The sequence below is a fragment of the Octopus sinensis genome, linkage group LG7 (assembly GCF_006345805.1).
Source record: "Octopus sinensis linkage group LG7, ASM634580v1, whole genome shotgun sequence".
NCBI lineage: Eukaryota > Metazoa > Mollusca > Cephalopoda > Octopoda > Octopodidae > Octopus > Octopus sinensis.
In genome coordinates, this window is record NC_043003.1 from 89,691,646 (window position 1) to 89,763,734 (window position 72,089).

Sequence of the window (72,089 nt, forward strand, 5' to 3'; positions counted from 1 at the left end):
CCAGGAAACCATGATGGTCCTCTGGAAGACACTTGTCCTAAGCCACTTTGACTATTGCTTTCAGCTATGGTCACCAACCAGTGTCAAGTTAATCACAGAACTTGAGGCGATCCAACAAAGCTACACAAAGAAGATAGCCTCTATGCAGCATATAAGCTATTGGGAAAGACTCAAGAAATTAAGACTCTATTCCTTAGAGCGTAGGTGAGAAAGATATGCCATAATATACATCTGGAAGATCCTGGAAGGACTTGTCCCAAACTTTGGCATCGAGAGTTTCACAAATACTAGAACTGGACACCACTGCACAGTGCCAAGGACTCCAAATTTGCCATCAAGATGTAGGACAAGATACTGTGATAGCCTGGGCTTCAGAGGTCCACAGCTCTTCAATATCCTCCCGAAGGACCTGAGAGGCCTGCATGGGGTGGATGCAGATGTCTTTAAAATAAAACTGGATCTCTTTCTGTCAGGTGTCCCAGATAAACCAACTTCACGACAGGAGGTGCAGATGAGGGCAGCTGCATCAAACTCTCTCATGCACCAAATGTCAATTGCTAAAAAGCATTCGTGATGTAAAATCCTGTAGCAACACCGAATGGCGGTGCCCCAGCATGGCCACAGCTCGTGAGCTGAAACTAGATGAAATGAAAAAAAAAAAAATTAAATATATATATATATATAATATATATATATATTATATATATATCATCATCGTCATCATCATTTAGCATCTGCTTTCCATGCTGGTATGGGTTAGACAGTTTGACTGGAACTGGTAAGCTGATGAGTTGCACCAGGTTCTAGTCTGATTTGATATGGTTTCTACAGCTAGATGCCTTTCCTAATGCCAAGCACTCCAAGAGTGTAATGGGTGCTTTTTACATGCCAGCAGTTTTGAATGTTTTTATGTGCCAATGCCAGTTATGTGACATAATAATAATAATAATAATAATAATAATAATAATAATATTTCTACTATAGACACAAAACCTGAAATTTTGGTGAAGGGACATTGACCCCATTGCTTGACTGATACTTATTTTATCAGCCCCAAAAGGATGAAAGGCAAAGTTGACCTCAGTGACATTTGGACTCAGATGAATGAAATACGGCTAACCATTTTGTCCAGTGTGCTTATGATTCTGACAACTTACCATCCTAATAATAATGATGACGACGACGACAATGACAACAACAACAACAACCTCATCATCGTCATCATCATTTAGCATCTGCTTTCCATGCTGGTATGGGTTAGATGGTTTGACTGGAACTGGTAAGCTGATGAGTTGCACCAGGTTCTAGTCTGATTTGACATGGTTTCTACAGCTAGATGCCTTTCCTAATGCCAAGCACTCCAAGAGTGTAGTGGATGCTTTTTATGTGTCACTGGCACAGGTGCCATATACATGGCACTGGCAACAGCCACAACTATGATTTCATGGGTGCCATTTATATGACACTGGTAACAACCACCACTATGATTTCACTTAGCTTGACGAGTCTTCTCAAGCACAGCATATTGCCAAAGATTTTGCTCCCTTGTCATCCCCTCTGTTAGGTCCAACATTTGAAGATCCTGCTTCACCACCTCAACCCATGTCTTCCTGGGTCTACCTCTTGCAAATTAATTTTGAACTCAGTTTCTCTTCTACTATCCACAATTCTATAGTCCCCCTAAAGCAGAATAATATTTCAATACACTGGCTTGAGCATGGCTATGCAATCAAGAAGTTCATTTATGAACCATGTAATTTCAGATTCAGTCCCATTGTGCAGCTGCTTAGTCAAGTGTCTTCTGCTATAGTTCTGGGCCAACCCAAAGCATTGTGAGTGGATTGCATGCATGTGTGCATGCTTTGAGGTTTTATCATGGTACTCTGTCCAAAAATGATTTCATCTTTGCATAATACTCTTGGTACTTCCAATGTTTTACTTCCTCCTTTCATCAATGCTTTCTTTCTGTGCTAGTATATCAGAAGTTGATAAAACTTTCTTATTCAGATTTATCCCTCATCTCTATAAAATGAGTGAAGAAATGATTTACTAAAATGGTTTATGTTTGCCTTCTTCAGAACTTCAGATAAAAAATTGCAAACTAATAAATCACTTCAACAATATATAATGCTACTATTTGCAGTGGCAAGCAGTACATCTTCATGGGGCCTGTTTACAGCTTTTTCTTACCCCTATCTCAGCCCTGATTTGGCTGATCAGAGGCATTCTAGCCATGATTGTCCTATCTTTTATTCAGTCATACTATTCAATATGTTTTCTTATTTTAAAATGGTATGATCTGAGGAAGATTTGGCTGTTATTTTTTGCAGTTTGAGCAGTCATGCTGTGGCCCTCTTATTGGCTCCTATTTCTCAGCCCTGATTGTGAGAATAGAGGTATTCCAGCTATGATCATCTTGTTCTTTTAGCAGTATGTAGGATGATATCTTCCAGTATATCTTTTCTTTTAATAGGATGCTATTTCTTACAGGTCAAGAGACCATATAAAATTCTGTTTGCAACTCATATAGGCTGATTGAGTGCTGTCCTTCCTATGAGCTCCATACATTATTATTATTGATGAATGTACTTTGTTTCATTTCATTTACTAATCCATTCCAATTTTTGTATTTCCAGTGGCAATTGCTGCAATCAGAATGAATTCTGCATTAAATAATGTTACAGTAAACACAGATAATAGAAACTTGTTTCATGAAAAGACATTGTCTACAAATGTTGTGCTTCTTGGGGACATGCTTTATGACATCGGTCTTACAGTAAATGTAGCTAGGTGGATGAAGAATTTACCAAATAACACTTTGGTTTTAATTGGAGATCCAGGCCGTTCAGAATCTCATCTATATCTCAGTAAAATGAACTTCAAAAAAGTTGTAGAATATGAATTAACCCCCACTGCTAAAATGGAGAATAATGGTATCCACTCTAGTTCAGTATGGATTTGGGAGAGATGGAGAGCAAGTCCTTTTGTAGAGAAGATATAAAAATTATAGATATGTTTTATTCTAATATTTAAATTTATGAAATAAAGTTTCTCAAATGTTTCTTATTTCACTTTGATGATGAAGTTCACCCATTCCACTTTTTCATCACACCATCTAAATACTGGAAAATACTGTAGTATACAAAATAGTTTATCCTAGTTTTCATAGAAATGAGCTGACAAGTTAATATTAGGAATTGCAATTCCTACTAATTCCTATTAAAGGAATTTGAACATCACTGTAATAGAGTGATCAATTTGATGTTCACATATCTCTTAATAGATACAATACAGAAACTATAGTTCTTTACTGCAGTATATTGGATATTAAGATAGTGACTATTTCCAGTAAAGAGCCATAGCTTCAGAATGGTACCTAGGCAAACACCAAATTGACTACATAAACTACAGCCCTGAATCATATCTTTGAAGCAAGCTATGAAATTTCACTGGTGATAGCAAAAAATGGGAAAAATCATACAAATGGAGAAGGATCTGATATACCTGCAATATCTGTTTTTCTCAAAACAGTTCTTCAAAAAGGCACCAAAGACATCCAAAATAAGCCATTGAGGCAGCAACAGAATAAATGACATGGGGCAATATGCTGAAAAACAACTTGTTGGAGAAGTTGAAATCATAAAAGTTCTGAAAACAAATAAATGAATCTACTTTTTGAGAGATTGAAACTCTGTTATCGATGCATCGTGTTGACATGGAAAATTTTCAAGGACAGAGTTTAGCAAAACGTGGTATTTATACTCCTTACTCACACACAGGCCATTAATATGTTGTTCTAAATAGATTTGGAGATCCATTGCACATACAGATTTTTACCCATCAAAATCAATTTGCTGGATTGGAGGTGGGGCGCAGGTGAACTAATTACAAAATTGTTAAATTCACTAATTAAATGTTGCCTACACAAACATTGATTGTCAAAATTTCCTGTTTAGGAATTTTGTATATAGAAATAAAAGAAAAGATAAGAACTAATCAGGATGTTTTTTGTTTTTTTATTTAAACACTATTTTACTGTCTTCTACATATCTCCCTCTTGAATATATATGTTGGATCTTGCAGGCATGAAGTGGATTCGATCCACCATAGCCAAATTTAAATTAACAGTTCAACAGAACTTTTCTCACAGTCGAACAATGGTTTTTCTCTGATAGCAGTTTTACATTTGCCAGATTGCCTTTAGCTAGGCCGAAATAATGTCTTTGCCACTTGGCCCTTATAACCTCTTCTACTTCACCAAATGCTAGAATAGAGTTATCACAGTACCACCAACGAAGCCCATTGTTCTCAACAATATGTCTATCCTTCTGGATAGTCATAAAAGCAAGAGCACCAAGCAAAAACGAGTAGTCACTTGGTGACAATTGAATGAGTCGGCTCATGACAACTCAATCAGTTAGGGAATGGACTACTAGAAGCATGATCATAAGCAAGGCAGCTACTAAAGACAACAGTCAGACAGAGAAATGAAATTTACTGTCAGCAACTGTGAGACAATGTCCCACGACCCTACAACTTTCACTAGCTCTAATTCTGTTCTCTTACAACATCATTCTATCAATATCTGTGGATTACTACTAACAGCGTGTACACAAAACTATACAAAGAAAAATTCTCCCACATCTAACTTTCTTTCGCATGCTCTCAGATTTTACAATCTGCCTGACGAGGCAAGGTATTTTCAATGTAACGGTAAATAAATACTTTCTTAAAGTTTCATGCATTGTCCATCTTTCACATCCTACAACATGCCATTATAACAACAAATTTTTATTGTTACAATTGTTGACTTCAACATTTCATATTATTGTGTACCTAATCAATCTTAACCATTACATATACAGGTCAAAATAATGGAAACACCTTAGCATCATAATTTTGAAATATCTATAAAACCATCAAAAGCTTGTTTATTTTTATATTTTTTGATTTATTATTAGTGTTACTTAATATGTTTTGCTGAAATTGCTGTCAGATATCATCTAAAAAATATAATTAAAATTCATTAACATGATAGATCTATCGGACTTTCAAAGAGGTTAAATTGCTGGTCCTCGTATTGCAGGCACTAGTTTAACAAAAACAGCCAAAATGTTTGGTGTATCAAAGAAGTACTGTCTCGAAAGTAATGACAACCTTTGAGAAAGAGGAAAAAACCTCCTTGTTGAAACAAAACTCCGGAAGAAATTACATGAATTGTTTGAAAGGATCACTAAAGTACAGCTCCCAAAATTACTGCAGAGCTTAATGACCACCTTGAGAACCCAGTTTCCACAAAAAACTGTTTGTCAGGAGCTGCACAAAGCTGGATTTCTCAAGAGAGCTGCAATCAGAAAACCACTACTTTCAAAAACAAACATTGCAAAGCGTTTAGAGTGGAGTAAAACCCTACAGAATTGGTCCCTGGAGCATGTTGATATGTTCAATGTTTGATATATCCCACATTATAACAACGTATTTTGTCATCTGCTTGACTAGCCCATATGGCGTACCTTGCCAACTGACCCTGTTTACTGTGTCTGTCTACTATTTATCAGTAGTGGAACAGCCCACTTTTTACTTGGGAGTGTCTGCCACAACACCTCCCCACTTTGAGATTTTTTTCTCTTCTTTTACACAGCATTATTTACACAGAATGCCGCAGGTAGTACCAGTATACATTGTTAACTGGTATTGCTACTAACACATAGCAATCTGACTTAAATCCTTCATACAGATTTATATTATATTTCACTGTGTGTAGTTCAGTTCTGTGTTAGAGTTCCAGTTTTATCAGACATTTTTTCAGTAGAATTTATATATTTTTCACTGCATGTATATTATTTTTTATTGTGTGTATTTCTTCCATTTTGACACTCCTATGAGTGTTCATAAACTCGTATGCTGCTGTTCTAATGACACCATTATGCAGTGGAAGGTATTCTCATTGCCACAGATATGTCCCACATTATGATGACGTATTTTGTTGTCTGCATGACTGGCCTGTATGGTGTACCTTGCCAACCGTATTTCCTTTATTTGGCATGCAGGCCGTAACACAGAGGGGACATCACAAGGACAGACAAAACACCACAGTGGGAACAAGAAACACAGAACGAACGAATGAAGGATGGATAACAACAATGAGGATGAAATGGCTTACCTGCTCCCCACTCACAGGCAGTATCATTGAAATGCTTTTCATTTAACGTTTATAAATCAGTTCTTTTTTTCCCCTTTTTGCATCTATTTTTACAGTCATTTTAATTTTTTTAATATTTACTTACTTTTTAAAATTTTTTTTATTTTTACCATTTTATCTACGGCAACAGGCTGTCGTACTCTACTACTGGCAGCAAGTTGTCAAACTCGACGAGCACTCCCGTTGGGTCTATCTTATTTCCAAACAGTTCTCATAGTTTTTCACATCTCTTATCATCAATAACAATTGCTTTGGTGCTTTCTGGATAGTATTCCATCGTTATTTTCACTATTACTGTTTTCATTTTTGTGATTTTCTTCTCTATCTCTGTACTTTACGTATATGTTACCATATGCCATTTTTACGTTTTGGTTCTTTTTTATTTGTTTGTTTCTGTAGTCCCACTTGTTTTTCTGCATTGGCTTCCTTTGATGTTGTTCGTATCTCATGTTGTGCTTCTTGTTTACTCTCCTTTCTTTTCTTTAGTGGTCTCTTTGGCGGTGAGTCCATGTCTTCTTTCCTTTTCTTCTTCCTATTCATTCCTCCTCCATTTTCTCTGGACACTTCTCATATACTGGGTTTGTCACTTTGGCATTTTGCTCCTGCTCGTTACCCTGCTGCTGTTGTTCTTTTTCACCTTTATCATTGTTCTAGGGACACCTTGCTCTCATGTGTACCCTTATGCCACACTTGTAACAGGTTGGAGGTCTTCCCTCCACCACTACTCCCAATTTCACATCCTCTGGTAGTATTACCTCCTCCGCTATCTTATGCAAGTCTTGTAAACTGACTTGGATGGCCACTTTGAGGCCATAGCCCCATTCTTGTCACTTTCAACACCTTCACATCCTCCTCCATATTATACAGGATCGCTGCCACCAGCCACACCTCCTCAATCTCCGGGGGTACTATGCCAATCCTTACCCTGGCCACTCATTTGCCTCAGTAAGTCAGCAGAAGTACCCACTCCGGTGTCCTTAGCACCACAATGGAGTGGTTTATCATTTCTTGTTCACTAGCGAACCTCATCTCCACTGTGCCATGTTTCCTCCTTCTTGTGTAAAATGTTGTGGGGCTTTTAACCTCCTTTAAGTATTCCTCTGTAGCCTCTACTGTAGCTATTTCTATTTTTTCGATGTCGTGGACAGTGTTCTATACACTACTGTCTACTTCATCACACTCACTGTTAAATTTTCTGGCAGTGTCAACCTCAAACTGGTTCCATCTTTCTCTATGAGTCTGTTGAACTCCTTCAACTTCCTCTGCTCCATCTTTATCTCTCGTACCTGCAACATATCAGCTGTCAAACTTCTTCCAGTGGCTGAAGCATAGCTGCCGGCTGGAACTGGTTTGCACTTATCCTCTGCTTTTTGTCTACTTCACCCATGAATGGGGAAGAAAACAATTGTAATTTCACAGAAAAAAACAGCAACAATTCAGCAGTTTAACAATGATATTCAACAAGTAAGTAGGTTCACCCTTATGGAAGACCTTCAACAAGTATATAACAATTTAACTCACAGGGATTAAAAATGATTAAGAAAACACCAAAAATAGCTCACTGACTGACCCTGCTTGCTGTGTCTATTCACTATTTATCAGTAGTGGAACAGCCCACTTCTCACTTGGGGCTGTCCACCACAACAATGTTGTAACAGGGCTGGTTGTTGCATGTTTGAATGTAACAATGTCCCAATATAACATGGAAATAAGTGAATGCAGAAATAAATGTCAGAAGGCTTGTTTTGCTTTTAAAGCATAGTAATTTATTTGGGATTGTTGACAAGTGCTGAAAAAAGTGAGCATAGATATGTAGGAGTCAGGGAGATCCATGAAAACTTACATAAGTAGGTTAGAAGTTTGCAGTGCTAAGAATGTAAGAAAAACGATCAGGCAGTTGCTGATGTGAAATGTCAAGATCTGTGCGCTGTTGGTTGTGGAGATCTGTTCACCAGTCAACGAGATCTGTTCACTGATGGTTATAGCATCAAGATCTGCTGACTGACTGCAAAAAGGCACACTCTTTTTCTTTTGTAGAGCTAGCAAATCAGGCATCTATGCATGAGGCAATACAACTGGCTGTACACTAGCTACATCATGCATAGATGGAAGACCACTATGCCAGAAGTAGTTCGACTACACTACAAAATTCAACATTGCCTTTCATTCCAAATTGGGTTGATGAACCAAAGTGTCAGTAAGTAAAGGATCATCTAACCTCACCCTTGAAAATGTGCCTTGAACCAAAATTATAAACAATTATTTCTATTTTAGGGTGTCTAATGGACAGAAAAATAAGAGTATTGGACAAAATGCCAAACAAGATTTCTTCTAGGTTTTTTACATTCTCAATTCAAATACTGCCAAGGTCAACTTTGCTTTTCATCTTTGTGGAGCTGAAAAAATAAGTACCAGTTAAATACCTTTCCTCGTCTCACGCAAACTTATCTTATTTTACAAATTTTAATTAGAAAAAATAGTTTCTAATTGAATGAAATGGAATATAATGCAAATGTGTTTTAGCTGAACAATATATATAGCCACAAGCATAACTATGTGGATAAGAAGCCTGCTTCCCAACCATGTGATCCCTGGTTCAGTTCCACTGAGCAGTACCTAGGGCAAGTGTCTTCTATTATAGCTCCAGGCAAACCTAACCTTTTTAAGTGGATTTGGTAGATAAAAACTAAAATAAGTCTGTCACAAACACACACATATCTATCTATCTATCTGTCTGTCTGTCTGTCTGTCTATCTCTCTCTATATATATATATCTATATATAATAATCTATCTATATCTTTTATATAGATATACTCCTTAGGCATTCCAAAACAGAGTTGCCGATTTTAACGTATGGGGTATCAAAAGATTCAGTAGGCTTTTGGCTACCAACTAAACTATATTTCCATTCACATATTTGCATTACAAAAATTTAACATTGTCATTTTTCTTTTAGTCACCTATTGTAAACAACATTTTATATCACCACCACAATGATGATGACATCACATTTTCTATATGAGTGTGTTCGCGTGTTCGTTACCTACGTTAGGCCGATGACTGACAAGTATATGTGTATGACGGTGTATGTGTCTGCCAGTATACATACATTTTTGTGACGACCGACACACACAGGGACAGTGATAGGCTTCAGGTGTGCGTTAATGTATGTGCGTGTATGTCTGTCTCTTAGTTTATGTATGTGACTTTCTCCCATCCGACAGTGAAACATGCCGATATTGAAAGTTTACTTGTGGTCTTGACTTTAAACAAACAACAGCGTAAACTTTGAAGTACTACCAACATGAAGATTTGGCTGATTTAACACCACTCACAATACTCACAAATATATCTGAAAAAAATGTTGTTTTGGTTATTATAACAAATTCGGAAACTTGGCCAAGTAGAAAGCCTCAGCAGCTCTTTCAATATAATTACAGAAACCAGTCCTCCTAAGCTTCATCACTGTGAGTATCAACGTTGCACAACCTTTTTACTGCGTTATTATTTATTCTACAGCCTGTAACATTACACAATTAAAAAAATATGTAGTAATGTCAAATTAATTTATATCTTGCTACATTCATCCTTCAGCAAATATTTTTGATTAATGTTACAACAGCATCTTCCTTTCTATACACTTGGTTCAGCGTTCGTTTCAAAATTGTAAAATAAATTATTTTTGTATGAAAAATTGAATTAAGCCTTCTGAATTTTCTTGGACTTTCTCTTTCTTCACTGTGACGTTCAATCATGAATTTTATAACATTTAGTACATGTTCCAAATAAATGTTGACTTTCTGTACTTTCTTACATTGGTGACGCATAGTAACTTTTGCTAAATTGGTGACTTTCCATTTTTTTATAGCATAACTATGCTACAGAAAGTATATTTTTGCACCTATATTGACTACATTTCGTTTCGCTTGAACTTCCTTATGTGTATATTTTGCTGTTTTCAATATTATCAATTCAATGACTGTGTGTTTCTGCGTTCCTTACGGCTATAGTAAACTATAGTACAGAACATTTTATGCTGTTTTAACGTGCCTACATCTAATGAAGTAGCCATCCTTATGGTGATCCCCATGAAAATCATGATATTCCCATTTGTGTTTGAGATAAAAGCCTTAAATGTGTTTCTCAGACACATTCCTTTTATCATGCTTTCCGGTATACTCTTGTTCTGTGGAATAGACAAGATGGGTCTCATTTCAATATTCCATGGATTGAACCTGCAACAAGATAGCCAATTACAAACAAAAAGGTGTCGTCAAATGACTTCTATTCTCACCAACTGATGTTAAGACTAGAACAATCAAATTAATTACACATCTCAAATAAAATTTTTATTCTCATTTACATATTTTCTACGTTATCTCAACAACCAGCTATAGTTATTTTCAACTTCTCTACAACGACCACGTTTCATTAGGAAATGAAAATAGTTTCTCACTTTCAATTTGAACCAAAATTACAAAGTGTTGCATTATGAGAGTGACGATCTGTGAATAATAAAAGTAATGTTTCTCCGAATTAGTCACATGTGTATTATAATAAAGAAAGCTGCTTATTATATATCTACCAAATAATCTATGTTTTTAACTTGGCAACTCTTTTTTACAACTAAAATAACCTCAGCAACTAGGTTGGGTCGCACAATTTTCAGGTCATATTTGGGCAATATTCCGATTTGCTTCCAATGTTTCACTTTCGTCTGATGCGTAGATTTCTACTCAGACAAACATTTATGAAAATGTACACATAAATATTGTATTAAAATAAGTCACAACAAAAAAAGTGCATTAAAAGACATCCATTTCTCTATATGTTATCAGGAAATACAATCACACACTCTCTCTCTCTCACGCACAAAAAAAGATTATTTTTGGTAATCCATGGAGAAAAAACAGAGTACAAATTCTTAAGAATTTTACCCATCACCTCACCACTTTCAAAAAGCTACACACTCCCAATGTTTCACTTTCAGCTTTTTGGAAAACAGGGAAGTTTCTTCAGAAATAATGCCATTTACCTGTTGTTTCTAGCATGTCAGGTTTTCTGGTGGTGGTCTGGTATTTTTAAGTTTACTATTTCAGTAGAATTCTACGCATGCAGGAAACATCAGCCAAAAGTGAAAGATTGGGAGACTTTAACTTTTTGAAAGCTGGTAGGTGATGGGTGGGCGAGATGGAGGAAGGGGCATTGAATGCTTCATTAAGAAAAAGTAAACTATAAAAAATATACAAAAACACCCTACTAATATCCTTCAATGTAGTCAAGCTCTATTCTAATATCTCCCACAGCCTAGGAATAGAGGCAATTCAATTCTGGCTAGAGAATCACGCCAACAAACTCCCACATTGCATCAAAAAAGAATTCGTAATAGAAGGGCTAAAATTCAACTTGGAGAATAACTACTTTGTCTTCAAAGACAACTTCTATCAACAAAAATCAGGGACTATCTAGGATCAGTCTCTATCGTAAGGTACTAGAAAAATACGGCAATCCATTCTCCCTATACATAGAAAATAACTGGAAGAGGTATCTGGGTGACTGTTTCATTCGTTGGCATGAAAGTATAGAGAGACTTAAAGAATTTCAAGCACTTATAAACGGACTTGATGTAAACATTCAATTCACGATGGAATATAGCCAGCAACAACTTTCCTTCCTTGACATCCTCATTAAGAAATCTAACAACGTAATAGAAACAGATATATACTATAAGCTCACAGAATCCAAGCAATATCTACTGTTCACCTCATGCCACCTCAGACACACTAGAATGAATATCCCTTTCAACCTAGCAAAAAGGATTTGTACTATAGTTTCTAATACAAGCACCAGGGACACACGACTACATGAACTAAAGGATACAATCATTAACAGGAACTACCCACCATCACTAATTGACATGTGCTTTTTGCTAGGTTGAATACATACATCTCCACACACAACCCTCTTAACAATGAAGCCTTTGACACCATCCTCTTCGAGAACATTCCCCTACTAAAGAGGGATCACAGAATGAATTTAATCCTCCAAATGCACACCATCATAAAGAGCAAAAGACAGCCCAAATCTATGAAAAGTCTCTTAACACAAGCCCGAATGCATTGAACAACAATGTAAAAAAATGCAGAAGACAACTGTGGTATATGCGTCAACATAATTGAAGGATCAGAGTTCTCTTTCAAACAGGGTCAACGTTTTACAGTAAAAAGCAACTTCACATGCTTCAGAGAACCTGATATATGTATTAATTTGTTCTGGGTGTCGAGAGCAATACATAGGCCAAACCAAAAACAGTTTACATCAAAGGATCACATTCAGCAAATACATCGACATTTGCACCAATAACAAACAACCCAGCTTCAGAATGTTACCCCTCTATCAATTCAGGGACGATGCAACCTGTAGGTAGCGCATCAGTAAAGGGTCATACTTTATCACAAAATATAAACCCCTTTTGAATGCGTCCATCATAAATGACACTTGTACAAGGGCCTTAGAATAATACCCACGCAAATATTAAAAATGATATATTCAGAACAGTGACTTCTCATGAAGGATACATCGAAGGATACTATACAGAACAATTACAACCACAATGGGTTACTATTAGGTCACTTGACCATTTAAGAGGATTCCACCAACATCCTACTACTGTCATACCACTCCTGCATTTTTATTATTCTTTCTCTTCTTCTTCACCACCTCCTTTCTCAACTACTACTGCTGCTTAAACAATCAAAAGCAAGAATTCATATCAAATATTAGGATTACTACTACTACCAAGAACTCAAATGAGTAAAAAAGAGAGACAGAGACAGATAGAAAAAAAGAAAATGTCCCTTGCATTTGAAAACTATGGAAATATTTAATTTTTCCACAATTTAATTGTTTTTCATGCTTTACTCTAAGTTGAAAAAGTTGCAAAGACTGAAACCAATACTAAAATGTTCTTCATGATAAAATTATTTTAGCATTTTCTACCTTGTCTTATATATATATATATATATATATATATATATATATATATATATTTCCCAGATTTGTAATCTGTATTTTTATATGTAGATAACAAAAAAATTTTTTTTTAAGTCAGAAATTAAGAAATTGCGGTGGAGATAGGGGGAAGTTTAAATATTGAAAATGTGATTTCTGGATAAAATCATATTAACCCGCTTTTATACGATGAAACGCTACCTAAGTTCTGATCCTTCTTAAGAACAGAAAGCACTTTCATCCAAATTGTACCCACACCCTTCACTATTAAACAAACAATAGAAAATAACTGGAAGAGTTATTCCATTAACTATATATCAGCAGTGCCGATTCTGCTCATAAGAAAGGAGCAAATAATACAATGTGCTTGTAGGTCATAGTACCAGAGCAACGCCGGGATGCATTGCTAGTGTGTGTATATTATATATATATAATTAGATGTTTCATCATCATCATCATCGTTTAACATCCGTTTTCCGTGCTAGCACGGGTTGGATGGTACGACCGGGGTCTGGGAAGCCAGGAGGCTGCACCAGGCTCCAGTCTGATCTGGCAGTGTTTCTACAGCTGGATGCCCTTCCTAACGCCAGCCACTCCGCGAGTGTAGTGGGTGCTTTTTACGTGCCACCGGCACAGGTGCCAGGGGAGTCTGGCAGCCGCCACGATCGGTTGGTGCTTTTAATGTGCCACCGGCACAGAAGCCAGTCAAGGTGGCGCTGGCATCAGCCACGCTCGGATGGTGCTTTTTATGTGCCACCGGCACAGAAGCCAGTTGAGGCGGAGCTGGCATATGGTTCAGATGGTGCTTTTTATGTGCCACCGGCACAGGTATCACAACTACTATTTCCATTGATATTTATTTCGATGTTCATGTACTTGACTCAATAGGTCTCCTCAAGCACAGCAGGTTGTTCTGAAGTCCAAGGTACTTTGAATGGGCAGGGGCTATGGGGAACTGGTGCAGGAAGCAGCCCAGGTCTTTGCAGTTACAGCATATCTCCAGAGATCTCGGTCCTTCGTCATTGCCTCTGTGAGGCCCAATATTCTGAGGTCATGCTTGACTACCTCATCCCATGTCTTCCTGGGTCTACCTCCCCCCCTGATACCTTCAACTGTTTGGAAGCGGCACTTCTTCACACTTCTCTCCTCATCCATCCGCAGTACATGACCATACCATCGCAAGCATCACTCTTGCACACCACATCTGATGCTTCTTATGTCCAGCATTTCTCTCAGGGTGCTTACACTCTGTCGTGCACGCACACTGACATTACACATCCAGCGGATCATGTTAGCTTCATTTCTTTCAAGTCTACGCATGTCCTCTGCAGTCACAGCCCATGTTTCACTACCGTGAAGCATGGCAGTTCACACACATGCATCATACAATCTACCTTTCATTCTGAGCGAGAGACCCTTTGTCGCCAGTAGGGGTAGGAGCTTTCTAAACTTTGCCCAGGCTATTCGTATTCTAGTGGTGACACTCTCTGAGCATCCACCTCCACTACTAACTTGGTCACCCAGGTAGCGGAAACTATCAACTACTTCTAGTTTCTCCCCCTGGAGTGTGATGGAATCTGTTTTCTGAGTATCTGTGGTGTGTGCTGAGTTCACCTTTCTGCTTACAATAACTTTGGTCTTTGCTACATTTACTCTAAGGCCCCTTGATTCTAACCCTTGCTTCCACACCCGAAATTTCTTTTCTAGTTCCGGTAGTGATTCTGCTATGAGAGCCAGGTCATCAGCATAGAGGAGCTCCCAGGGGCAACCTGTTTTGAATTCCTCTGTTATTGCCTGGAGGGCTATGATGAATAAAAGGGGACTGAGGGCTGAGCCTTGGTGTACACCTACTTCTACCTGGAATTCTTCACAATATTCATTGCCAATCCTAACCTTGTTGACAGCCTCTCTGTATAGAGCCTGTACAGCCCTTATTAGCCATTCGTCAATCTCCAGTTTCCGCATCGACCACCAGATAAGGGAACGGGGAACCCTGTCAAAGGCTTTCTCCAAGTCCACAAAAGCTATGTAGAGGGGTTTATCTTTAGCTAGGTACTTCTCCTGCAGTTGTCGGACCAGGAATATAGCATCAATGGTGCTTCTACCCGGCACAAAACCAAACTGCATCTCATCTAAGCAAATTCTCTCCCTAATGAGATGGGTTATGACCTTCATCACCTGATCCAACAGATTAATACCCCTGTAGTTATTTCTATCTAGAGCATCACCTTTACCCTTGTAGCAGTTGACTATGGTGCTGCTACGCGTCATTGGGTATGACTCCATTATGAACTACCTGGTTTACAATGCGGGTGACTAGGCCATAGCCCACACAACCAACTGTCTTAAGCATCCCAACAGTGATTCCTGATGGGCCGGGGGCTTTACCTGGTTTCATACCCTTAATTGCCTTAACTACAAGAGAGTTTTCTATTCGGATAGCTAGTCCCTCTACTGAGTCAACACTTGGCAGGCTCTCCTCCTCCCATTCATCAGTCTTTCATAATGGCTTCTCCAAGCCTCTTTCTTTTCACCATCATCCATGCGGACACATTTCTCTCCTGTAACATCACTATTTTCTCTCACACACTGTCTAGCAATCCGAAATACCTCAGTTCTTTGGTCCTCACGTCGTTGGACATTGGCAAACTTCTTTTCTGCTACATCTTTGGCTATGTATACCTGCCGCCCAGCCTCCCTTTTGGCTACCTGGTACAGTTCCCTGCTACTCCCATCCCTTCAGGCCTGTTTCTTTGCACTAATGGCTTTGTCTACTGTACTATTCCACCACAGATGTATAGTCTTGTCTTGATATCACATGGCAGTTGTAAATAAGCCAGTCTTCTATGAAAACAATATCTGATCATGGGGAAGTATTACCTTACTTGGAAACTGGTGAGGTTTGCCAACAAGAAGGGCATCCAGCCATAGAAAATCTGTCTCAACAAATTTCATTTAACCCATGAAAATATGAGTAATTTTCTAAATAATGATGAATTTAACAATAACAGAACAAACAAATGTACAAAATATGTTTTATTATACTTTATATAAATGTGTGATACAGTAAATTAAAGCAGCAAATTTATTATCCTTCTTAAAGTGAGACCGCCAAATAAATTCAGCTAAGAGAGACTGAAATACAGCTTTGTCACTAGTTAGATGTTTCCGGCGCAATTTTCCCTTGACTCTAAGCCACATCCTGTCAATATCACTGGTTTGATTTTCTGAATCTCTTTCAATTAGATTTATATAGTCGTGAGTATATATGCCTTGTTGGATTTGACTAATTTGAAGGTATTCAGCCCAAACACCTGACACAATGTGAGTACCTACAATAAAAATAAAGATATTTTGTCATCTCTAGATAATAATAGCCAATATAGATGTTGGCCCATTGGTTGGTTGATTTCTCCAGTTACACTTTATATAACATAAGAGGTGAAGAAAGATAATATAAGATAAAACAGCAAGTTAACATAAAAGATGCAGGACAAGGGTCCTGCAACTTCTTTGTTTAACTCAGAAAAATACATGTTTTTTTAAAATGAAATTTTGCAGAGATAGGTTTTCAATGGACTCAATTGCAACTATGTTGATAAAAAGAACAACATATATTTATTGCAAATATGAGAAATTTTCAAAATTTAATTAAGGTAATAAATATTATTCTTTTAGAAATTAGTATTCCATTTCTAAATTTTCCCAGGCATACCCATTGGGGAAAAAGTATACTTCCATAATACCTATCAATATGACGAGTAACACTCTAATCAACAATCAGCAACAAAACGAAAGGTAAATAATTATAAAACCTGATTTTGTGTTGCTATTTATCCGTGAGCACAGATGATTTAGAAGCCAAATTGGAGCCTAAAATGTCCAGTTACTGAATTCATATACAAAAAAAAAAAAGGCACTGTTTTGATAGCCATACATGAAAAGTGAAAGTCTTTCTTCAGCAATTTCTGTGACAATATTCACTATCTGAGTGACATTGCTGTGTTTACTTTGCAAGTTGTGAAATTTGTATTTTTGTGATCACGTGTGTCTGCTGTAGTCTGTGATTTTGTTGTGGACAGGAACAAAGAGTCAACGTGAAACTTTGTGTTAAACTTAGGAAGTCTGCTACAGAGGTATTGAGCATGCTTTGGCAAGCTTACAGCGAAGAGGCAATGAGTCATATACAATGTTTCGAGTGAGACAGGCACTTCAAAGGTGGAAGAATGTCCCTGGAAGACCTTCCACAAGCGTCACCCGTGGAAATGTGCTAGTGTGCATTGGAAATTCGTCCCCCAGGGCCAAACCCATCGATTGACAATTATACTGCAACGTTTTGAAGCATCTGAAGGAGGACAGTGAGCAAAGACAACTGGATCCATGGAGCATGAAGAATTGGATTCTTCACAATGACAATGCACCCTGTCACCAAGCTCTCCTCACTCGTGAGTTTCTCACCAAAAACAACATGGTATCACTTCTGCACCTACCCTATTCACCAGATTTATCACTTGTGGACTTTCATCTCTTCCCCAATATGAAAAAGCTACTCAATAATCATCATTTTAACACCACTGTTGAGATCCAGAGTGAATTGCAAAAGGTCCTCAACTTGCTTACAGAAAACAAATCCCAGGCCAGATTTCAAAAGTGGCAGGAATACTGGGACTGGTGTATTGCTGTGCAAAGTGACTATTTTGAAAGAGATGATGTTAAAACTTAGAACTTAGGCAAATAAGTTATTTTTTTTTTATCAAACATAACTAGTCCAGGAACTTTTTGATATCACTTTTGATATGCACAGAAATACATACACACACATATACAGAGTGCCTCAAAAAGATTTACCTATGTTTAAAACTCTTCCTAAAGAATATCGGTTGAGGTAAAATTATTGCAAAACATGACCAGATTGTCGCTTTGAAAACAGCCAGAGTGAGCAACAAGGACACGACAAAACAGTTGAATGTGTGCCATAAAGCAGTGGTCAATACCTGGAAACAATATATGGAGTCTGCTACTACCTTTAGCAAGCTAACTCCTAGTAGGAAACAATCAGTTTGTAACAAACAAATTGTTGAAGATGTGAAGAAGCAAATGAACCGAAATCCCTGCAGGAGTGCAAAAAAAAAAAAAAACTGCAAAAGCTCTTGATATTTTGAAATTGTCAATGCACAGGATTTTTAAAGAGGATTTAAAGTTAACTGCATACAAGAAATAATCCCAGTAGTTAATTTCACCAGCTCCCAAGAAGAAACGGCTTGGTAGGAGTAAAACCATGTTAGCTGAGATGAAGTGCACCACTAACAAAGTGTTGATCTGGTCTGATGAGAAGATCTTCACCATAGAGGCAGTTACCAACAGGCAGAGTGATAGGCTTTATGCATGTAATGCAGGAGACTTGCCTGAAGATAACAGGAATCGTTTACACTGTCAGAAGACAGCTTCACTCATGGTGTGGGGCGCAGTTGCATCTGATAGGTTCAAGTCTCCCTTGATCTTCATCAATGCTGGTGTCAAAGTCAACAGTGAAGTTTATGCGGAAATGTTGGATGACAAGAGTGTTACCCTGGGTCACAGAAACCTTTGGTGACCATTATGTCATGCAAAGAGAATTTCAGTGGTCTTTGAGACAAGACCATATGGCCTCCCTCCAAGTCCAGACATCAATTCCATGGACTTTGCTATTTGGTCCATCATAGAAATCTTTCTGCTTGCTCCTATTCAAATGTGTCAGATCTGAAGAAAGACCTTCTCTCTTCATAGGTCAAGTTGACTGAAGAGGTGGTATGGCACTCATGCAACTCAGTGACCACTCATTTGCAGGCTATGGTCAAGGAGAAAGGTGGTCATTTTGAAATGTAATTACTGCAATGGATTGACAATTTACATTAAAACACATGTGCCAAATTTCATTATCCTACCTTAAGTTTCATCGTCATCGTTTAACGTCCGCTTTCCATGCTAGCATGGGTTGGATGATTTGACTGAGGGCTGGTGAACCAGATGGCTGCACCAGGCTTCAATCTTGATCTGGCAGAGTTTCTACAGCTGGATGCCCTTCCTAATGCCAACCACTCCAAGAGTGTAGTGGGTGCTTTTACGTGCCAGTCAGGCGGTACTGGCAACGGCCTCGCTCGGATCTTTTACACATGCCACCGGCACAGGTGCCAGTAAGGCAATGCTGGTAATGATCACGCTCAAATGGTGTCTTTTATGTGCCACTGGCACGGAGGCCAGATAGCCACTCTGGCAACAATCATGCTCGGATGGTGCTCTTAATACCCTACTAACACGGGGCTCGAGTGCCAGTAAGGCGACGCTGGTAATGATCACACTCGAATGGTGCCTTTTAAGTGCCACTGGCATGGAAGCCGGTTAGCCACTCTGTCAATGATCACACTCGTATGATGCTCTTAAAAAATATCAATGGGTAAATGTTTCTGGGACACCCTGTATACACTAAAGTACATCAAGATAAGCAATTCAGAAAATTAAAGAAATAAAAATTTTTTACATCAATTGCTGAAGAAACTTTTACTTTTCATGTATGGCTATCAAAAGAATGCCAAAAAGTTTCTAAGCAAACAACAAAACACATTGAAAGTTGCTGTCCACAACTCATGTCAAAAACTGTCCAAGACAGAGTTTGGTTTTCAAATTTTAGGACTTCTAGTTATTAGAGGATTGGTGGGAGGGACAAAATGAGTAACTTCTGTTTTTTTTTTTTTTTCCCTACTAGTCTGAAATCATTAGATTGCAAATAATGGATCATCGTTTTGTATTATTATATTATATTTACGAGTTAAAAATTGGTCAGCATAATTGTCGTTGGAGTCCAGAACATGGCAGGTCCACTTTTTTCAAGAAAAGTTTCAACTTTGACCTGATTGTAATTGAGATTGCTAACAAAATATCTGGAAAATTTTTGGTGCTTAACAATCAATATTCTGTTTTCTAAAGGATTCCAAGTCAATTTTTCCCACATGTTCAAGTTGATAATTTTCAATGTCTAAAATGAGTAACGACTAATTTCAATGATTTCTTCTCTTTAACTACACGGTGTGTAAATATATCATGAAGGGGACACTCCAGCAGATTGTGAAGAAGCTATAGAAAATATTTTATGTTGAATTTTTTTTTTCATTTAGCCAAGTTCCATAGATTTCATATAATGTCCTATTTTTCCCTGATTATTTTTCATTTTACCTGGATATTTAAAATTTTTGTTGCATTTCTGATATCTTAGGACGGATAATCATGTGTATGAGTCTGTATCCTGGAGAATTGAAGCGGCAAAATTACTTTATTTTGCCCCAGCCAAATTTGCCTTTTATATGCTTTATAAGAGAACGGCAATAATTTTCTAAAACAATGATCAGATTGTTATAATGCTTTTAATGCATTTAGGGAAGCAATTTGCTTGGCTGATATAGTTTTGAAAGGTAGTGAATATTTGTAAAAAAAAAATTGTAAAAAAAAATATTTTGTCTCTAATGCAGCAAAAACACCTCATTTTACCCCACCCACCCCTATATAAACACTATAATTCATTTCAGACGAAATAGGAGGCATTTCTCTAGAATCGAATCGGAAATCATTCAGTTTGCCCAAAACTACTTTCTTCGGATGAGTTTCAAGTATTGTAAAATACTATTCTGCAGTAAATAAATTAATAATAAAATAAAAAAGGAGGGTAAATTTTTACTATTTTATACCAGTCAGCAGATTCTGATATACCCTCGGCAATAGCTATAGTAACCTCATGGAGAAGGAAATGAACAAGGAATTGGGTGATTGTTTCCTTCAGTAGAATTTTTGTACCCCAAAATAAGACGTTTTTACATTTTTACTTCTACCTCCACCCCAATTCCGTGTCCCTTTGCCATAAAGATTTACTACTGCATTACTATATTATTACTATATTATTTGGTTAATATAGGGCGTAACAAATATCAGAAAATCAAAAAAAAAATGTGTGTAATAGGTGTAAAACAACTTCCTATGAACGAATATGAAAAAAAAAATTCGCGCACGCGAAAGGAGGGTGGGGGAGAGGCCTCGGAAAATTCACATCGGGAAGTTCCGAAAGCGTCTGAGGAGCTGACCCGGGCACCAAAACCAAAAAAAAATAGTGTAATATGTGTAAAACAACTTGCTCTAAACGAATATGACAAAAAAAAATGCGCTCTCGCGAAAGAGGGGTGGGGGAGAGGCCTCGGAATATTTATATCGGGAATTTCCGAAAGCGTCTGAACCGGGCACAAAAACAAAAACAAAAACAGCGTAATAGGTGTAAAACAACTTGCTCTAAACGACTATCATGAAAAAAATGCGCGCTCGCGAAAGGGGGGTGGGGGAGAGGCTTCGGAAATTTCACATCTTCAGTCCACGGCCTTTAAACTAAGAAAAAATAGTGTAATTGGTGTAAAACTACTTGTTCTAAACGAGTATCAAGAACACACACTCACACATGAATCATAAACTCCGTATTTCGCAAAAAAAAAAAAATAAAGAGAAGAAATTCTGGAAAAAGTGAAGAAATGTTGGATCTCCGCCATGTGAATCAAAATACGTGTCAGAAACATCTTGAAATACTACAGAAATTATGTTACGAAAATGATAATGTATACATACCTCTTTGAGTGGTCCATCGATAATGATGATAAAGAAATGAGTTGGATTTAAACTCAGAATATTGACTAACACAACTACATACTACAAGACTCAAAATATTCAGCCAAGTCACCACCCTTTAACTAGCAATAATAATAACATCAATAACATAACAGCCAAAAGATTTATTTGTTCTGAAAATAACAATCATAGTAAATAAATATGTTCTTTAATATTCACATTCATGTGCACAGTTAAACACACTTACATACAAACAGTCACGCATGCATAATACAAAACGGAACACATAAATGAAGGATGCATTACTTAGTATATATTACATCTAGAGAATTTTGATTAATAAGTCAAATATGCAAATTATAAAGATAATTAATTGCTTTACTAAACAGTGTTGTAAAGGTGAAAAAATAAATTTGGGAAAAAAATACACGCCAAAACTAATTAATAAAGGATAATTAGGGAAGGATTGACACAAAATAATAATTTTTTCTGTCTCTTTTTTTCTGATAAATGCATCTTAATAAGTGAGAAGAATTGCATATATCTGAACTATTTCAAAGAAAAGCATAAATTTAATGTTTAAAATAGCTTTAACCAAGGAATGAGATCTAACATTTCTTCACTTTTTCCAGAATTTCTTCTCTTTATTTTTTTTTTTTGCGAAATACGGAGTTTATGATTCATGTGTGAGTGTGTGTTCTTGATACTCGTTTAGAACAAGTAGTTTTACACCAATTACACTATTTTTTCTTAGTTTAAAGGCCGTGGACTGAAGATGTGAAATTTCCGAAGCCTCTCCCCCACCCCCCTTTCGCGAGCGCGCATTTTTTTCATGATAGTCGTTTAGAGCAAGTTGTTTTACACCTATTACGCTGTTTTTGTTTTTGTTTTTGTGCCCGGTTCAGACGCTTTCGGAAATTCCCGATATAAATATTCCGAGGCCTCTCCCCCACCCCTCTTTCGCGAGAGCGCATTTTTTTTTGTCATATTCGTTTAGAGCAAGTTGTTTTACACATATTACACTATTTTTTTTTTTGTTTTGGTGCCCGGGTCAGCTCCTCAGACGCTTTCGGAACTTCCCGATGTGAATTTTCCGAGGCCTCTCCCCCACCCCCCTTTCGCGTGCGCGAATTTTTTTTTTCATATTCGTTCATAGGAAGTTGTTTTACACCTATTACACACATTTTTTTTTTGATTTTCTGATATTTGTTACGCCCTATATTAACCGATTTACTACTGCACTAGTCTCACGAGACGGACGTAAAAAGCTTTTTCCTGTCCGTAACTTTTCATTTTCGAACTTCTTTTGGAATTTTTTTTTTTTCAGACTTTAAACATCTGGGATTATGATTCCTATAAAAATTTTAAAATATGCGTAACCTTTTAAATTTGAATTTCGAAAATAAAAAAAATTGAAAAAAAAAAAACAGGAAAGACGGGGTTGGCAAATTTTCTCTTTTGTGTGTGGCGCCATAATCTACGATTCTTAAAACATAATAGTAAAAAAAAGGGCGGGGAGTTTTTTGGCGTACTAGACATTTTCCGAATATTCTACATGAATGTCGAAATGTGGAATTTTATTAAATCATACCTGGCAAAACCCAACGAACAATTGCAGCTTCGAAAGCTTCTTTATTTCGATGTTCAATTGGCACTAGAAAACATTTTTCACTTCCTCGTTCAATTCCTCCAAAAACCTTATATCCTTTCACATGTTTTTTCCCGTTAGGTTTAGGTTTGGAAATTGTGGTCACATCTATTTCGACGACTTTTGGTTTACCAGTTTGTGAATCGAAACCGCCTATCTCCGGTGGGTCGTCACCTAATTCAGTCGGATGGTCTTCTAAGAATCCTTCCAATAATTCTCGGATATACTGACACAAATCATCGATAGTGTTTACATTGACTTTTGTTTCGTGAGCTATTTCAGAATTTAGATGCTCTCTGGACCACATATACATAAGCCATATAAATGTTGTCAGTGAGACGTCACTATCCTCAAAAATCGATCCGATGCGGACTGACTGAGTGAAGGAGTCCAGATCACATTTCCATCTCTTTCCGTCAATATCTTCCGGATGATCGACCAGTGTACATAAATTGCTACAGGTGGAACACTTCACGCAATTGCTAATTAGCCGGTGTTTGGCTAACCATGTAATTGCTACTTCATTTGTGTTAGTTTGGGGGATTAGATCAAAGAATTTCCATGTTTCTTGTCGAATTTCTTGGTCATTCATGACATCACTGCATATTGTTGTTGGCTCTGCTTGTCCGGCAGGATCAATCATTTCAGAAGAAGTCAACTTTTATAAAACAAATAATTCATGTGTCAACTACAAGCAATGTGTTTATATGGAATTTTTGTTTTAGTAGTGTTAGTTTCGTATTGCTTACCGGCAGAGCTTTTGTCACATTTTGTATTACAGGCTGTTAGCTTCGTATTATTTCATTAAATTTCATTGCAAACCAGGACATCAACGAATCCTTCATATGTTTATCAATTACAAATTTGATGAAGATGTATTTCTCAATAATTTTGGTTGTAGGAAAGAATAAAAATGATTTAAAATTTTGACATAAGGCAAATTTAGGGGTAAGATTGAAAACAACATATTACATGCATGATAGTAATGCCTGTTTCATTGATTATATGATGTGAAAACTAGAGTACACAACTCTCTCTCTCTCTCTCTCTGTACACACACACACACACCCCACACCACACTACACTACACCATACATTACAAATCACATCACAACACACCACCCACACATCCATCCCCATATCTTCACACCTACACATACATACACGCACAAGTGCAGACCACCAGCCCTCTTTCGCATGCACATACATACTCTCTTATATACACACGCACCTTCGTGTTGCGGGTCATCTTTACCTTGTTATCTTCCCTACTTTCCCTCTTGTGTTTGATTCTTCTGTCCGGCACTAGTCGCCATGATAGATCGTTAGCCACTACACGCATTTTTTCTGTGTACCTTTCTGTAGAAGAGCGTAGGCTCGAAACGTAAAAGACTTTATCTATTCCTGAGCGTTATACTAATACATCTGTTTGTTTTGTACACCACCTGTCTTCGTAAACTCTCCATATATATATAATAATAATTAATTCTTTTTATTGGCCACAAGGGCTGACACACATGATTAGTAAACATAAAGGGACAAAACAGGACGAAAGGTTACAAAGGGTTTTGTCCGTTTTTGAAAAAATTCGAGTAAAAACTGTTTAACAACGAAAGATTGTAACAATGAAAAACTCCCAATAGGGGGAGGCGCTTCGAAAGGTTCCTGGTGGAAAAAAAACCCCTTAAAAGCCAACGGGAGCCTGGTAGAGAGCCCCTTTCTCCTTTTATAAAACCTTTTTCAATCACAGGCGAAACCTGAGAATTGGTCCATTTATACTGGCCATTCTCACACAATTCACCCATCTTTCAGAAAACTTACTATCGGACAGCACTCTCCTCTCTAACCTCATCTTCCTTTCCAAGTGAAACTTGAAATAGTTGATGAAGCCTTGACCAAAGAGGAAAGTGTCTGACTTTAGCCCTTTCAAACGGGTCCACCATACAACCTCTTTCGCCACAGCCACTAGGCACAAGATAACGGCCTCACCCTCCTTGTTAAAGGAGGTCGGCGGGGCAATCTTCACTATGGATTCGGCTGATAGCCGGATCCGTCCTACACGTGACAGTAGCTGTTCGACATAAACCCATGGTTCAGCAATACTCGGGCACTGGACGAGTGTGTGCAGAACGGTTTCGTCATCCTGGCAATACCTCGGGCAGGCCCGGCTGACGGCACTTCCGTGCCGGTAGAGTCTATCCCGAACAGGCAGAGCCCCTCGGTAGCACTGCCAGGCGAGCGACCTCTGGAAATTATCCATTGGCCCCGGCCCGAAAGTCCTTCCGAACAGACCGCTCAGTTCGTTATCGTCAATGCCTAGAGTTTCCCCGAGAATGTCGTCGCATTTTTTCTCCACTAACCCTCTATAGAACACTAGAGTGGAGCTGAAACCGATCGCATTGCCCGCCTGGTGGAGGGCGGAGAGAGCTTGACGGCACTCGAGGTGCCAAGCGCCCTTTCTCGGTCTACGTTTGATCCAGGTCTGCAGCTCTGTCAAGGAGACGAGCTGCGGAAAGTCGCGTCTGACAAAAGACGACCACACCTGTTCACCGTCTAGGAAACGCTTGAGATGTCGCAGCCTGAGCGCATGTCTGCGCATCAGTAACCACGGCATGCCAAGGCCTCCATTCAGCGATCGTTGACAGCAGATAGATCGCCTCCTAGATCGCGCGGGATACCCCTCAAAGCCTCCAACTTGCGCAGTAATGGCTCGATAGTCAATATGTACAAGAGGGAGGAGAGAGGGCATCCTTGGCGGACCGAACGCGAGATGTCGAACGGTTCCGAAAGGTGACCGTTCACCCGTATCACCGAGCAGATGTTGCTGTATAAAGCAGTGATCCACCCGCGGAAGACTGGACCGAAGCCGGCTGCCTTGAGAACAGCTGCCAGGTACCGATGGTCGACCCTATCGAAGGCTTTACTCTGATCTAAGTTGATCAAAGCCCCACCCGCACCAGCGTCGTTACCCACCCTCTCTATGATGTAGCGCATGAGATGGAGGTTGTCGTGTATCGACCTGGTTGGCACGGTGCATGTCTGCGTCTTGCCGACCAGCTTGTCCAAGACAAGCGCCAATCTCTTGGCTAGCACCTTGGCCAAAATCTTCAACTCTGCATTGAGCAGAGTGATGGGCCGAAAATTCCCTATAACGTCCCCCTTGTTTGGGCCCTTTTTTTAGCAAAGTCACCACCCCTCAACAGACAAAAGCAGGAATTCTCCCATTTTGCTGCCAGTTGCAGTAGACGTTTGCCAACAGGCCCGCAAACAAGTCTGGCATTGAAGTGTAAAGCTCGTAGGGCAGACCATCCAAACCTGGTGATCTACCTCTCGTGCAACTCTTCATTGCTTCCTCCACTTCCCAGGCAGATATCGGTCCTTCGCAGCACTCTGCCTCGCTGTCCAAGAGTTGCGGTAGGCCGTCCAGGTACACACCGAAGTCTGCACCATTGTGCGTTCCACTGCACGTCCCAAACAGTTGAGCAAAGTGCTGCTGAAACACCGTACACATCTGTTTCGGTTCGGTAACCTCGCGCCCGTTCTGGTCCACCAAAGACCGAATGGTTGCTTTGTTGCCTCGCTTTGCTTCCGCCACGCGGGCCCATTGAGCGGCTCTAGTCTCCTCCCCACTTAGCCTTGTGCGAGCACTGATACCGAGAAAGGGGAATGGCACACGGTGCCTCCAAAAAAGAAAAGGAGGAAAAAACAAAAGGACACATAGGGGAAGCATGAATAAATAGTGCTTCCCAACATCAACAACAACAACACACACTCACAACAACAAACAACAACAACACTTTCGACACCACTACTACCACTGCCACACACATCAACACCAACAGACACGATTACAGCAATAAACACAAAAAATGAAAAACTCGTTGCATACCTAAAAGACAAAACAAGTACAACCTCTACCAACCTTCTATAAAAGGACGAGATGGAAGCCCTGCTGCTGGTATTAGCTGGGTGAGAAAGAAGCAAGAGTACTTGATGGCACTCCACATGCCATTCACTGGACTTTGGTCTATGCCTGATCCATGGTTCTAGCTTGCTAAGACTCATGAACCTGGGAAATAACGATCTGACAGAGACCACACCTGTTCACCATGTAGAGTCACAGATGCCTCAGCCTCAATGCATGTCTGTGCATCAACAGCCAAGGTATCCCTAGCCCACCCTTTAGCGGGTGCTGGCAGCAGACATAGCACCTTATAAGAGGACTTCTGTCTTTCCACAAAAAGTCAAAGAGGAGACGTTCCACCTTGAGCAGCCACGAACTGGGACTAGGCACGATGGTTAGGCAGTAGGTAATCACAGAGGCAATAAACACCTCTGCGACCTCCCTCTCTTTCAGAGATAGCCACCGCTCAGACCAGATCTGAGTTAAGTAGGTCACCCAACTCATCACTTTGCTCCAATTCTTCTCTGTCTGGAGGTCTGGACCAAACCAAACCCAATAGCATTTTAACCAGCCTCTCTGTCCAACATCCTACAACGGTGTTAGGAGGTATCAACTTGACCTTCCAGGTGCCAAGTTGCAAACCAACTGATTTATCCCGGTTGACTTTTGCTTCTGCCACCACCTCATATTCCTTCATAACCTCTCCCACATTCTATAGGTGATCCATCTTGGACACAATGATGGTGATATCATCCACAAATGCAGTGACCACCCTTCCTCAACCAACATCACACAGGATGCCCCTCAGACTCTCCAACTTCCACAGCAAAGGCTCCAGAGCCAATACATACAGAAGTGGAGAGAGGGGACATCGTTGACAAACTGAGCACTTGATTTTGAACAGCCTTGACAGGAAACCGTTCACCCAGATGATTGAGTCAATGTTGCTGTACAAAACTGCGGAAGATAGGGCCAAGTCTGAACATCACAAGGTACTGATGATCACCCCTATCGAATGCCCTAGACTGGTCTAAATGGAAAAGAGCCCCACCCATGCCAGCAGATCTATTAACTCTTTCTAAGTTGTAGTGGAGACTGTCGTGTATGGATCTGCCAAGAATGGCACAAGTTTGTGCCTCCCAAACAAGTCCACCCACAACATGCACCAACCTTTTTGCTAATACCTTGGCCAAAATCTTCAACTCTGCATTAAGCAGGGTGATGGGCTGGAAATTATCTATATACCCCTTGTTTGGGTTCTTTCTAAGCTGCATCACCATTCTCAGGCTTACAGATCCGGGGATAAACCCATTCTGCCAGTAGGTGCCCAAACAAGTCTGGCATACTACAATAAAGTTTGTAGAGGAGACCATCTAGACCTAACGACTTATCCCCGCTGCAATCTGCCAAAGCCTCCTCAACCTCTGCAGCTGTGATCAGCCCTTCACAGCATTCTGCTTCCTGTCGTGAGAGATGCAGAAAATGGTGAAGAAGTCCGTGAGGTCCCTCCTGCACTGCAGCCCAACGCCCCACCTGTAAAGCAGTGCAAAATGCACCCGAAAGACCTTGCACATCTTGGGTTCATCTATCAAGTTCCCCTGATCATTCGTCAAAGACTTTATTGAATTTTTATTTTCTTGTTGAGCCTCTATCACATGGGCTCATCCAATAGCTTTGATCCCTTCTTGTCCCATTGCACGTTGCTTGGCCCTGACTATGCATCCCTCATATTTAACCTTGAGGTATTGGTTTGAAACCAATCTCAGGGTGCAGAGCCAGATCCCAGTACTTCAACTAGAGCCTTAACTAAAGCTCGTTCTATTTTTCTTAACAATTAACTTTTTGCTGGAGGATTGATATTTTATCCTCCAATCCAGTTGTGATGGCAACCACTAGCTAAGCTGGATCCACCTGGTGGTTATATCTCCTACCCTAATCTTGGAAGTCAGCCTTCCAAGATAAGTGGGTAGGAGCACCACTTCTGCTGTTTTAAGTGAGTCAGTGGACACTTGCTTGACTTTCTTCTTGCTTCTATAGTGAACCTCAGTTGTCACAAACTTGGATCCTCTGGTTATGTGCTCAATGTCGTTTTATTTGTTTTTAGACATAACTCTACAGCTTGTCTAGAAGCAATATCCAGTCTCTTGTTTTTTATTAGAAAGGATTTATATATAACCATATGCCTTGTGCGCAGTTTCACTGGGAGGGGTAATTTTTGTTTCACTCCCCTCGTTTTACCATTCCTTTAAATTTTTGAAGCTCATCATTGTCACAATTTATATCCCTTTTTTTAACTCCTGCAGTGTTGGTGAAATTGGTTCTTTTCCCTTTGATAAATTCTTCTTCGGTTGGCATATTCTGTATTTTCATAGTAAATCCGCTTGTACTAGGACCAGCTTCAACATTGGTCCTGACTTTCACTGGTGATTTATCCATTTCACCAGAAAACTTTTTTTTTTCAAGAATAATTTTCCCCCTTCACACAAAAGATAACAAAATCTGCTCTCAGCAGGCAACTAAGTGTTAGAAAAAAACGCTATTAAAAAATGGTTCAACAGTCAAACAAGCAAATCAAACAGCAAAAATATTACTAACCATAAGTAAAAATCTCAACCATGATCCTGTAGTGATGGAATCAATTGTGTGTCCCTGTTTATTTTGATTGCAATATACAGAAGAAAAAAAAACAGACAAGTTCACATAAAACTCGTGCATGCCCTGTCACTGGCAGTTTTCAATTATTTAAACAAATTTATAGCATTTGTTATATATTGATTAGGAGTTCAATACACAAAACCCTCACTGTAACTTATCCAAATTTTTTAATACTTTCTTTTTTATATTTCAAAACTTCAAAACAAAATAAAATTCAGATTGCAAACAATGGTTTTAAGAAGCATAAAATTCTTTTTTTTTTAGATTTGTAAAAATAAGCCAAAATTTTAAAAACTATGGAAAGTGGGCTGCCAAAGTTCCACTCCTTCCCTTCCCTTGGAAAATATTAAACAACGGTATTTAAAATATACACATCAGAGAAGATCATGGTTTACGGCACGTTAGATATTGTCTGATTCTATTCTAAACGAACACCCTTACATTTAATGAATAAAATGCAGATAAGCATGGCTGTGCGGTAAGCTTGTTGCCCAACCACATGGTTTCAGGATCAGTCCCACTGCATGACGCCTTGGGCAAATATCTTCCACTGTAGCCTAGGGGTGACCAAAGCTTTGTGAGTGGATTTGGTAGACGGAAACTGAAAGAATCCTGTCGCATGTGTATATACATATATATATACACACCACATACACACATATGTATCTGAGTGTGTGTCTCCCCACAATTACTTGACAACCGATGTTGGTGTCTCTATGTCCACGTAACTTAGTAGTGCAGCAAAAGTACTAAGCTTACAAAGAATAAGTCCTTGGGTCGATTTCTTCCGCTAAAACCTTTTAAGACGGTGCTTCAGTATAACCAGTCAAATAATTTCATTTAAGAGTTGTCTCCCCTCAACCATATGCGTTATAAATCTTGGCGGAAATAAGTCCGACTGGCGTTCTCTTTCCTTTACAAGAACCGCTGCTTATTTCAGCATACCTGACGGTATAATGGATCTATTTTATACAGTGGTCAGGTGCACAACTTCTCGGCAAAGGGTAAAAGCGGAGACAGAGAGCAGACGTCAAGCAAAGACCATTTCTGAGCCCTTAAGCATCTTCAATTGAAATAACAGTTTCTAATAAAGGCTTCTTGGTCACAGGAATTCTTAGACTATAAGTACTTTTTGCAACAATTTTATATGGTGCAACAGTGCCTTCATCAAATTTGGTGTTTTTTCAAAAAATCTGAAGTTAAGTTGTTACTCAGAAACATTTTTGAAATTATTCACTGATTCTATTAGAAGTTTCCTTTTTAAAAGATAAAGAAGACTTGGAAGTTTTCAACCTTCATTCAAATGAGTCGATTACATAAGGGACACACTTCAGTTTTCCGATCAAAACGGTTTTCATTAAAACCACAAGACAGGTTATGAATCTGGATAACACTTTCTTCACTCCACTTGATGTTACTGATTGTTGTGTAATTACAACAAAAGGTTTTTAAATATCTGATTTCTGCTATCTCTGTATCATAGTATAAGTATATACATTGAAATACATGGTGCTGTTGTTTTTGTCTGAGATAAGCTCTTCGTTGGCTGGATCTTACAAGCATGAAGTGGATTCGATCCACCATAGCCGAATTTAAATTAACATTGCACACGGTGGAACAAGACCACCAACTAAATCTATTGTTCTCAATGATATATCTATCCGTCTGGGTAGTTATATAAGCAAGCACACCCCAAGCAAAAGGCAGTTAGTGGGTGACGACTCAACGAAGTCTGGCTGACCAGCTAGAACCTTGGTCAGAAGGAGAAATGAAGTTTACTGTCAGCAACTGTGAGACATCCCACTACCTCTAATTCTGTTCTTTTACATTATTCTTTCTCTATATATTTACTACTAAACGATGAAGAGGGCACAAACATGCTTTTGGATTTATAACCTGCCCGTCAAAGCAAGGTGTTGTAATGTAACGGTAAATAAATACCTTCTTAAAACTTTATGCATTGTTCATCTTTCACGTCCTACAGTATGCAATTATAACAAATTATGGTCAAACCAGCTGACTCCAACATTTTATTATATTGTTTACAAATCAAAATCTCCCGTTGCATATCTAACCAAAAATAAACTCCTGCACCTGGCTTTTGTTGACTTGGAGAAAGTCTTTGAGTCTCCCACTCCCTTATATGGTAGTCAATACGGAAGCTAGGGATAGATGAGTGGTTGGTGAGAGTTGTACAAGGATGCTGTTCATAAGGTAAAGGTTAGCAATGAGTATAGCAAGGAATTGAGAGTAGAAGTAGGGGTTTGCCAAAGATCAGTTCTCAGCACACCTCTTGTTCATCAGTCCTCCAGGCAATAAGAGGAATTTAAGGTAAGCTACCCCTGGAGCACCACTTCAAAGAATTTTTTTAGTTGACCGTATCAACCCCATTACTTTTTTCTCATTAATTTAATCAGCCTCTTCTACCAGATCACTATTACACACCAGCACTGATTGTCAAGCAAGAGAGGGCACAAAGACATCTGTATACACACAACAGGGTTCTTTCAGCTTCCATCTACCAAATCCACTGAAGGATTTGGTTGCCCCAAGGCTATAGCAGAAGACACTTCTCCAAGGGGCAACGAACCTAGAACAATGAGGTTGAGAAGCAAGCCTTTTTTTTTTTAAATAACATTTTAGCACTTTTTTCAGAGAAGGGTACAGACAAGAGAAACTGATCTCAGTGCAATCTTCCATCAGAGTATTCTTTCAAGCCTTCACATGTTCTCTACACTTACAGCCATGTAGCATTGCTATTCATACACAGGGATCATACAACCTCCCCTTCTAAGAGGCCTTTTGTTATCAATAGAGGTAGCAACTCCAAACCAACAATATTACTAATTCTAGATTCTGAATATTTGAAATAATAGTAATGGAAGGATTAATAGAATGAACACAAGGTAAATCATCCTTTAATCTGAACTAATACTCATCTGGCTTTCCACAAGTCAACATTAGGGGGGAAAAAAAAAAAAAAAAAAAGTCTTTTGGTATTTAGTTTATCTTTGACATAAGAAATATTAGCATCCCAATGGGAAAAAATTTTAAGTTCACATTTGGCACCAAACATGACAAGAAGCAGTAATTACACTAATTTTTTTTATGGTACCACTTCCTTATAACACTTTAAAATTATTTATCCTGCACCTACCCATAATGCAATATTTTTGCTCCAGTTATGTAGGCCCCCGCTAGGTGTATGGTACATAAGACTTAAGGCAGTGCTCAAGCATGGCAGTAAATAACAAACAAAACCTACTATTGAAAATATTGGTTAAACTGGCAGAATTGTTAGCACACCAGCAAAAATGCTTAGTGACATTTCAGTGTGTTCCGAGTTTGATGTAATCAATTTACACTGAATATTGCTGGCCAAACAATATTTATTGCCCACAGGGAGAAACAAGGACAGAAAAAGGGATTAAGCCGATTACATCAACCCTAGTGCATAACTGGTACTTATTCAATTGACCCCAAAAGGATGAAAGGCAAAGATATAAAACAAAGACAAGATTAAGAGATTTTATTGGAATAATTCAAAAAGTGCTCAATCAACATTATAATACTCCAGCAGCCTTTATTGTCACTGTTTCTTTCAATGCACCACTAGCGGTGCCATAACTTTCAATTTTCTTAACAAAATCATAATTTTCCACTACTTTACCAAACACAACGTGCTTACCATCCAGCCTGTAAAGAGAAATAAAAGCAAAGCTCAGAACACAAGAAATACACATGGATGAAGCAATATTTTGAAAATATGAAGTTTTTATTTTGGAATGAAGAACACAAAAATAGATGTTGAGCCAGTGAGAAGACTTAGCATTTTGCTGGGATTAATCCAATGAATTGACAGCAAAACAATTGCTTCGATCAGAATCGTTTACCTTTAAAATGAAAAACATGCGTTCTGCCAAGCCCGAGGAGGGAACTTTCGGAAAATTCATAGCTGATTTTCCCATCATAACTCTGGGCAAAATGGATATATTTTTACGGAATCACGTTTTTGGTTATGAAGGATCTGATTTTGAAAAAATTTTCAAATAGGCATAGGAGTGGCTGTGTGGTAAATAGCTTGCTTCCCAACCACATGGTCCCGGGTTCAATCCCACTGTGTGGCACCTTGGGCAAGTGTCTTCTACTATAGCCTTGGGCCAAACAAAGCCTTGTGAGTGGATTTGGTAGACGGAAACTGAAAGAAGCCTGTCGTATGTATATATATATATATATATATATATATATTATATATATGTGTGCGTGTGTGTGTCCAACATCGCTTGACAACCGATGCTGGTGTGCTTACGTCCCCGTAACTTAGTGGTTCGGCAAAAGAGACTGATAAAATAAGTATCAGGCTTACAAAGAATAAGTCCTGGAGCCGATTTGCTCAACTAAAGGCGGTGCTCCAGCATGGCCAAATAAAAGAGCAAAGAGTAAAATGCCACACAGCCTCCACCATCTTCTGGCAAAGCAGCTTCCTCTAGACGAATATGACAAAAAAAAAAATGCATGTTCGCGAAAGGGGGTGGGGGAGAGGACTTGGAAGATTCACAACGTGAATGTTCCGGGTCTGACCCGGGAACACACACACAAAATTTTTTTTAAATTCTTTATGCACACAGTTTGTGTTATTAAATTCTCTTATAGAAATAATTATAACCTTGCGTTGCACATTTCTTGAGTACAAACAGCAAGTCCATTTCTTGGGTATAAACAAGCAGTCCATGTTTTAGGTATAAACAACAAAATTACAACTTATTATCTTCAGACCTGGCTGAGGTTTGCACCATCTCATTCAGGCATTTCTTACCCTTGTCTCTCTTCTCTAAAAATTATGTTCAATCCTTCCCTGAATGGTATCCCTCTGGAGCTTCTTCTCTACTCATGTCTTTATAGCACATGTTCACTTGCAATGACTCAAGAGGAGCATTAGAACACATTGAATGGTATAATCTTTGGTACACCACTCTTCTACTTGTTTCAGTTGTGCTAGGGTTTGCCTTAAAGGATTTTACTCAAACAAATCAACCCCAATGCTTATTTTTTTTAAACTCTCGTACTTATTCTGTTGGACTTTTTTTTCTGAACTGCTTAGTTACAGGGATGTAAACAAACCAATGCCAGTTGTCAAGTAGTGAGGGTGGGGCACAAAGACACACACACACATACAAAAGACTTCCACAGTTTCTATCTACCAAATCCTCTCACTGGGCACTGGTCAGCCTGGGGTCAGGTAGAGTAGAAGGCACTTGCCCAAAGTGCCATGCAGTGGAACTAAACTTGAAACCATCTTAACCACACAGCCATGTCTAACAAAAAGAAAGAGAACCATTGAGATGGTCATGGTTAGGCTACCATTGGTTCATAAGTTTACTTGATTTGAGCAAAACTTTTGGCTAAACTACAACATGAAAAGATCAATGTAGTCCATAGCCAAACAACCTCTCTTCTTTTGTTAGGGAGATTTTAAACACAAGGGTTACTGTTTGGGAGAGGTCTTACTTCTTTACTGTTATGGATATCATATTTTCTTGTATTATATAGTCTGACTCAATTCAGCAGTGCCAAACCAAAAGTATAGAAACTATTATTTCACTTCAATGGTATTGATATTAATAACCTCATCAACAAATACTAAAGATGGTGCTATGGCCTTTTCTTTGATAATAACTTTCTTGCTTATTTAAATTCAATTCATTGCACACTTGCCTTGAACCAACCATTTCGCTTTGCGTGTGTATGTTCTTGATAATTGTTTAGAACAAGTAGTTTTACACTACTTTTTTTCCAGCCCAGGTCAAACACTATAGTTTAAAGGCCATGGACCGAAGATGTGAATTTGTTTTGTTTTTGTGCCCGGGTCAGACCCAGAACATTCACGATCTGAAATTTCCGAGCCCTCTCCCCACCCCTCTTTCTCGAGTGCGCATTTTTGTCCTATTCGTTCAGAGCAAGTTGTTTTACACATATTACACTATTTTTTTAAATTTTTATGACCGGGTCAAACGCTATAGTTTGACCCCAGATTCTCCATAAAATATATTCACTTTCTTTTAAGTTGTGAGGGGAAAAATCGAATCTTGTGAATCCTCCAAAAGTCCCTCCTCGGTTCGTTTGCGCAACTTCTCCCGCAATATACATCACGGAGTAAAGTTGGAAACCTATAATGGTAACAATGACAAACAGGTCTTACCAGTCAGTCTTTGCAGTTGTGATGAAGAACTGAGAACCGTTGGTGTTAGGACCAGCATTGGCCATAGACAACATACCTATAAAAGACAAAAAACAGTTAGACGAAGTACAAAATAAAGAGCTTTTATTACAAAACTACTTAAATTAACACTTACCAGCAACTAAATGTTTCTCCTGGAAGTTTTCGTCTTCAAACTTATTACCATAAATACTTTTACCGCCGGTCCCATTTCCACGGGTGAAGTCGCCACCCTGAAGCATGAAACCAGGAATTACACGATGGAACTTACTGCCCTTGTATCCAAATCCCTTCTCATGAGTACAGAGTGCTTTGAAGTTTTCTGAAAAATAAACATCCCGTTATTTTTAACTAGAACAAATACTAACATATTTCGGTACTACTAGCGAACAGTGGTCCCGGTGCGCGCACTCGTTAGTCGTAAGTAGTCGATCCTACAACGACTTTTTAACCCTAGTTTCTTTATAAAGATAGGGATCTTTTCGCTTTGACCAGCAGATTTTTTAAATAACTTCTTTGTAACTAAGCACTTTTAAACTTCGTATACTGGTAGTGTGTTACATAAAACATCCTTTTCTCTTGGCTTTCTTGAGAAAATTCTGTGGTTTGTAAACTATTTGTTGTTTAATTTCTTGCATTTCGACAATTTCAACCAATCAATGACGTCTAAGTAGTCGATCCTACGACTTGTAAATATTTTTTTTTTTTTTTTTACACAAAGTAAATAAAAAGCAAATAAAAAATTGAATTTCTTTGGAGACAAAATGGAAAAAGTGGGAAGGAATGTTTTGAAAGCATTCTGAAGCCCCTTTCACATTCAATTTAAATCAAATGAACTTCATTTTATTTTATTGTTTGGTGGCATTTTCGAATGAATTGCAAGAACTGTGAGATATTCAATTTTTTATTTACTTTGTTCGAAAAATATTTAATTCGTGTAAGAAAATTATATACATTTAAAAAAAAAAACTGTTTATAAAAAATAATTTATTTACTTAGTTTAAAAAATTATTTACTTTGCGTTTTAATCGCGCATGTGCGAATCTATTCATTTGCATACGCCCAAGTCGTACGATCTACTACTTACGTCTAGCCAGCCCAGATGCGCGGGTGCGCGCTCCGTAAAAAAAATGTCAGTAAAGAATTTAAAATTTCACTCACCAACAGTTTTCGGCACAATCTTGTCATAGAGCTGAAGAGAAAAGGAAAAAAAAAACACAAAACAATAACATTACTATATTAAATTCTAAACATTAAGTATATAAAAAAAGGCTCACATGGCGGAGATGTAAATGGAAACCCCACCTTTTTTTTCATTTCTTTTTGACGGAATCCCATTTTAAGTTTTATGGAGATTCAGAGTCTCAAAAACATTTTCAAAAACTGCAACTTCAAAATTTTACCCCCCCCCCCCCATAATTTCATTTTTCTGAAAAAAAAAAAAAAAAAAAAAAAAATTTTTACGTACAAAAATACAGAAATTATAATCCTGGGAAATAAAAAAAACCTGGTCTCTCGATTCTACGGTCTTGGTCTTCAAGCAGGCTATTCACATGCTAGAAATGACAGCCAAATCTCACAAAACGGCGATGACAAAAGAAATATGTAATCAATCCTACATTTCTGCAAAGATTTCTTTCAGAGCAATTTCCAGCAGTAATATCAAAATGTAAAATTAAAGTGTTAACATTTGAGGAAATATTGAAGCAGCTTGCTCCAGAGAAAAGAACGGACTTTTTGAAAACTGCCACAAGTGAAACGGGTTTGCACGAGGTCTTAATGAACACTTTCATTTTACTGCCACAGTATCTCTTTGCTATTTTTCGAAAGAGTTTGCGGTTATATTTCTGCTCTCATATTTTTTGCAACTTTCACAAAAAAAACAACCCACCCCACACACAATTTCACTTTATATTCCTGCGGGAAATTCCTTTCTGCAGAAAGGTGAATAGATTGATTACAGATTTCTTTCCTGGTTATCGCAGTTGAGATTTGGCTGTTATTTCTAGCATGTGAATAGCCTGCAATGAAGGCCAAGGCCGGAGAATCGAGGAGGTTGGGGTACTTTTTTTTTTTTTTTTTTTTATAGAATTGAAATTTTTACAATTTTTCAAAATAATTTTTGTACGTATTTTGGGAATAAAAAATCCGGAAAAAGTGAAATATGAAGGAATGAGGGGAAGGGAAAAGTTCCGATTTTAGATTTTTTTTTTCAGAATCGGAATCTCCATAGCCTAATTCCTGGGATTCCGTAATGGAAAAAAAGGGTTCCGTTTATATCTCTGCCATGTGAGACTAAACTTGCCCCATTCACAATTTACGAGAGAGTAAGAAGAAAAAAGAAGAAGAGCCATTTTGTATAATTGGAGAAAATTCTGTGCGCGCCATATTTAGAGCAGAAGTGGGAGCAAGTGAAAAAGAAAATCATCATTTTATGGTGAGATTTAAAATAAGTTCGAAAAAAAAAATGTAATTAGTAATCTAAACTAGCAAGTTCTAGAAAAATCGTTGCCAGTTTCAAAATTAAAAAAGAAAAACATTCTCGCAGGCGACGCGTTAAATTAACTTAAATGAAACGACGTTAAAACGAAAAAAAAGACCTTACCTCAAATATAATCCTCTCGCTTCCGTGTCTTCCTCCCTCACCAATATCAACATCAAAATAGCATCTAGTAGAACCTTTATCAGACATTCTGGTAAAGAGCGAGCGACAGAAAAAACGGAGAATGATTGACTTCTTTGAAGATGCGAACACTGCAAAGGTACAACGGTAATTGGATGCAGCACGAATCACGCTCTATTTATATATACGAGCCGTTCAGGAAGTTTCTATTATGTTCTGTCGGTTTAAAATTCGTCTCTTTCCCACATATTCTTCATTTCAAATTCGTTTCGATTTTGAAAATCTTGTAAAATACATTTCTTTTATTAATCAAATATGGTTTTATAATCGGTAATTTTATTTCAATATAGGAACTATTTTGTTTAGCGTAGCTTTTCGTAAATTCGGTCAGTTGGCGTGCTGGATGTCCTCAGCAGACAAAATGTTGACCCTGTATCTCTCTTATAATGGTTGCTCTGTAATAAATCATTAATTTTCTTTTACGAAAAAAAAAAATTCACAAGTTAACAATATAAGAGTTATGTTATATATACACACCTACTTATATTTGATTATTAATTCCAGAGCATTATATAAGAAATCAATGTATATTATTATTTCATCGCATATTATGCATTCGAGAAATTTCCTCGTGCTTCTTTATTAGAAGAAAGCACTTCAGCCTTTATGGAATTCGTTTTACGTTCTGAAAATATTTCCATATCGAAGCTATTAACTATTAACAGTGTGGTAATTATACAATCAGAAACGGGAACCTAGTTGCCGCTTAAATAGCTGGTCGTCGGTATTTTTACTGTCCCACGTGTTATGTCTGAATTTTAAAATTGGTAGAATATGAACTCGCGGGCAAAGCTATGAGATTCATGCGTTTTTGCAAAAGAGCTTTAGCAATGAATGGAGTGAAAAAGAAATTACTATAATTATAAACCATCATTGAAATGTCTTGGACAAAAAATCGACTTAATAGTATTTATTTACCTCTACTTCAATCTGAAGTATTTAATAAATTATGCAAAATATGAATTGTTTTAATTTAAAGTTGTAGGTATTATTAAATCATTGAAAAAAAAAGGTATTTTATTCTTTATGGTCACAATGCTTTTCTGGAGAGATTGTTGTTGAGGAAAGTGACAATGAAACAAAACTGAGGAGCATTTAAAACCATCGTATGACAGGGATGGCAATTAAAACCTCAACAGAAAAATTTATGTGGTCGCTCTACGAGAAAGTGGAATGTCCTTCAATCACACGACTATCTGAAGGAAAAACACGAACAATTTAGTTTTTATATGAATTTTCTAGGAAAAGAAAGGCGGATGGTTATGACTAGAATTTCTGTTCCATGGTCTGCTGGTTGAATGCGGATATGGACTAAAACAACAATACAATCTATCTCAGTACTACTAGAATGTGCAGGAAATCTCACACACTGGCGACATGATTGTCTATCGCTCAATAATGGTGCAGAGGAAAAGAAAGGCCAATTTGACTTATTTCCAGTTATTTATTATAGAAAATAGGCTTATTTCTTAGATTCAAAAAATACCTACAGCTGAAGGGAACGTAAATGGTCCATGTTAGCAAAAAGGGGTTACTATTTCTAAAATATGATCGTCGCTAGCGGTAGAAGTGAATTCTGGTGTTGCACTCGGTTTCTTTATTCTTCCACATGATTTCAAAATATTTTTCATTCCTTCTGTGTCCGCTTACAATATATCAATTCATTGTATATGTATAAATGCGTAATGTATAAAAATATATCATGCATATCGCCCAGCTGTAAGGAGTGATTTTAATGATTTCAATAATTTATATTATGATTTTTTGTAATTGTATTACTATCTTATATGTATTGAATTATAATGTATATATGTATGCTATTAAGGTTCTCATTTTTGTTAAATGAATAAATAAGTCAACATTCTAATATCCGAAAGCTGATGATGGCATAAAAAGAAAATGACTCCCCAGACACAACAGAATATACGGATATATATATATATATATTAGAAGAAATGAGGTATTCAGAAATTCGGGTGGTTTTATATTTACAGATATTTATTTGTATACTCTTTTACTTGTTTCAGTCATTTGACTGCGGCCATGCTGGAGCACCGCCTTTAGTCGAGCAAATCGACCCCGGGACTTCTTCTTTGTAAGCCCAGTACTTATTCTATCGGTCTCTTTTGCTGAACCGCTAAGTGACGGGGACGTAAGCACACCAGCATCGGTTGTCAAGCAATGCTAGGGGAACAAACACAGACACACAAACACACACATACATATATACGACAGGCTTCTTTCAATTTCCGTCTATCAAATCCACTCACAAGGCATTGGTCGGCCCGGGGCTATAGCAGAAGACACTTGCCCAAGATGCCACGCAGTGGGACTGAACTGGGAACCATGTGGTTGGTTAGCAAGCTACTTTATTTCATCTAATTTGCCACAAGGGCATTACACAGATGGCAGCTTTGCGGGCTGGACATGGACATTCATGGTATGAATGATGATGATGATGATGGGAGAAGACGAAAAGCGCCCGCCAACTTTCGCTTCTCTAAAACAATGTTCTTTTTTCAAAACACAATGAGGCAATAAACCTCTTACTTAAACAACACAATGCTCAGAATTCTTTCTTTTTTAAAACACACAGAAAGTCACATGTTTCACATTTTCTAGACTCGTTTAGGTTATCCGGCCGACCAGTATCCTTGCTTCATTGAAGCATGCACCCGGTTCCAGGCCGGACCACACAGGTATAAATTTATTGGAGTCCTCCGGGAAGGAATTCATGATCCTGCACAGATCACTATCCCATAGGACCTCTGCAGCCACCTGCGAAGGCCACTCAGGATCCTCCGTGCAGGACAGAAGCCCCTCCTTTCCATTTTCTTTACTTCGTTTTCTATGGTTCCTCCTTTGTGGAAGAGGACCACATATTCATCCTCCAGCGGCACACCCGCCTGAGGAGGATTGGGAAACGCCGTCCACGTGTCACCACCCGCCAGCGATGTCCCGTTTTTCTTCTTTCTTTTTTTCTTTTTTCCCTGGGCCGCGAGAGGGTGAGGTTCCTGTGACGCACGCAACAGGTCCTCCTTTTATCCCGCAGCCCTCGGGTCCTCCGGTGGGCTACCATTGTTGCACACCTTTCGTTTTCGTTTTTTGGAGGATGTAGAAACCTCCTCGTCATCCTTCTCCTTCTCTCCCTCCATTGAGGGAGCAGGGAGAGATTCCACTATTAACTGCTCCAGGATCTTATTTTGGTCCTTGAGGCAGTTTTTCTTAATGTGGCCGGTCTCCAGGCACAGGTGACACTTGGGGGGGGGCGTCCTTCGAGCATCACCGGATACCTAGACCCAGCCATCCTCGAAAAATCTGGAAAGACCAGACTTCCGACTGATTGGGTCCATAGGGTCAAAACAGCTTCTGACCCCTCCCAATCAGCCGCAGGCAACACTTTCACATTCAGCAGCTTGGTACTGCTACCACCCAGACCCCGGCGGATAGAGTCCTCTATCCACTCAGGCTCAACTGCGGGTGGCAAACCGCAGATCCAAGCTTTCAATAATTTCTTTCCACAGTAGCTTGGAAGAAACATTATTTCCTCGCCCTCGAGGGGCTGACTTGCAAAATCGCAAGCTTCTTGGGGGGAGTCAAATAGCAACCAGACCATTGCATATTTGACTCCCCGTGAAATAAATTTAATGGCTGGCATGTAATCTGCCAGCTCATTCAAAATCATGGCCCTCGGGAAGAATAAGTCCTCAACACAATGGTCTTCCTTTCAAGCTCTTTTAACCATTTTTTGGGAGGTGTCAAGTCCCACACAAGAAATTCCTTTGCCATTTCAACACAAAGTTCAATTACAGTTCAAAATGTAAGAAAATAAAATAGGACACAAAAAAAGAAGAAGGAAAGACACAACAGAAGGGAAGAAATAAAATAAAAATAACAGTTCAAAAAAAGTTCTTTTTTTTTTAATTAAACGAAAGCTTTGAAGAAGAGAGTTCAAATCCAGGCAAAGAAATAAATTAATTTTTGGCCGAAAAGGTACTCCTGGCCAAATGTACATAGGTTCCTTGGTATGAATCGTTTTTACCCATAATTGGTAAAAGAAATCCAATGAATCCAAACACAATACTGGCTACAGCCAACGGTAACTGCAACAGCAACTGTAACAGGTTCTAATCATTCGGGCGAGGATACGCCCCTCTACTGTTTTTTTTTTTAAAATGAATCCAAAAAATTCACACTAAATTCACAAAACAGCAGCCGCCAAGAGCAGGTGAAATTGTCCCAGTAATGGGCGAAATTTGTTAACAAAAAATTATAATATAACAAATTACACCCAGCTCAACCGAAAACAAATCCACCTACCTCTACGGTCTTATGTTGTTCTTTTTTTCCAGTTCAATATTGGCCAGAGCCAACACACTCACGTCCACCTTGCAAAAAGAGTCCTTCCTGCCTTGGTAATCCACAGACACGAAGATAATTTTCGCAAAGAAATTAATTTTTGCGGAGGGGCTACTCCTCCTCAAAAACACAATTCTCACTGCAAAGTGAGTCTTTATAGGTGGCCACAGGCAGGCAAATGTCTGGAGCAGAGTGGAGTCTATTACTCACCAAAAAATATTAAATACATGGCAACAAACTCCACTAAGCCCTCAAGAAAATACAACAAATGCCTACCTGTAGTCGAGTCTCAAATTTCAATATTTCACGACGAAAGACGTGACATCAAGCAGCAAGAACTCTCCGCCAAAAACAAACACGTCCGTCTCCAACAAAGGTTAGCAAGCCACTTACCACACAGCCACTCCTGCGCTATTATATATATATATATATATATATATATATAATATATATATATATATGTGTATATATATATTATATATGTATATATATATATATATATATGTATATATATATATATATATATATATATATATATATATATATATATGTATATATATATATGTATATAATATATATATATGTATATATATATATATATATATATGTATATATTATATATATATATAATATGTATATATATATATATATATATATGTATATATATATATATATGTATATATATATATATTGTATCAGACTGCCAAAAGAGAAGCTAAGAGACAGGTTTATTTAGCCAGAGGGGAAGCAGATAAGAAAAAATTTGCCAATGTTCTGCGCCGTGAGGACCAAAGACTGGAGGTGTTTCGCGTTGCAAGACAGTGTGTGAGAGAGAATCGTGATGTGGTAGGAGAGAAGTGTGTTCGCATGGAAGATGGTTCACTTGCGCTAAATGAGGATGCAAAGAGAGAGGCTTGGAGATGCCACTATGAAAGTTTGCTGAATAAAGAAAATGAATGGGATAAAGAGAGTCTGCCGAATGTTGACCCAACAGAGGGACCAGCTATCCGAGTTGATAGTTCCGTGGTAGCTAAGGCAATTAGAAGCATGAAGACAGGAAAAGCCCCAGGCCCATCAGGAATCACTGCAGAGATGCTCAAAATGTCTGGTAGTGTCGGCTATAGCCTAGTCACTCATATAGTTAATCAGGTGATACACAAAGGAGTCATACCCAATGACTGGTGTAGCAGCATAATAGTCAACTGCTACAAAGGTAAAGGTGACGCCCTAGATACAAATAATTACAGAGGTATCAAGCTGTTGGATCAGGTGATGAAAGTTACGGAGAGGGTCATAGCCCAACTAATTAGAGAGAGAGTTAGTTTAGATGAGATGCAGTTTGGGTTTGTGCCAGGGAAAAGTACTACTGATGCTATATTCCTGGTAAGGCAGCTGCAGGAGAAATACCTAGCCAAAGATAAGCCCCTGTACCTGGCTTTTGTTGACATGGAGAAAGCCTTCGACAGGGTCCCCCGATCCCTTATCTGGTGGGCAATGAGGAAACTAGGGATAGATGAATGGTTAGTGAGAGCTGTGCGGGCCATGTATAGGGACGCTGCTAGTAGGGTGAGGGTTGGAAACGAGTACAGTGAAGAATTCCGGGTAGAGGTAGGGGTCCACCAAGGCTCAGTACTCAGCCCCCTCCTATTTATCATAGTCCTCCAGGCAATAACGGAGGAATTCAAGACAGGATGCCCTTGGGAGCTCCTCTATGCTGATGACCTTGCTCTAATTGCTGAGTCGCTATCAGAACTGGAGGAGAAGTTTCAGGTGTGGAAACAAGGATTAGAATCAAAGGGCCTCAGAGTCAATCTAGCTAAAACCAAAGTCGTAATCAGTAGGAAGGTAGACAAATCACACACGCCTTCAGGTAGATGGCCCTGCTCGATCTGTAGAAAAGGTGTAGGTAGAAACTCTATAAGATGCACCAAGTGTAAGCTATGGACACATAAGAGGTGCAGCAATGTCAAAGGAAGGCTAACTAGGAAGATGGTTTTTGTATGTGGCAGATGCTCAGGAACAATAAACACTGAAAATGCTCTGAGACCAACTTCCGTCACTTTCCAGGGAGAAAAACTAGAAATAGTTGATAGTTTCCATTACCTAGGTGACCAAGTCAGCAGCGGGGGCGGGTGTGCTGAAAGTGTAACTGCTAGAGTAAGAATAGCTTGGGCAAAGTTCAGAGAGCTCTTACCCCTGCTGGTGACAAAAGGCCTCTCGCACAGAGTGAAAGCCAGACTGTATGATGCGTGTGTACGAACAGCCATGCTACATGGCAGTGAAACATGGGCCGTGACTGCTGAGGATATGCATAAGCTCGCAAGAAATAAAGCCAGTATGCTCCGATGGATGTGTAATGTCAGTGTTCATAATCGACAGAGTGTAAGTACCTTGAGAGAAAAGCTGGACCTAAGAAGCATCAGTTGTGGTGTGCAAGAGAGACGATTGCGCTGGTATGGTCATGTGGCGAGAATGGATGAAGATAGTTGTGTGAAAAAGTGCCACACCCTAGCGGTTGAGGGAACCTGTGGAAGAGGCAGACCCAGGAAAACCTGGGACGAGGTGGTGAAGCACGACCTTCGAACTTTAGGTCTCACTGAGGAAATGACTAGAGACCGAGTCCTATGGAAGTGTGCTGTGCGCGAGAAGACCCGGCAGGACAAGTGAGTCCATAACCCGTGGCCTTCTACTTGGGATGGAGCCAGCCTACGTATGCATACCTTCCCTTCTTGGGACACAAAACTCTACTTGTGAAGACCTGTTGAGGCAAGTGAGGATCAGAATCGAAATCGATCAATGGAAATTGCAGATGTGTTACCAGTGCTGGTGGCATGTCGAAACTCTACTTGTGAAGACCCGTTGAGGCAAGTGAGGATCAGAATGGAAATCGATCAATGGAAATTGCAGATGTGTTACCAGTGCCGGTGGCATGTAAGAGAACCTTCCGTTTCGTGACCGTTGCCAGCACCGCCCCGTTTTGTGTCCGTTGCCAGCTTCGCCTGGCCCTTGTGCCGGTGGCACATAAAAAGCACCATCCGTTCGTGGCCGTTTGCCAGCTCTGTCTGGCATCTGTGCGGGTGGCACGTAAAAAGCACCCACTACACTCACGGAGTGGTTGGCGTTAGGAAGGGCATCCAGCCATAGAAACACTGCCAGATTTGACTGGGCCTGATGAAGCCTTCTGGCTTCACAGACCCCAGTAGAACCGTCCAACCCATGCTAGCATGGAAAACGGACGCTAAACGATGATGATGATGATGATGATGATGATGATGATGATGATGATATATATATATATATATATATATATATATATGTGTGTGTGTGTGTGTGTGGAGTTTCTCAGTATGCTTGTCAGAGCGATTAATGCAGCAATAAAGAGTAGCAGAGGGAGTAAGCTAAGTATGAAACAAACATAAGCAAAAAAACCACCACCCACCATTACCATCATTATTATTATAGTGAAGACACATGGCCTCGTGGTCAGGATGTTGTACTCACAATCATGAGATCGTGGCTTCACTTTCTTGAGCAAAACACTTCATCTTATGTTGCTCTGCAATCATACAAACACACACACACATATATATATATACGACAGGATTCCTTCAGTTTCCATCTACCAAAGCCAATCGTAAGACTTTGGTCGGCCCGAGGATATAGTAGAAGACACTTGCCCAAGGTTACATGTGATGGGACAGTATCCAGAAATATGAGGTGCTTTTTACGTGCCAGCTTGTTGCTCTGGCAACGATCACGCTCATATGGTAGCGGTCCACTAGCATGGATGCCAGTCATCGAATTTGATTTTGATTTCACTTGCCTCAACAGGTCTTCGCAAGCAGAGTTTAGTGTCCAATGAAGGAAAGGTACGCATAAGTGGATTGGTTACACCCCTAGCATAGGCCACGTGGTTATGGTCTCATTTGGCTTGCTGGGTCTTCTCAAGCACAGCATATTTCCAAAGGTCCCGGTAACTAGTCATTGCCTCAGTGAGGCCCAATGTTTGAAGGTCGTGCTTCACCACCTCATCCCAGGTCTTCCTGGGTCTCCCTCTTCCACAGGTTCCCTCAACTGCTAGGGTGTGGCACTTTTTCACACAGCTATCCACATCCATTCTCGCCACATGACCATACCAACGCAGTCTCTCTTGCACACCACATCTGATGCTTCTTAGGTCCCACCTTTCTCTCAAGGTACTTACTCTGTCGAGTATGAACACTGACATTACACATCCATCGAGGCATACTGGCTTCATTCCTTGTGAACTTACGCATGTCCTCAGCAGTCGCGGCCCATGTTTCACTGCCATGTAGCATGGCTGTTCGTACACATGCGTCATACAGTCTACCTTTTACTCTGAGCAAGAGGCCCTTTGTCACCAGCAGAGGTAAGAGCTCTCTGAACTTTGCCCAGGCTATTCTTATTCTAGCTGCTACACTTTCAGCGCACCCTCCCCCGCTACTGACCTGGTCACCTAGGTAACGGAAGTTATCAACTACTTCTAGTTTTTCTCCCTGGAATGTGGCGGAAGTTGTTCTCTGCACATTTTCAATGTTTATTGCTCCTGAGCATCTACCACATGCAAAAACTATCTTCCTAGTTAGCCTTCCTTTGACGTTGCTGCACCTCTTATGTGTCCATAGCTTACACTGAGTACATCTTATAGAGTTTCTACCTACGCCTTTTCTACAGATCGAGCAGGGCCATCTACCTGAAGGGATTTGTGGCTTGCCTGCCTTCCTACTTAATAGGACTTTAGTTTTAGCTAGGTTTATTCTAAGGCCCTTCGATTCTTATCCTTGTTTCCACACTTGAAACTTCTCCTCTAGTTCTGATAGTGACTCAGCAGTTAGAGCAAGGTCATCAGCATAAAGGAGCTCCCAGGGGCATCCTGTCTTGAATTCCTCCATTATTGCCTGGAGGACTATGATAATTAGGAGGGAGATGAGGACTGAACCTTGGTGGACCCCTACCTCTTCCCAGAATTCTTCACTGTACTTGTTGCCAATCGTCACCGTAATGTACAGCGTCCCTGTACATGGCTTGCAAGCTCTCACTAACCATTCATCTAACCCCAGTTTTCTCATTGACCACCAGATAAGGGATCAAGGGACCCTGTCAAAGGCTTTCTCCATGTCAATGAAAGCCAGGTACAGAGGTTTATCTTTGGCTAGGTATTTCTCTTGCAGCTGTCTTACCAGAAATATAGCATCAGTGATGCTTTTCCCTGGCTTGAACCCAAATGCATCTTATCTAAACTGACTCTGTCACTAATTAGTTGGGCTATGACCCTCTCCTTGACCTTCATTACTTGATCCGACAACTTGATACCTCTGTAATTATTTGTATCTAAAGCGTCACCTTTACCTTTGTAGCAGTTGACTATTATGCTGCTACACAAAGCTCAATCATCCTCCTCCCCGACCAGACTGTATGTTACCCTTAGGCACTGCTCCAGGTCCAGGTAGGGGCCCCAAAATGCAAATCTGAACATGTCCTTCAAGAAGGCGCCCATAACCCTGAACATACTGACATCCATTATGATCTTTGTAGTCATCTGCGAAGGCCAATCCTCGTCCTCTGTCCAGGGCATGGGCTCCTCTCTCCGGTCATCCAGCTTCTCTACAAAGCTCTGTACTGCCCCTCCTTTCTGGAAGAAGATGACAATATCATCTTTCCTCCTTCTGGGAGGGGCAGCTGTTTATTCTGTCAGTGACACACATCCCACCGACAAAGTTTCCGGGCATGCCTGCAGTTCACCATCAACTGCCGGCAATGTCCCATTCTTCTTTTTTCGTTTCCGCTTTATCTTTACGATGGGAGGATGGAGTTCCTCCGTCTTGTCTGGAATCCTTCCATTCCTCCCACAGCCTCAGGATCCATTGAAGGGCAACCATTGTTGCCCACCTTCTTTCTTTTTCGATGGGGTTACCTCCCCCTTGCCTTCCTCCCTCCCTCCCCCTCCAATGGGGAAGCAGCAGGCTCTTCTATTAACTGTTCCAGGACCTTTGCTTGGTCCCGGTGGCAATTCCTCTTAATGTGGCCCAATTCCAAGCACAGGTGACACTTGACGGGGTGGGGGCGTCCCTCAAAGATCACTGGGTACCTGGAATCGGCCATTCTTAAAAAATCTGGCAAAACCAGATCATCGGCTGATTGGGTCCATAGGGTCGAAATTGCTTTTGACTCCACCCAATCAGCCGCAGGGAGAATTCTGACATTCAAGAGCCTGGCAGTGCTACCACCAAGACCCCAAAGTAGCTTGCGTACTTCAGTACAGTGGATGCATTTTTTCGTGGTGGAAGTCATGTTGGTGTGTCTCAGTGTCATGAAATAGTGAAGCATGACTACTAAGTATATCTGTTTTTTGGGACCTAGTGGGGGTCTGTTGCTCGTATTATTTATTTTTTGTTGAACAAGAGGTCTCCACTGGGTTCCATGCATATGTCTGCTAGTGGTCATGCTTAAAGCCTCACTTAGTTGTGAGAAGTTTTTGGTGGGGAGGCGTATCCCTCCTGAAAATTGTGTTATTTTAACTGCTATTTTTGACTGGTATTTCTGACTGTTTTTGTGCCCATGGATTACCATTTTGGCCAGTAAATTTACTGTTTTTGTGCCTCACTTAATTGTGAGAAACCAAAATCGAAATTTTGTGCTGTGACAGTACACTGTGGATTACCTGAGTAGCAGAATTGTGTTGCCATTTGAACTGTCTTCCTTCGTTCTGTTTCTCTTCTCTGTCTTTCCATTCTTTTTTTTTTGTGTGTTTATTATTGACTTTAATTTGTATTTTTGAACTTTTGTACATTTTATTTATTTTTGTCAATATGGCAACAAAAAATACTGTTTTGGAGTGGCAAATAGTGGCCCCAAAACAGTGGTTGCAAAATTTTTCTGAGAGAACAGTGGTGTTAAGAACCTATTCTAAGGTTCTTGACACCATCACTGTGTTCTCACAGACTGATATTGAAAAAGAGTTGGCAGATTACCTGTCAAAGATTAAGTTTATCCAAAGGGGTGTTAAATATGCAACAGTGTGTGTGTTGTTTGACACCCCTGTGGAGACTTGGGATTTCGCGAGCTGACCTTTGGAAGGGGAGAAAATTTTGTTTCTCCCCACTTATGTAGGGAGGAGACTGACAAGAGCTTGGGTATGTGGGCTGCCACCTGGTATAGAGCCCGAATGGTTAGAAGACATTTAATTAAGAATTAAATGTGAATTACGCCTAAAAAAATATATATAAATGAAAAATATATACGAATGCGGAAAAAATATATACTAATGTATTATATACATGCGTAATTCACATTTACTTCTTAATTTAATTATGGCTTAAACTGCAGGATTCAATGAATTTACTTACACATCTATATGTTTTGATATACTAGGAATTTATTTATACATCTGTTTAGTTTGATATACTTTTAAGTTGGAATATATAATGGTAAAGTTATAAACGGGTGATAGGTGGACCTGCAGATTGGGGTTGTATATAAGGGGAGGCTTTGTAAGAGATTGCATGTCTCAAGAAGAGAGTATACAATCTCATGAAACACGTGTAGTCGACAACTTTGAACATGAATAGTAAGTATTAAATATAATATTCTATGACATGGTTGAATTCATATTCTGATTTGATGAATTTATGGGGATTTCTATCTCTAATGACATACATACATTGTTTAATGTCCACTTTCCATGCTAAATGATGATAATGATGATGTATATTCATATATATATATATACACACACACATTATATATATATATATATGTGTGTGTGTAAACCACATGTGACTTGGCGATTTTCTTCCTCCATCTTCTGTTCTTTTGGACTTTCCTCTATTTCTGAAGAAGAGGTTTGTTTGAAACATCAAATCTCTTTCCTTTCCTGAGCGTCTGATAATACATTACTTGTACCATGTCCTTGTGTTGTTGTTTTCATGTTTGTTCTTCTTTGTTTGGATTCACTATATATATATATATATATATATATATAAATATTAAAATAAGAGAAATAAATACAAGTTAAAAAGTTTTTTTTAAATAGATGAGGAGTGGATAGAGCTCCTCTGCTTTCCCCAAGCCATGGTGAATGCAGTCTATCTAGAAGAAAGTAACTCTGAATTTGAATACTTCACTCCTGTCTTGTAGTTAGCCTTTGGCTGGGCAAAGATTGGGAGAAGGACACTGATATAAAAAAATGCGACTGCAAATGCACCCAATGATGTCGACTTGCTCTTCTTTTTTGACTTGACTTGAGTCAGCATTCACCTGGGGTGGGTTGAGCTGGCTTCGTTCATCCTCAATGCTGCATCTCTCACAAACGCCGACCAAACCTGGCGATTTGAGGCTAACGACCGCGTGATCTCCAACCACTCCTTATTCCAGCGGCAAATGCCATAGATATGGGGGGCCTAGGTTGGGTTCCAGATCAGCCTTGACTGTCATCAGCCAGGTTTTTTGTTGTCCACCACATTGCTTTCACCAACCCTGAAGGGGAGCTGGGGCAATTGTTTTGTAGATGAATTTTCCTGGTTGACAATGGAGGCATGACCCAGTCAATGCAGACGTCTCGTTAGGATGACTTGGAGGGAGGTGATTCTGCACTGCATGTAGTCATTCGGATCGTTTAATGTCTTTAAGGCTGCCATTAAGAAAATCACCAGTGCACTTCTTTTTGGATCATGCTTTGTAGTTTAGAGAGTGGGAATGGTTACTGTGCAAAACTTGTCCTCACTTTAAAAAGGTGTCAAGCACAGTTATTGCTGGGGAGGAAAAAGAAATGGACATCTTGTATGTACATGGCTGGCTGAAGCTTAAAAAGGCACACCTAAACGCTGAAAGTTCATATTAATAATGAAGTAAATGGCAAAAAGGACTCTGGAACATTTTGTTCTGTGATCTGGCCTGACAGGTGTCCCAGGGTACCACAGCCTGTATCCAGTCATCATCCTGCAACTATGAGTAAATTCAAGTTAAGATGCAAGCCTACGAATATAGGATGTTGGAATGTTCAAACATTATTAGACAATAATTGTGTGAAATCTTGTCCGGAGAGAAGATCCATGCTTGTTTCAAAAGAGTTACAGCGATATGATATGGATGTTGTAGCATTAGCTGAAACAAGAATTCATGGAAAGGGGAATTTTGTAGACAAACTGCTGGATCTCATTTAATTTGGAGTGGTAGAGAGGGGACCTATAAGAGAGAATCAGGAGTGGGATTTGCTATCAAAACCAATCTGGCTTCAAAACTTGAGGAACTATCATGTAGTCATTCGGATTGTTTAATGTGTTTAAGGCTGCCATTAAGAAAAGGTCGCTATGCAACACTCATAAGTGTATATGATCCAACTATGAAATTATCAGAGGATGATAAACTTGCCTTCTATCTGTCACTTATAGAGATTATACGCAATATCCTCCATGATGACAAAGTTGTCATTTTGGGTGATTTTAATGCTTGTGTTGGTGTAGATTGGGAGACATGAAGTGTCCTGGGAAAGCATGGGGTTGGGAGTTCCAACAGTAATGGATTGCTACTATTACGAATATGCATAGAAATGGATTTGTGTGTCATGAATACAATGTTTCAACTAAAGAATAGGTATAAAATGACATGGATGCACCATGTTTCTAAGAAATGACATCTTATATATTACATCCTCACCAGGAAACGAGATACTAGAGACTTTGCTATAGAACAAGTAATGCGTGGAGCAGAGTGCTGGACTGATCATAGGCTTTTGTGTGCCAAGGTGAATTCTGTCAAGCCTAATGTCAAATTACCTAAATGGATTGATGTGAATAAACTTAAGATTCTGTCAGTACGCAGTGAGTTTGTGAGTGAGATAAATAATTTGTCCTATGATGGAAGCTGGAAGTCATTCGAAGAAAGAGTGTATGAGATTTGTAGTAACATTCTTGGCTTTGTTGTGAAAAAACACCAAAATTGGTTTGATGATAATGATGAAGAAGTTAATCTTATCTTAGAGAAGAAGTGAAAAGCATTTAATATGTTGCAAAATGTTGACATGTCAATGAACAGGACAGTGGCTACATATTTCAAGGCTGTAAATGCAACAGTGCAGAGGAAGCTACGGACGAGATAGGAAAATTGGTGGAGTGATAGATGTGATGAAATCCAAGAAGCCTCAAATGCCAACAATTCCAAACTTTTTTACTCTCTCTTGAAAAAAGTTTATGGACCAGTTTCATCAAATGCCTGCACTCATTTTCATATATGCACGTACATAAACCATTATATGCATCCCCTATATATATGTGTTTGTGTGTGTGTATGCACATAGACACACATACATGGACAAACAGATGCATGCCTACACCAACAGATATACATCTATACACACAAACTGTTTATATATATGTTCACACATGCAGGCACTCGCAGTCATTCATGCAGACACACACATATAGACACACAGGCATACAATCACATATACACTCATAAGTATACACAGTCATACACATATTATACACATCAGTATACATTTATATGAATATTTTAATTATACATATAAGTATATATGTTCATCCACCCATGGCTATTCATTCAAACAATTGGTAGCCTATCAGTTGTTGTGTGTAGTTGTATGCATAGATACATGAGAGTTTGCATACAGTGAGATACATTAAGCTCAAACAATAAGGACATGGTCAACATATATGCATTCATTGATTAGACAGTTAACAACCTCTATTGTGAAAAATATACAAACTTTAGTTTAAGTTTGCATACATTCTGTCTTGTGGAGCATCCACTGATCATCTGTTCATCGTTTACTAAATAGTATATGGTGACATGCTTAAATACATGTAAATTTGCATACAATTAGCTACAATATCAACTTCATACAACACAGTAGGTTTTTCTAAGTAAATATACAGTACATATAACATTTATACTGGTGTATTTCCACTAGAGGAGAGATTTGGTTAGCTGACTATTATTCTACATAATCCTTAATTAATTGCTTAATTACCTCTATTATATTGTGAAAATGTGATTTCAGCTTGTGTCTGCATCTTATTATTCTTTCTGAAAATTTGTTAATAGCCTTTCATCACTCAACAATATGCATAATGATTCCTCTTAACATAACCTGCACTTCTAAGAGAGGGCATCATATAGATGTGCATACTTTATTATTGACCAATTCAAGGTATATTTTACCCCATCCTCTTTTAATTTCCACATAAGGTCAGCTGATGATGTTGAATACCTCTTATCAACCCCATTGAAACTGGCGATGTGATTTTGATATTAATTTTTTAGAAATCAGCTGATGCTCCTATATAGACATATGGGCTTCTTCTTGTGTTCACTTTGTATATCACATTCCGACACATACATAGGTTCTGCAAAGGACATTGTGTTTAGTCCCTGCATGTACATTTGTTGTTTTGTGTATTATTATGCTTGTTATCCTCTTTTTTTCTCCTATTTTTGGTTTTTGTTGTCATTTTCTCTTTTATTATGTGGCCCTAACTGGTTGTTGTTAAATCGATTACTACTGTAATTCATGTACTTAGCATTGGAATTTTCCATATATTTACTGTTGGTGGTATTTACACTGTGCCTATTTATGCTCTTGGTTTTATTGTAGCTACTGGAGACTTGATAGCTTATTCCTTCCTTATTTTCTGAGTCTTGGGTGGAAAAACTGACTGGTGTCTGGTGGCATTATTTAACCCCTGTGCTTGTCTCCCTTCTATGGCACTCTATAGTGATAGTTATTAATAGTATTAATATTAGCACTGTTGCATTGCTCAAAGGCTGACTCTTTACATTCATTTTTGTCATTCATTTGCAGGGGAGTAGTGATGTTGACTGATTTAACTATATTATGTGCCTAGTTATTATTTTTTAATAAAAGCATAGAGGCTAGGTCATCACTGGCAGGATTTCAATTCAGAATATAAACTATACTAGAGTGTTACCCATCATACAATGGGTAACTTTGAAAGTGTACTTTTGCCAACATTTGTATTGGCTATTATCAAATAGATATACTGCAAGGCATTTAATTTGACACTTTTGTTTCTGCCATCTTTTTCCAACAGGATATCCTTTTAGTAAGAATTGTAAAATAAAAAAGTAAAAGAACCCAAAAAGCAAATATTTCAGGCATAAAATAAAAAAGTGAATTAATCTTATCACTAAACAAATCACATGAGACATGTGAAAGACAAAGAGATAAAGGAGGAATTAATTTTATGTCTATTTTGTAAATGCTACAGAAGTTATAGTGAATGGTACAAGTTCATAAATGTTAAAGATACAATATCATGAAAGAATAAAACAAGTAATATTATATCTTATTCATCATCATCATCATCATCATCGCCATCAGTTTTATTATTATTAATGCAGTGAGTTGGCAGAATCATTAATGCATCGGACAAAATACTTAGTTGCGTTTCTTCTTGCCCTTTATGTTCTTAGTTCAAATCCTGTTGACTTTGCATTACATCCTTTTAGGATTGATAAAATAGTACCAGTTAAGTACCAAAGCTGATGAAATCAGCTTATCCCATTCCTAAAATTACTGGCCTTGTGCTAAAATTTGAAAGAACTTATTATTATTATTAAAGCAGTGAGCTGGCAGAATCGTTACCACACCAAGCAAAATGCTTAGCAGTATTTTGCCCATCTTTACATTCTGAGTTCAAATTCCACTGAAACTAACTTTGCCTTTCATCCTTTCAGGGTCAATAAATTAAGTACCAGTGAAACACTGGTGGTGATGTAATCAACTTCCCCACAAATATCAGGCTTTGTGCCTATAGTAGAAAGGGTTATTATTATTAGTTGTAAGGTGGCAAGTTGGCATAATCATTAGCATGTTGCAGAAAATGCTTAGTTGCCTTTTTTCCAGCCTTTTAATTTCTGAATTTAAGTTCCACCAAGGTTGCCTTTCAACATTTTTTTGGTGGGGTTGGGGTGTCAATAATATAAGTTCCAGCTGAGCACCGGAGTCAGTGTAATTATCTCACTCCTCTCTCAAAATTCCAAGCCTTGTGCCTATGTTAGAAAAAATTATTTTGGTGAGCTGGCAGAAATGTTAGCACATTATGCAAAATTCTTAGTAGCATTTTCTTCTAGATATGTCCCGAGTTCAAATTATATCAATGTAAGAACCAGTCAAGAACTGAGGTCAATGTAATTGACTATTACCTTTCTCAAAATTTCAGGTCTTGTGCCTTTAGTAGAAAGAACTATTATAGTTATTAAGAAGGCAAGCTAGGATGATCATTAGTGCATTGGATAAAATGCTTAGCTGCATTTCTTCCAGCTTTTTACATTCTGAGTTCAAGAGCTACCAAGGTCAGCTTTGCCTTTTATCCTTTCAGGGTCGATAAAATAAGTACTAGTTGAGCACTAATGGCACATTGTCGGTTATGACAACAAGCGTTTCAGTTGATCTGATCAATGGAACAGCCTGCTTGGGAAATTAATGTGCAAGTGGCTGAGCACTCCACAGACACATGTACACTTAACATAGTTCTCAGGGAGATTGAATGTGACACAGAATGTGACAAGGATTACCAATACATTTCCCAACTGAGTGGACTGGAGTAACCTAAAAATGAAATGTCTTGCTCAAGGAGACAATGTGCTACCAGGAATTGAACTCACAACCTTAAAATTGTGTACCAAATACCCTAACCACTTAGTCATATACTTTCATTATTTAGGACTAGGATCAATGTAATTGAATAGTCCCTTCTCCCAAAATTTTAGGCTTTGTGCGAATAGAAAAATTTATTATTACTCCTTTAGCATTTAAGCCAGCAATATCTGGCCAAAATTATTCTCCGTTTTGTGTTCAAACAGGATGGATCTGATCTTTTACATTTACCCTACAATGTCATTCTACAAAAAAACAATCACATCATCAAAATCTCTTAGCTACAAATAATAGCTGATTAATTCAAAACAATGTGAATAGACAAGCATTTGACAGAAATAATCTGAATGCTAAAGAGTTAAAGCATCAAGCTGGTAGAATTTTTAGCATGTTAAAGACTAGCTGTATTTCTTTCAGCTCTTCATGTCACTGAGATCAACTTCTCTTTCTTTTGCAATCAATAACATAAGTGCTAGCAAAGTACTGGAGTGGATCTAATTGACTTATCCTAAAACTGCTGGCCTTGTGCTAAAATTTGAAATCATTATATCATTCTGCTTTTCCTGTCATTTCTGTGTATTATGCTTATGCCATCATAAGAAATTATAACTTGAATGAAGAAACAGAGAGAGAGAGAGAGAGAGAGAGAGAGAGAGAGAGAGAGAGAGAGAGAGGATGGGAGGGGGGAGAAAGCATGACAAAGACAAGAATGGAAAGGGAATAGTTGAACCAGTGTTAAATACGAAAGAGAGACAGACTGGAAATTCTTTTATTCTTTCACTTGTTTCAGTCATTTGGACTGGCCATGCTGGAGTACTACATAACAGAACAATGTCATGAAGATCTATAAATTTATGCTTTAATAGGTATTGATAGGTATCTTTTATCTTTTACTTGTTTTAGTCATTAGACTGCAGCCATGCTGGGGCGCCACCTTGAAGAATTTTAGTCAAATGACTCAACCCCAGTACTTTTTAATAAATCCTGGTACTTATTCTATTGTTGAATTACTAAGTTATGGGGATGCAAACACACCAACACTGGTTGTCAAGCAGTGATGGGGAGACAAACACAAAGACACACATGCAGATATATACATGGGCTTCTTTCAGTTTCCATCTACCAAATCCACTCACAAGGCTGAAAGTGCCACGCAGTGGGACTAAACTTGAAACAAAGTAGTTGAGAAGCAGGCTTCTTGCCACACAACCATGCCAGTACCTAGTTAAATTAACGTGAAATAAACTTAGCAAAAAGCTGTGGAAGATGCATTTTTATATTTTACATGTTCAGACCAAACCCTGTGGCCATGTTGAGGCAATCTTGTTATTTTTATTTATTATTTTTTTTTGTGGGGTTTAAATGCTTATTGGTATTATGAAAGTGAACATACATTCATCAGCAAAATGGAAAGTAGATATGATAGTTACTTAGGCAGACAGGCAGACAGTGTAGGTAGGTGAGCTTGCTAATACATAAAACAATTATGCAAATAAAAAGGTATATTAATAGATACACAAAACAGATAGATCGCTGAAGTGAAGTGAAATGAAAATATTCTCTATTAGTAAAGAACTTAGACTGAGCTTGTTGGTGGTTGGACAGTGAACAGTGTACGTTTTTTACATATTTTTATTTTTTAAAATTCCCTCAATGCATTTGCTGTAATGCAATTAATTATCATCTGCTCAATCAAAACATTTGTTTATAAAATATGAACAATGATAGACGACATTAGCTAAAACGAGAAAGAATGAAAAAGATTATTTTTCAAAAAATAAACGTACTACATACAGGATGTAGTACATCCTACAGGTAGTAATTGCATTGAAGACAGTTCAACAACAAGTGCACTAGAAGGAACATGCTTCCTAATACCTTGCATGAAGCTGGCTCCAAATGACTCCAACCATTTCATTTTGGAACGAGTTCAGTTCCCTGTAAGGCTGCCCTACTCTTGGACAATACATAAGGTACAGGGACACACATTTGACAAAATTGTAAATAATAAACATTTAATTAATATATATAAGTTTTATCTTTTTAATTTGTCTTTTATTTCTTTAAGCTATAAAGCACATCATATCTGTCAAATGTATTACAAGGAGGTATATAAATGGTAGGATATCAAAAGAATTTTTAGCAATTCCTTGCTTGTGTTTAATAACATATTTTCCAATGTGCCAACTTATACCATGGAATTTCCATGGGTCCTGCTAGTTATTATTATTACCATTCTTTAGAGTGGTGAGGTAGAATCATTACGGCATTTCTTCTGGCTCTTCACATTCTGAGTTCAAATCCCACTGATTTTAACTTTCCCTTTCTTCCTTTCAAGGTTAATAAAAGAAAGTGCCAGTTAAATACTTGGGTCAATGGTATTGATTACACTCCATCATCATCATCGTTTAATGTCCTCTTTCCATGCTAGCATGGGTTGGACGATTTGACTGAGGTCTGGCAAACCAGATGGCTGCACCAGACTCCAATCTGATCTGGCAGAGATTCTACAGCTGGATGCCCTTCCTAACGCCAGCCACTCTAAGAGTGTAGTGAGTGCTTTTACGTGCCACTAGCACGAGGGCCAGTCAGGCAGTACTGGCAGCAGCCACACTCAAATGGTGCTTTTTATGTGCCACGTGCACAGAAGCCAGTCCAGTGGGACTGGCAACAATCTCACTTGAATGTTTTTTCATGTGCTACCAGCACAAGTGCCAGTAAGGCGACGCAGGTAACGATCACGCTCGAATGGTGCTTTTTACATGCCATTGGCACGGAGGCCAGCTTGTTACTCTGGCAACGATCATGCTCGTATGGTACTCTTAGCGCTCCACTAGCACAGATGCCAGTCATCGAATTTGATTTCTATTTTGATTTCACTTGCCTCAACAGGTCTTCGCAAGCAGAGTTTAGTGTCCAATGAAGGAAAGGTACTCATAAGTGGGCTGGTTACACCCCTGGCATAAGCCACGAGGTTATGGTCTCACTTGGCTTGCCAGGTCTTCTCAAGCACAGCATATTTCCAAAGGTTCCGGTCACTAGTCATTGCCTCAGTGAGGCCCAATGTTCAAAGGTCATGCTTCACCATCCCCTCAAAATTGCTGGCCTTGTTCCAAAATTTGAAATAATCATCATCATCATCAGCAGCAGTATCATTTGTACTAAAATTAGAAAGAATTTTTATAATTATCATTATTAAAGAAACACATTGACAGAATCGTTAGCATACTGGAAAAATGCTAAGTGGCATATCTTCTGGTTTTATATTCTGAGTTCAAATTCTGCCAAGGTTGACTTTGCCTCTCATTCTGTTACGAGTCAATGAAATAAGTATCAGTTGAGTACTCTAGTTGATATGGTTCACTTCTCCCCCCCCCCCCCCAATTTCAGGCCTTGTGATTATTGCTATTATTGAAATGTGGAATGAAAAATTCCTGTAAAGCCAAGACAAGTGATTTATGCAGTCAACATTGTGATCAGAAGTTGGTACTGAAAGGACTTAATAAACTAAAAAATATCTATAACAGACAGACTAAAGTTCTTGCAAAATAAAAGGTATGCAGTGAGAGAAAAAAAAATTAATTGTCAAATCCAGCAAGTAAAACTTAAGCTAAGATGGGAAAGTATGCCTACCATTTAATTGTATAAAAAAGTTGCATAGAAAAGCTGCTGCTACTGTACCACAGAATCTTTGGTAAACATTTAAAAAATTTTAGCAAATTTCAGCCAATTAATTTTTATGTTAACCCTTTCGTTACCAAACCAGCTGAAACCGGCTCTGACTCTGAGTACAAATGTCTTGTTTGCATAAGTTTTGAATTAAAATCTTCCACCAAACCTTAGTCACAATTTGTGTTCCTAACACTAGCTGAATGATAACTAAGTTATTTTAATAAATTCTTTGTTATATTTAAAGTAATTGAAAGAAACACAGAGCTTCTGAAAATAAATACAGTAACGAAAGGGTTAAGGAACAAGATTCTGAAATTCATCTTCTAAGAAGTATTTGAAATGTATTATCATGCTTTGAGCTGATGAATATATATCAAATAAAAATCTGAGTATTCTGAATGCTCTAAAAACAAAATATGCATGCTTATGATTTTTATATAAAAAAACAAAAAAAAATTTTAAGCTCTCTAAAATACAAGGATTATATATAGTCTATTACATGCATATAGCTATCTATTTAAAGACACGAATATAATGTTCTAGACACCAACAAGTACACATATTTCATCAGAAACATGCATTCAGGAACTGTCAGAAACTCTCTGTTGACTGTACATTGTATAAACATGACATGTTATTTTACCATATGACATTTATTTTATGAAACAATATGCAGCTTTATTCAGCAATGTTAAGTTCACATCTTCTCAGTATCTATTGTATGCACATTTATACAGCACAAAGTCTGGTTTTAAAAATAAAATCCTGTAGTAACTAAAGTTTCTACTGGTTACTATGTTGTTTAACTGCTTTTGATTAAATTAGTATTGTACAATGCTTCAGTAAGAAGTGATTTGGATACATAAATTAAAAACAGAAATTATATTAGGAACACAAAATAGTTACTCAGTGAATTTTCCTATGTTTGTAAGTTTAGTAACACCAATCCATTATTAATTTAAATAAATGCTGAACTATCTAGCTAGACTTAATTATTAATAAATTACTGAACAAATCTAGTTTTCTAGTTTATACAAGGTTATTAGTCTTGCAATGCCTAAGTGAAATATTGAAACAATTGGAAAAAAATTATAATTTCTTTTAAAAACTTTAAAATATTCTTTTCTACTCTAGGCACAAGGCCCAAAATTTTGGGGAAGGGGGCCAGTTGATTAGATTGACCCCAGTACACAACTGGTACTTAATTTATTGACCCCCAAAAAGATGAAAGGCAAAGTCACCTTGGCAGAATTTGAACTCAGAATATAATGACAGATAAAATCCCGCTAAGCATTTCACCCAGAGTTCTAGTGTTTCTGCCAGCTTGCTGCTTTAAAAACTTTAAAATATTGAGTTGGAATTGATGAATGGCAAAATAACCTGGCCTTACTTTGGTTAGGGGCTTCCTATACCAGGTTGTATCAAAATGCATTTAAAGAAGTTACAGAGAGCAAGCTGAAAGATTTGAGTTCCAATGGCTACCAGAGATGTTATTTTTCCATCAAATTCCTGCACTTTCATTTTTTCAGCTCTATGCACAAGCATTGAGACTGCTCACATCCACCTCAGTCCATAATATCACATACCCATTTGATCTAAAGATTACTTCATGCAACAGTAAACTAGAAACAAAATTTAAACAACCAGAAAAGAACCCCTCAACAATGATCTTCATTTCTAGGTACATTCATCTACAATTGAAAAAATCTAGCCTAATTCTAACCTTCACAGTATTTCTTAATCACTTGTTCACTGAACTAGACATTACTTTTTCTGCAACCTTAATTACACCATGAAGTTGGCTTAATCATCCAATGAGCTGACAACATTATGTGACAACATTTCATCAACAGAAATTTTATTCCACCAATTAGACTTTGTCACACTGCCATTCAAGTCACTTCACCCAAACCTTATTTCCAATCTGGACACATACAGATCCTTCTTCCTTCCCAATTCCCATGGTACCCTGTTTGGATGTCTCCACTCATACCAAAACATTGCTATGGTACTAACTTCTCCAGCTGGCCTGACTTAGATGACATGTTATACTCAAACACTGGTTTGACTGAGGAGAGACTCCTTCTTCCAGTCATGGTCTTGATTATTTGACGGTATCTTTCTATGATTCCATTCCCACTTGGTCTGCATGAAACTGAAGAAATGTTTGACATTTTCCTTGTCTAGCACTTCAGCAATTCAGAATGACATATGGTACAGTTGTTTATCAGCATTTCATCCACTGGGTCTCTCTAGAAAAAATATTCATCCACGACCTTTAAAACCTCAACCATAGTCATCATCTTAATCTCCTTCCATATAATCAAATCTCCAGGGTCCACAATCAATCATAGAGAGATACAAACTTTGCTGATAGTGCATCATATCAACTGTCAATCACTTCCACTCATATCCCTCTTGCCTCAGGTATACTTGGTATAAAGTAACCTCTCACAACTCTTCACCAAACTTCTTAAAAACTCTTCCTAATGACATCAGGGTCAACTTTTCTGGTTAAAAATAAAGTCCTATCACCTCCATATGGTGCATTTTATGTATTCTCTTCAGACCCTGATTCTTCAAATAGCATGCTGTGGCTATTCACCTCTGTAAATCCTCTGGCACCTCCAACTAGGTTTTCCTTGCCCAAGTAAAAACATGTTATATTCACTGACCATAAACCATTAACATATGCATTAAAAAATTCTTCGGAGAGATATTCTCCTAGAGAAATTAGACACCTTGATTTTATTTCACAGTTTACTGTGGATATACGTTATATCAAGGGTGTTGAAAATTCAGCAGCAGATGCAACTTCTAGAATGAATATAGATGCATTAAACACTATAAATTTGGAAGAAATGTCTAAGGATCAAGTTGCAGATAAAGAATTTTCTTTATATAAAAATTCTGATTCAACTTCTTTAAAATTTAAAATGTTGCCGATACATTCGTGTAATTCACATATTTGGTGTGATATTTCTACAGGTTTTTCGAGACCATTTGTGCCTGAAAAGCATAGAAAAAAAGTTTTTTCTAGCTTACATAATTTATCTCATCCAGGTATAGAAGCTTCATTAAAATTAATATCAAGTCGTTTTGTTTGGCCTGGTATGAATAAAGATATTCGTTCATGGGTAAAGTCATGTATACAATGTCAGAAATCCAAAGTGCAGCGTCATATCAAAGCACCATTAGGTACGTTTGCAAATCCGGATGCGAGATTCCAACATATCCACATTGATATAGTTGGACCCTTACCTCCATATGTATTTGTTGACATGTGTCGATCACTTTTCGAGATGGCCCGAGGCTCATCCGATAAAAGACGTATCTGCAGTAACTATAGCAAAAACCTTATTTACCAATTGGATGTCTAGATTTGGCATCCCAAATACAGTGACAACAGATCGTGATAGACAATTTGAGTCTAGCTTGTTCGCAGAATTCAATAAATTGTTGGGAATTAATAGAATTCGTACAACTTCATATCACCCACAGTCTAACGGAATGGTAGAAAGATTCCATAGGCAGTTGAAATCTTCATTAAGAACTTATTCTGATTCTAACTGTTGGCTAGGAATTAGAAGTGCTGTTAAAGAAAATATACAATATTCTCCAGCTGAACTTTTGTACGGAACAACATTAACTCTACCTGCTCAAATGTTCGAAGAAACTAATTTTTTCAATGGAGATGTTAATGATTATGTAACTCGTCTAAAAAGATTTCTTACCAATATTCCTTCTTTTACAAGAAAGTTGCAGAATGTTAAAAGTTTCGTTCCTTCGGATATAAAATCTTGGACACATGTATATGTACGTAACAATGCAGCTCATAATTCACTAAAATATAAATACACCGGACCCTTTAAAGTCTTGTCAGTTACAGACAAAACTATGATTTTGGAAATGAATGGAAAGAAAGAAATTGTCAGTGTCGACAGAGTAAAAAAAGCTTATTTCGACCAATATCCATGTCATAAAAACGGTGATATGAGCAACACACATCAACATAACGTGAAAACAAGTGACAGTCAAGGAAACAAATCCGATGTTGATGGAAAAACAAAATCAATTCTAAAGTTACCTACAAATGTAAAAAAAACTAGAAGTGGCAGCATTGTACATTTTCCCAAAAAACTTTCTCAGTTTGTTTGAGGATTTAAAAAAAAAAAAAAAATTGGTTTATATTCATGGATTATATATATAAAAAAAAACAAGAAAAAGAAAAAAATTTTTTTTTTTCAGTGAAGGAAAGGAACAGTATACAAGCATGATAAATGTAAGCCGTATTGGAAAGGCTAAATTCATGTTTTAACATGTAAATGCATTTGTATATATATAAAAAAAAAAAAAAATATATGTATAACGAATTTCCTTCGCAAAATTGTAACAATTTTTCTGGCGAGAGGCTGATGTAGCATGGCAGTTTCAGCCATTTTGAAATATGACTGTAGCGGTTTGATATCCTCACTTTTTGAAAGACACAACAGGAATGATCTCGTTTGAGGTTACAGCCATCTTTGGCCGAGTTGTTCCTGTTGTAACCACTAACCTGATTGGTTGACAGGTGAAGCGATTTGTCTCTACTCATTTCGCACCACTGTCCCAAGTCAACCAATCACGCCCTTTGGTTAAGGTCCCATTTCTTAGGCTCGTTTGAGCCACCTTACTTGTATATAAGGGAGTGAATCCCTTCACCAAGCATCTTTGGTTCCAGTCCTTGTACACTCACCACAGAAAGCCTACTATCTTCACCGTTGCCACCATCATGTACCAACTTCAAGTCGCCTCTAACATCTTCGCCATACGAACTGTAAACCAATTTCCATTATTAACTCTATATTCTGTACCTTTCTATGCCACCCGCATTCACCCCGATTGTTCTGTCACACACACGAACACACAGACACAAACACATGTTGCATACACACATATGTGCTAACGCTTACAAACTTCCGACATCAATACGGTTGTAAATAAAATAATATTTATATCCCAAACAGAAGGCTTGTCGTCAATTCACTTATGTTCTTATGGTACTGCATGGTATTTATGGCTTATAATAATTCGTTAAGAATATGACCACATGCGATCGTATTTCCTACACAATGCGACCACGTGCGTTCATATTTCTTACACTCTCACTGCTTCAGGTTAAATTCAGTAGTCAACTTTCTCAGAAGTTCCAGACATCACTTAATAAGTACCTCCACATCTTTTGTTCAAACTTTTCTTTTCACTGATTTTCACCCATCCAAACCCTGAAGCCAAATCAGTACAGATTTCAATATCATGCAACCACCACTTCAGGGTCAAACTTATACCCATTGACAAAGTATTCAATACATTGATGTTATTGCAATAATTTTTTTTTCATCTTAAGTGAATCTGTATTCTCAATCTCAACAACACTTTTCTCTAAACTACAACCCCATTGCTGTACTACAAGCATCACACCATATAACTCACTTCTTCAACTTAGCCACATACCAGTTTCCTCATCTTTTCCACAATGTCTTTCTTTCATATCTCTCCTGTTCACTGTTAGATATCCTCTTCATATAGCTACACGCAGTTTTCAGTCATTCAACAATATGGCAGCCTGACAGCCACACACTGAGAACAGTTCTGTTAACTCAGATTGGATTTCAGATCTGGAATTTCATTTCCTTCAAAATACCAGCATACCTGTCTTATCTTTCTACAGCTGAATTTAGGAGTGGAAGGGAGAGTCTTGAAGATGATCCAAGGTCTGGACATCCAGCAGCTGCCATCTCTGACGAAAACATTCATTATGTTCACCACATGGAGAGTGACTGTAAATCAAAATAGTCAATGTTATAAGCATATCCTGTGAGAGAGTTGAGAATATTCTGCTCAATGAACTTGGCCTGATAAAGGTTTCTGCTTGGTGGGTGTCATGTCTTCTGATGCCTCATCAAAAGCATACCAGGCTGATTACAACATGGGGAAATCTGACATTGTTTCAAGCAGATCCACCTGATTTCCTTGAACATTTCCAAAGCCAGGATGAGTGTTAACTTCATCACTTTGAGCCAGAAACAAAGAGTCAATCCATGCAGTGGAAAAACTCCTCCTCATTTGCTCCAACGAAGGCAAGGTCACTTCATCTGCAGGGAAGGCAATGGCCTCAGCTTTTTGGGGGTGCAAAAGGCATTGTTTATTGGCTGTCTTCAAAAGGGCCACACCATCAACAGAGAGTACTATACCAACTTACTGAGGCAGACATGAAATGCTATCAAGACCAATCGTCCAGGAAAACTGATGAAAGGTGTCTTATTTCAGCAGGACAATGCTCCAGCACACGTCCTTAGTTTCAATGGCTTCTGTGCATGGCTGTGACTTTGAACTGGTTGAGCAGCCTCCCTAATCGGATTTGGCTTCATCTAACTATTATCTTTTCCCCAATAAGAAAAATCACTTGGCTGTGAACCAGTATTGCAGTCATGATGACATCATATCTGTTGTTGATGACTTTCTTGACCAACAGGATAAAAGCTTCTTCATCAATAGGATCCAAGCTCTACAACACTGATGGAAGAAGTGTGTGGGCTGCAAAGGGGACAATGTTGAAAAATAAACCTCATATGGTCACATTCCATGAAAGTATCTTACTCAGCCTATGAACTATTCAACCAACTCTTGTACATTGCTAATTTGTTGATGGGGTGATGTGTATGGATGTGATTGACCAGCTAATAAATGTTATGGTTAGTAAAGATGGAAGGGTATGATATACCATGTGCAAAGAGCAGGCTCTATGAAACTGCAGAAATGAACTCTGAGTAAGGAAATATTTTTTCTGTGATTGAGAATAAGAATTTCTCTATTAAGTTTGACAGCAAACAATAGAGAGTCTAATGGTTCTGGAAGGAAGAGCTTCTTGTGTTAAATAAGGCAAGCTTCAACAAGTATTTTTTAAAGGTGGGCAAGAGTCAATTTTGAGAGAGCGGCAGAGAGATGGGCTGAAGAATGTATTACAATGTGAGGTAAGAAGTTGAAGGTGGACTGTTGCCATTCTCCACTTCTCCCCATTATTCAGTCAATGAAAGACAAAATCCTGTTGGTGGGAACTGAATGAGCCATGTGACATGTCATGTTGAAAATGAGGTCACAAGATATATATTGAGAGTGGGCACTACAATTATTAACAGACAATGTGTGTTATTATTTATGTCTAGAACATAACATTTTGCAAAAAGGTCTTGATTTAGATTACTTTAAAAATAGAGAATTTATATCATAGTAGTTTCAGTCTTAGGTGGGCTGGTTTCAAAAGGATTAATATTATATAATGGAGAAAGCATATCACGATTCAAATTGTACTGCCTGATTAGCATGGGGTTTGCACTGAACTCTGTGCCAAATATGATCACAATCCTCAAGACAATATTGGATAAAGTGGAAGGAATCACTTATGGTGAATGAAATGGTCATGACAGCAGCAGAAATCCTATATTAATTGTAAAGTTTGGGGCTGACTGTAAACCACTGGAATTGATTGTAGGTGGGTGGGTAGACATAGGCTGAATGTTTTCATTATAGATGGCAGTTGATGGATGTCTAGACCTTGGATCATCTTCAAGACTCTCCCTTCTACTCCTAAATTCAGCTGCACACTTTTGAACTGTTGATAAAGCTGGAGTATCATCCCATAATGTAGCAACCATGTCAGCATGAATGTCCTTGGGGACTAAACCCTTTTTTTGAAGGTACTTAATAACACCATGATGCCAAATTTTTCTCAGTTTTCAACAGAAGTTGCTACTAGTTACTTTTGAAGAGTCAGATGTCAGTTTACTTGGAAGGAAACAACGAAGTTATTAATAAGAAGAGTTGCACTACTTCATAGTCAGCTTATGAACTTTTCAGTTCACCCTTGTAATTGATCATGATCATCTTGCTCTTCAATCAATTTCCACATACTGTCAACTCTAAAGTTTTGGTACCCTTATGCTTAACCTGCCAGCCAGTTACTGCCATTGTGCTACCCATCTATCTACCAACAATGGAATCACTAAAGTGTTCATGCAGCCTGGGTCAATGAGGTCTCACTCTCTCCTTTCACTTGAACTTCCATTGTGAATAATGAATGTAAGAGCACCTCTCTTGGTTGATGGGGTAGCTACCAGCACAGCAGGCTCTTGTCATTTCTTCCCTGACAATAGCTTGCAATATGACCAACTTGGTCACATCAGTAGCAATTCTGACCAGAACTTTTACAATCCATGACCACATGCCATCTTTGGTATCTAAAGCACCACTCCTTGAATATTTGTAGTTGTTCTCTTTGCTCCTGTTGGTTCCTCACTAATCAAAGCTTGTTACCTCATTATACCTGATACCACTATATCCACTTTCATAAGAGCTTTATTTTGTTCACTGACACCCTAGTCCTACTCACTAAATAGTTCATGGCCATTGTCTCTATGTCCAGCAACTGTACAGCCCTACTGAAATGCCACAAGAGAAGCCAGTTGTGAACCCAAATGACTACATTTTCCAACCCTTCTATAGTAAATCAAGCCAATCACACCAAACTCTTACTCTTTTACTTGTTTCAGTCATTTGACTGCGGCCATGTTGGAGCACCACCTTTAGTCGAGCAAATCAACCCCGGGACTTATTCTTTGTAAGCCCAGTACTTATTCTATCGGTGTCTTTTGCCAAACCGCTAAGTGACACGGACGTAAACACACCAGCATCGGTTGTCAAGCAATGCTAGGGGGACAAACACAAACACACACACACATATATATATATACATATATACGACAGGCTTCTTTCAGTTTCTGCCTACCAAATCCACTCATAAGGCATTGGTCGGCCCGGGGCTATAGCAGAAGACACTTGCCCAAGATGCCATGCAGTGGGACTGAACCCGGAACCATGTGGTTGGTTAGCAAGCTACTTACCACACAGCCACTCCTGCGCCTATTGAAACTTCTGATTTCAATAGCAAACACATTCACTTACTCTTTGACCTCACTATAGACTTTCAACCCCGGTACCTTTTCCATTTCACTTTGTATTTAGTAGGTCTTCCTTATTTAATTCTATATTACTTGTGTACGAACAGCCATGCTACATGGCAGTGAAACATGGGCTGTGACTGCTGAGGACATGTGTAAGCTCGCAATGATTGAAGCTAGTATACTCTGATGGATGTATAATGTCAGTGTGCATACTCGACAGAATGTTAGTACCTTGAGAGAAAAGTTGGACCTAAGAAGCATCAGATGTGGTGTGCAAGAGAGACAACTGCGCTGGTATGGCCGTGTGGCAAGAATGGATGTGGATAGCTGTGTGAAAAAGAGCCACACCCTAGCGGTTGAGGGAACCTGTGGAAGAGGTAGACCCAGGAAGACCTGGGATGAGGTGGTGAAGCATGACTTTCGAACATTGGGCCTCACCGAGGCAATGACTAGTGACTGGGACCTTTAGAAATATGCTGTGCTCGAGAAGACTCAGCAAGCTCAAGTGAGACCATAACCTTGTGACTTATGCCAGGGGTGTGACTAGCCCACTTATGTGTATCTTTCCTTCATTGGACACTAAACTCTACTTGCGAAGACCTGTTGAGGTCGAAATTGAAATCAAATTTGATGACTAGCATCCGTGCTTGTGGAGTGCTAAGAGTACCATATGAGTGAGATCATTGCCAGAGTAAAAAGCTGGCCTCCGTGTTGGTGGCACATAAAAGTACCCTCTACACTCTTGGAGTGGTTGGTGTTAGGAAGGGCATCTAGCTGTAGAAACTCTGCCAGATCAGATTGTAGCCTGGTGCAGCCATCTGGTTCGCCAGACCTCAGTCAAATTGTCCAACCCATGCTAGCATGGAAAGCGGACATTATATGATGATGATGATGATGATTACAAAACCAGCAACTCCCCTTCTAAATACAATGACATAAAACTTGCTAGACCTTGCACTTCCTGCAGCTTCACTACCAGTTGCACTTCCTTTAATCCTGTGTCATCACATTTTGTTACTTCCTTATTCTAACCTTCCCCGGCATGCTCTATCTATTATTCCCCAAAGCAAGTAGAATAAGTAAACAACAAAATAATCTGAACTTACCTTGATTAATTGTTCCCTAATAAAGATCAGTGCAGCATGACTGTCTGGTTAAGAAGCTTGCTTCCTAGCCATGTGGTTTCAGGTTCAGTCCTACTGCATATCACCTAGGGCTTCTATATAACCTCAGTTGACCAAAGCCTTGTGAATGGAGTTGGTAGATTTGAAAGAAGCCTATTGTGTGTGTGTGTGTGTGTGCACTCTTGTCTTGACATCATGTGACAGTTGTAAATGAATATTATTGTCATACAAGCATTGTTTGTTTCTAGACTTCCATGAAAAACATGGGGAAATATTATCTTACTTCGAAACAAATAGGGATTGGCAACAGGAAAGCTATCTGGCAATAACCAAAGCAAATAAAAACAGCAGAGCACCCATGACTTTTGGAATCATTTTTCATGTTCAAAATTGTCGAAGCATGAAATAAATTATCAATGTTGGTTATTTGCTGTCAGGACATGGCATCCTTCAAAAGTTTCTTGCTTTGCAAAATGCTATTCCCAACATGCCCTGTGCACTTTTTCCTCAATTCGCTCTTTTACTGTTTATTTTCTTGTCTCGTATTATTAATGTGTACTGTGCATGCACTATCGGCTTTCATTGCCATTTTTCTTTACTTATATGTCTACTTTCTGACTCTTCTTGTAACCTTTTTCCAATGACTTGTGTATCTGAGCATAACCTGGAAGAATAGTTAGCACAATGGAAAAATGCTTAGCAGCAATTTCCCAGTACTTTATGTTCTGAGTTTAACTCCTGATGAGGTTAACTTTGCCTTTTATAATTGATAAAGTACCACTTAAATACTGGGGTTAATGGTATTGACTAACGCATTCCTCTTGTTGGCTTTGTGTCTAAATCAAAAACATTATTATTTTAAGTAAAATAAACTTCATGTTAGGATTCAGACAATGATACTGTTGTGATTTATCACACCTTTATCTCACTTATAGAAACAAACATTTTTTCTTCCAACACTAATTTTGTTTTGTGAAAATACATAAAATAAATAATTTTAAGTTTCACATCAGCTTGACAAACCTTTTATTTAATGGCATCAAAAAGAACTGGTAAACCACATTAAAAAAGATAGTCTGGAGTATTTTAAATTTAAAAAAAAATCATTATTATATATTGTTTTCTCAATGTGTCTATTTTTAAATAGGTGTGTTGACCTATAAAAAATAACTAATCTATGAAATAATCTGAAACTTGAGGAGGATATTGAAGATAAATGAAAGTAAAGTGTAGCTAATATAGCAAAGTATTAATGGTTAAAGTGAAAAATAAATGGCTGGTCCACATTTGAAAATTTGCATGAGATACGAGTGGTTAAGA

At 38.4% G+C, this 72,089-nt stretch overlaps 3 protein-coding genes across 3 annotated transcripts in view; 1 reads left to right on the forward strand and 2 right to left on the reverse strand.

Annotated features, from left to right (window-relative positions):
• LOC115214466 (electron transfer flavoprotein beta subunit lysine methyltransferase-like) overlaps nucleotides 1–4,929 on the forward strand; it is a 15,643-nt gene extending 10,714 nt beyond the window's left edge. Inside the window, exon 3 of the mRNA XM_029783665.2 lies at nucleotides 2,637–4,929. Coding sequence (XP_029639525.1) covers nucleotides 2,637–3,001 — 365 coding nt within the window. The 3' untranslated portion in view covers nucleotides 3,002–4,929. The remainder of the gene's footprint in view (nucleotides 1–2,636) is intronic.
• Nucleotides 4,930–16,231: 11,302 nt separating this feature from the next.
• On the reverse strand, nucleotides 16,232–24,240 carry LOC115214311. The gene is made up of 2 exons (XM_029783483.2): nucleotides 23,443–24,240; nucleotides 16,232–16,546 (listed from the first exon to the last, which is right to left on the reverse strand). Exons 1-2 carry the CDS (start codon nucleotides 24,140–24,142, stop codon nucleotides 16,254–16,256), a joined length of 993 nt encoding a protein of 330 aa, XP_029639343.1. The 5' UTR covers nucleotides 24,143–24,240; the 3' UTR covers nucleotides 16,232–16,253.
• A 9,332-nt stretch (nucleotides 24,241–33,572) lies between these two features.
• Nucleotides 33,573–39,068, reverse strand: LOC115213862 (peptidyl-prolyl cis-trans isomerase A2). Its single transcript, XM_029782806.2, has 5 exons — nucleotides 38,881–39,068; nucleotides 37,437–37,467; nucleotides 36,412–36,597; nucleotides 36,258–36,333; nucleotides 33,573–33,754 (listed from the first exon to the last, which is right to left on the reverse strand). The coding sequence occupies exons 1-5, from the start codon at nucleotides 38,965–38,967 to the stop codon at nucleotides 33,622–33,624; spliced, it is 513 nt and encodes a 170-aa protein (XP_029638666.1). The 5' UTR covers nucleotides 38,968–39,068; the 3' UTR covers nucleotides 33,573–33,621.
• Nucleotides 39,069–72,089: the final 33,021 nt, after the last annotated feature.

Coding starts and splice junctions, on each gene's coding strand:
- LOC115214311 (XM_029783483.2), bottom strand. CDS start 24,142: ATGATTGATCCTGCCGGACAAGCAGAGCCAACAACAATATGCAGTGAT. Junction 16,547..23,442: donor TGTTCGTTGGGTTTTGCCAG/GTATGATTTAAT, acceptor TTTTTATTGTAG/GTACTCACATTGTGTCAGGT.
- LOC115213862 (XM_029782806.2), bottom strand. CDS start 38,967: ATGTCTGATAAAGGTTCTACTAGATGCTATTTTGATGTTGATATTGGT. Junction 36,334..36,411: donor GGAGAAACATTTAGTTGCTG/GTAAGTGTTAAT, acceptor TGTCTTTTATAG/GTATGTTGTCTATGGCCAAT. Junction 33,755..36,257: donor ACAACTGCAAAGACTGACTG/GTAAGACCTGTT, acceptor TTCTCTTTACAG/GCTGGATGGTAAGCACGTTG.